The sequence below is a fragment of the Amphiprion ocellaris genome, chromosome 10 (assembly GCF_022539595.1).
Source record: "Amphiprion ocellaris isolate individual 3 ecotype Okinawa chromosome 10, ASM2253959v1, whole genome shotgun sequence".
Lineage (NCBI taxonomy): Eukaryota > Metazoa > Chordata > Actinopteri > Pomacentridae > Amphiprion > Amphiprion ocellaris.
Window position 1 is genome coordinate 35,002,063 of NC_072775.1, and position 64,387 is coordinate 35,066,449.

A 64,387-nucleotide genomic window follows, 5' to 3' on the forward strand; every position below is an offset into this window, starting at 1 on the left:
TCATGTTTGCATGGACAGGGAGACCAACAATAAGAAATAAATCTATACGGTCACATAAAAACTAAAACTAAGAAAAAAGTTGGATTTTTTTAAGAAAGAAAGAAAGAAGAAACATAGATAAAAGACAAGAGAATTTTCTGGTATTTATATTTATTAGGAAAAGACAAGTAAAGGAAAAACAGCTTAACTTCATGTTAAAAATGAAAAAGTAAAAATGACCTCTAAGGACATCAGTGGTAAGTTAGCAATAATATTCTAAGCAGCCTAAACAGGGTCAGTTTTATTCTGGTTTTTGAACCCAAAGTAGCATCAGATTTGACAGTTTTAAGCTGTATTTTTTATAAAACAAGTGGTGTGGTGTTGTAATTTTAGGTGCATTTTTACAGTAATATTGAAGAAATATTTGCATCCATTGACTTTTCCACATCATTCTCCGTCTGAATGACTTCATTATGCAGCAACATCATTGTTTTGTAACCTAAAGAAGCATCAGATTTGACAGTTTTTAGCTGTATTTTGAGAAAATATACCAGTAGTGTTGTGAATTTGGCTGCATTTTTACAGTAATCTTAAAGAAATACTTTCATCCATTTACTTTTTCTGCATAACTCGCATAATTCTCCATCTGAATGACTTTATTCTGCAGCAACATTCTTGTTTTTAATGCAAAGAAGCATCAGACTTGACAGTTTTTAGTTGTATTTTCAGAAAAATGTTCAATATTATCATAAATAGGACTGCATTTTTACAGTAATCCTGAAGAACTACTTGTATCCATGGACTTTTCCACATCATTCTCCGTCTGAATGACTTCATTCTGCAGCATCCTTCTGGACCACGCTCATGTATTTCCATGTTTTCAGGCCAGCGTGTCTCCGGCTCTGCTGTTAATAATCAGTGATGTGAGTTTTATTCTCAGCAGCTGTAACGTAAATAAATATCCTGGCTGGTGAATGTAATCTGAGGCTCGCAGGCCCCCCAACATGCTAATCACAGACGGTGAACTTCTAATTAATCCTGACAGGAAAACTCCCCAGAGATGTTTTTTTACAATCATCCTGGGTGGATCTCTGACCAGGGGGACGCCGGTTAACGCCAGATTAACTCAGATCAAATCAAAACGCCCAAAACGTAGGGAGAATATCAGAAACGTGAGCCTCCATCATCTTGTCCCAGTTTCCTTCATCCGAGCAAAGCAGCGCCGAGGCCTGCCAGAGCTCTCCGGACTCGGATTAGATCGGTTAAAATGATTCCCTCCTAAACCTTGAGGAGCTGCAAGAGGTCCTTATGAGGAGAAGCAACCCCCACTTTGACTCACGCACTGCTCCAGGCGAGAGGAAAGTTGCCTCATTGCTATTCAGTCTATTTTTACCCTCCTTTCGTCTGCCGTGTCTCTACAGTCGCCTTCTTCTTCTTTTTTTTTTTCTTTCTGCTGATTCCCAGGAAAGGAGAATTACTGAAATCCTTCTCCAAACCCGAATCTCAAGCCCCAGTAAGAGCCGGCTATTATTCAGCGTGCCCTCTATTTGTCCTCATAAGTGGGACGTCATGAGGAAAAAAAATATGCTGGAAAGATGTGAAGCTGCAGTTCTCACATCTTCACCAAGACGAGGTGCAGCCTGCAAATGAAGCTGCACGTCAGAGGAAATGCTAAATACTGCATCCCTCTGCTGCATCTGGCGTCTTCTGTCCAGGAAATAGACTTTATCTGGGAAATATACGGAGAGCTCAGCTGTCAAAATGAAGATTTGACAGTTTTTAGCTGTATTTTGAGAAAACAGTTCAATATTATTGTACATTTGGCTGCATGTTTTGGAATTATACTTAAAATGCACCAAATACTGCAGTAACCTTGTGTGCAACCTACAACCAGGCAGGTTTTATGAGTCTTTTTGGGTCCAGAAACATTCTGTGAAAGTCTAGTCATGTTTTTAGGTAAGATAATATGATTAATAGCTGAATATGATTCGCAGCGTTGGTAAACGAGTGGTTTCCAGTTAGAGTTTGGGGGGAAAAAGAATGTAATTGATGTTATGAATTTAAATATTGGGGTTAAGACCCTACGCTGTTATTTACAGTGAGTTATTTCTTTATAAAGTATTAAAATATCTGCGCTTAACTGAGTTAGTTGGACATGATTAGGAAGAAGGAACACACCTGTCTATAGGAATGAAGTCATCATTATTTCTACAGCTTATTTAAAACATTTAACTAGTTTTCAGTTTAGTTCAAAATTCAAAATATACATATAATTGGTGCTATGAATTAAGCTAGCAAGTTTAAATGTTGGTTCAAAGACTCTACAGTGTTATTTATGGTGAGTTATTTCTATATTAAGCACTAAAATCCTATAGAAATTATAAAATACTTTACTGGACTCTATTACATTAAAAGGCTGAGATCCTACAGAGATTTGCCTTATTAATTTAATATTATAACCCTTCAGTGTTGTTTTTTGAACATAATCAAAATGGTATAAGGCTAAGATTAAGAATATTTATGAAGATGAACCTTACTAACTTGATTTTCTCACTTTTCTGTGAGCTCTCAGCAGCTTTAGCTTGTTTCTAATGCGAGTCACAAGACATAGCTTATTGATAAAAAAGATTTACAAAAGTGTCACAAACATGGATATAAATGCACCAAACGTGTCTAAATGAGCAAATACATGGAAAGTGAGTCACTTAAAGCAGCCACATCCTTAGTTCTGCAGAATTATAGAACTTCATCCAATTTAAATCGTTGGATTTTATCAAAATTCACCTACTGCACAGTTGTTATGAACAAAGAAATGAGGTAAAGAGATCAAAATCCTTTTTAATTCCAGCCTGTGAACTGGTTTATTTCTGCCGTAAAGTTGGATGTTTTAACATGGACCTCTATGGGGATTGATTTGCTTTTGGAGCCTCGAGTGGACGTTCGAGGAACTGCAGATTTTAGAGTTTTTCCCTGTAGGTTGCAAGAGTACAAACGTTTTTCTGTTGAGAAATGTCTTCAATCATTTCCAATCTGGAATGTTGTTGTTTTTCCTTCATATCAACTTTTTTTCGGACACATTTGATTTTGTCCGGAGATGAAAAGAGTTAAATATTTGGTGTGTTTCTCATGAACCTCTTCAAGTCTTTATTGACAAAACCAACTGAGAATAAATTGAACTTTGCTGTTTCCATTAGCTTTCCCTTTCCCTTTGAGGAACTGCAGGTTTTAGAGTTCACTCTGTAGGTTGCAAGAGCAGAAATCAATGAACAAGACTTTTTTTCTGTTGAGAAAAGTCTTCAACCATCGTTTCCAGTCGGGAAAGTTGTAGTTTTTCCTCTACATCAACTCGTTTTGGACGTTTGACGGTGTGTCAATGAACATGTCAGTGCCATCAGAATGACGAGTCATTGTGTCACTGTGTGTGGATCAGACAGTCAAACTGCTGAGTCATGTTGTCATTATAACAGTGTTCTTTGGAGGAGGTTCTGATGGAAACTATGGCTAAAGTTTTGATGACAGTTATTGTGAACTGTAAGTTCCACCTTAGTTTATGTGGGAGATTGATCGCAGGAGACTGGACAAGATTCACATTTACACTTTCACTGTTTGTACTCTAATTTGGTGACAGACCACATTATTGTGATACAGAAAGGAAAAGATGGCACTACATAGCACAAAGAAAAAAAAAACTAAAGTAGAAATGTGAACATAGAACAATCTCCTCAGGGAAAACTGTACATGCAGTGCTGTAGGAATTCCAGTGCAGTCCTCCTACACCTCCTGATGTTCCTGTCTGCTGGGCCACAAATTCTCATTCACATTGCAGTGAATATCTTCTGGTCTGTGAGTGGCTGGAGATCATGTACTTCCCATCTCCATGTTGAGAAAAAATCCTCAATGGGGTTAAGGAATGGGGAGTAGGGTGAGAGGAACTCCATCAGCATCCTGTTGCCTGATGATGTTGGAGAGATGGAAACTGACGTTGTCCAAAACTATCACGAACTTTGGCAAGTCATCTCCAATCTGACTCCTCTTCTTGTTCAGGGATGAGATCCCTGTAGAGAGTGTCTAGAAAGGTGACGAGTTATGTTCCCGCCCCGTTGGCCTGGTACATCAACTGTAGCTCTGTGGCCGATGATATTTCCGCCACACCTTCTGCGTTTCGTTAGGGTGAAGCCAGCCTCATCCATGTAGATGAAGGTGTGTGGTGGTTCGCCTGCTTCCAGTTCCATTATGCACTATATCCAGCAGACACAACATGAGTTTTATGAATTACAAGCATTTTCATTTTGCACAAGATACAGTTACATCAAATGTGTACAGCACACATTGCATCTTCTTTCCTACAGCCAGAGCAAATGTGTAAAGGTCACACTTACTGTACTGTATACCACTATACGATGTTGTAGGGTTTATGTGACGTACAGTTACTGCATGCATACAGGGGGTCCTCGGTTTACGACGTCCTCGACCTATGGCATTTCGTCGTTATGTCGGAACCGATTACATGGAAGTAGTTGGCGAGCTTAGTGGACGAATATGTCGTCACACAGTGCTACAAGACTGCTTTGTTTGAATTTGTCGGTTGTACAGTCATAGACGAAAGTATTGGCACCCTTCGAATTTTTCCAGAAAATGCACAACTACTCCCTGAAATTGTTGCAATTACAAATGTTTTTGGTATATGCGTGTTTATTTCCTTGATGTGCATTGGAAAAACACAAAAAAGCAGAAGAAAAAAGACAAAATTGAAATAATTTTACATAAATTTCAAAAAATGGATCAGACTAAATTGTTGACACCCTCAACTTAATATTTGGTTGCACACCTTTTGGAAGAAGTAACTGAAACCAATCGCTTCTTATAACCATTAACAAGCTTCTTACACCTCTCAAATGGAATTTTTCTTTTACAAACTGCTCCAAGTCTCTCAGATTTGAAGGGTTCCTTCTTGCAACAGCAGTTTTGAGATCTCTCCATAGGTGTTCAATGGGATTTAGATCCGGACTCATTGCTGGCCACTTCAGAACTCTCCAGCGCTTTGTCTCCAACCATTTCTTGGTGCTATGTGAGGTATGTTTTGGGTCATTGTCCTGCTGGAACACCCATGTTCCTGACGCAGACCCCCAGAATAACATGCTCGGAACAGGGCAAAACCCTGATGAACATCAGCATTATTACATCAAGTTGTAAAAACGGGGCAACAAAATCTTTTATCTTCCTGTAAAATGACTTGTACATGCATGAAAGTCATTGGTTTTCATGACTATGAAAAACTGATCAATATTGTGACACACATAATGGCTTGGTTTTGTTGTGAAGCACGGAGATATGGGATCCCAGAATCAGTCATTTATAAGGGCTGACTGTGATCTCATAGTAGGGAGTGTTGAGAAACATGGAGGTATGAGATCCCAGAATCAGCCACAAGGGGGAGACTCTGGCAGAATAACAGCTAAATAAGGGAACATTGTGATATTATAACCTGTGATTTATAACTGATTCATGCGATAACCTAATAAATGTGTTAAAGCTAACACAAATACCTATTTTTATAATCTTTGTTTAAGAAGTAACTAAGTCAGAACAGCAACTCACTGTGAAAAGTGATGTTTTGGTTACCAGGGAAACTGATGTTTTTGATATGACAAATATGAGGAACTAATGCTTTATTGAATGGAAATGCTTTTAAGAGTTTTGATTACTATGAAACTGAGATGTTTTAGAAAGAGTCTTGATTACTGTTAAACTAAGGTTTTTAACTTAGTAATGAAGTGAGAAGTCAAGAGCTAAGGTGAACTGGGGTCAAGTGTTCACAGTAAAGGTTATTAACCTCGAAATAGACTTCAGGGATTTTTGTGAGTCTGACATCTGTTTCCTGACCGGAGGCCTGCTCTGAGCTGCAGATGGAACAAATACATTAATAGAGAAGTGAGACTGAGTGGAAGGGTCCAAACAGTCCAAACAGTTAGTTTCAGTTCCTCAAACATGGAGGGGTCTTAGGATGAGTTGGGGGGGAGCTGGTGGAACAGTCCAGAATAGATGGTTTTAGTTCCTCCAGAGCACTCAGAGGCCATGAGGTCAGTGGATGGAAGCAGTGCACGAATGAGGAGGGGGATGGATGCTGTCATCACGTATGTTAATTAAGGGTGCAGTTCTTGCATATGCAACAGGTTCAGTTGTTGTATAAATTGCACTGGATCGAGACACGAGTTGGGAGTCGTTGCGAGGTGGTCACTCGTTGCAAGCCAGGGTAGAAATGCTCTGAGCAAAGGGGATTTTACCACGTAACTCGGACGGGGGATTCAACATGATCTGCAAAGGAATATCTGTTCTATTGGAATTATGGACTGAAGGAGTGCTCTTTCTGCACTGTTTGAGGATTACGAAAGACTGTGATCTAAAAATAACGCTGACTGAAGGAATATAACTGAACTCTACTATTTCCAAAGGATTAACACCAGAATGGATTAACAAAGTTTTTATTGGGCCAAACAACGTAAAGGATACAAGCAGATCTAAATCTGGACTGAACTCTCTCTCCACCTCCTCCCTGGAGCAGAGCCCAGCGGGGCATCGGTCTTCAGGTGAGCAGCAGGTTCTGATCACACCGTCTGCTCTCCCCCTCCAAATTACATAATTTGGGTGATTATTGCTCTTCTTAGATAAAAGCATAGTTCCAGTTAGGGGTCATATTAGAGGATTGTTATAGAAATTAATGTTTAATTGAGTGTTGTGATTTAGGAGCTTATGCTACGCCCTTGCTGAAATTATAATAAAACATTTATCCTGCAATTAAAGTTAACAGATTGGAAATCCTATTTATTTTTATCATGATAATGAATTAATCACATATATCTTCTCAGTTTGTAAAAAGTCAGGTTACTGTGTGCATTACATCTAAAACTGGTTCTGTCAGATTACCTAGTCGTTGGGGCCGAGGGTGGCCTTTTTTAAACTTATCCTTGGGGTTATCCATTCCTTAACCTCTAAACTTAAACCTAGCAACTTACCAAGTGCAGAATCCGATGAGAGAAAAGCTGCCGTTAACAGACGTGACTGGTAATTAATTTGACCATTGGAAAGTGGCTACTCAGTTGAGTTAGTTATCAGAGGAAGCAGGATAGGCGTCTGGATGGAGGCAGTTAGAAGCTAGGCCAATTTTCTCGCTTACCAGCTTAAAAACGTTCCTCAGATCTCATCTGGGTTGACCCATATGGGCTACGGGAACCGGACCCGTTAGATGGAGAGCTGGTCCAGTAATCCTCTGATAGTTAATTAATTTAGTTGATTGATTTAGGAGGTTACTGGCCTTAGGATTCCACAGGTGGTGCCCGAACAGGGACGTTAACATTTTCACAGGAGTTCCGACTTGGGGTGAAAATCGACTTACATTAACCTGTAGGAATGGAACTCTGACGTAGGAAGAGGATCTCTGTACATGTTTTACCTGTAAATACTGACAGTGCAGCTCCTTCAGTCTTTCACCATTTCTTTCAAATGGAGCAGTGTACAACTGCTTCATATTCATTTGGTGTCTTTTCAGCACCCTGTCAATGGTTGAGATGCTGACTAGATGTCAGACACTGGAATACAATGTTACAATGTATGACAATGGAAGGACAAGGAATTGAACGGGGTCAACACTATACCACCCCCAATTAAACAATTTGGACTTTGTCCATTTTCCAAAAATTATTAAATACTGTCATTTCAGATAATGTAAGTGATTCTGACCAGTTTTCAGGTCATTCTGAGTCACTTTGAACAGGCTTTTAACTAATTTTGGATGTTATGGGCTAACTTGGACATGTTTCAAGTCATTTTGGTCAAATTAAGACTATTTTTCTGCAATTTCCACAAATTTTGGATGGGTCCACAGTTATTTTGGACAGTTTTGATCCATATCAAACAAGTTTCAAGTCAAGATATCTGGTCATATTTATCACACATCAGATTCTACTGATGTTAGAGCCTCAAAAGTTGGTGAAATGTCGACAAAAGAGTATGTGTGTATATGTGTGTATATGTGTGTGTATATATATATATATATATATATATATATATATATATATATATATATATATATATATATATATATATATATATATATATATATATATATATACACACAGAGAGAGACACACACACACACTGACAAGAACTTCATGGACACACTATACCATCATCAGTAAAACAATTTGGAATTTCTTTAATTTTGTAAGACCAAAAATTATTTAGTATTGTCATTTGTTGTTGTTTTCGGTCTGTTGAATTTTGGCTATTCATCTTGTTTAGATTGGCCTTTAAACTAGTCACATCATACAATCAACTGCTGAGACTGATTGCTAGATTTCTTCTATTCAGAGTCACTGAATAACTTGTTTGTTTGTATGTAGAGGTCAGAGTCCAGTGGAATCAGTGGTTGGGATGCTGAGAGTCATATAAAGGAGTGGTTATTACCTCCTAGCAGCACAGCATCAGTCCTCTGTTCCACAGGAGACATCAGGAAGTCAGTCTTCAGTTGGACAGGACGTGTTTGAAGGATGGATTCAGTCTTTTCTCTCATCGGATCCTGTATCGGCTGGGATTTCAAAAGCCTGCTGCTCTTCACAGTAGTCTTCATCATTGCTGCAGACTTTGTGAAGTTCCGTCGGCCAGCCGGCTTCCCTCCAGGACCGTGGACTCTTCCAATCGTAGGCAGCATGATCTCTCTGGACCACACCAGGATCCATATGGTTTTCACTAAGGTATTGTTGAAGCACACTTTGGTTCCGTTAAAGAACGCGTGGCTTCTGGCTGCTGACATGCTCTTGTACTCCATTGTGGTAAAAAGTAATACCAATAGAGTCTATATTTACAAAAAGTAATTGTCCACATTGATAATTATGAAGGGATATAGCAAATCAATTCATTTACCATCTGGAGTTCATCAGTATCAACAAAGACCCATGTCTTCCCAATGGTCCAGGCCACGCTCAAAAACCATAGACCTCCCGTATGCGTCACACCTGTGTCAATTAGTGTGGCCTTTAAATAAACAGGTATCTAGGTCACAGCACCACTCAGTGGCTGCTGATTGAAGTGGCTCCAACAGCTATCAAACAATCACACAAATATGAACAGGACAGCTGCAAAGACCAAGTGATTAGATTTTGGCAATGAAGCAGCTTATCGTGTGGAAAAAATGGTTCAAAATTACTTAAAATTTGCCCAAAATGATTCAGATTTGTCCACAATAACAAAGAATTTTCAAATGACTGAATATTTGTCCAAAATGACAAAAAAAATTGGTCCAAAGAATTGGTAATGGTTCAAAATTACACAAAATTTGTTCAGAATGACAAAACCTGTCCAAATTGAAATTATTTGAAACTGGTCCAAAATTAATTTAAAAATTTAAAAATGACTCAAAATTGCTGTGAAATGACTTTGTGGTAAAGAAATGATTCAATCAACCTCTGGCAGGATTTCTCTTTCTGGTGTTTGATTTTATGCGTCTCCTTTCTTTCCTAAATCCTCCCCCAACTAGCTGGAAAGTACGGGAATGTGTTCAGCGTACGGATGGGCAACAAGTGGCTGGTTGTGTTGAACAGGTTTGAGGCTCTGAAAGAAGCTCTGATAACGAAGGGGGACAGCGTGGCACACCGACCAGATCTTCCTATGGTGCAGGACATATCAGCTGGACGAGGTAAGAGGACTGAACAGACACACGGATCAACAAATCCTGGGTATTTCCAGCTGGAAGCCTCTTCTAACTTGTCAGTCTTGTAGATGCATTGTGGAAGGATACACCTTTATTTTGTTCCTAATATGTACTATGTTTTGTTTGTTTGTTTTTTCAAATTTGCAATTTTCCTTTTAGCCTGAACATGAATCTGTAAAGGGTCGTTGCAGAACTAAATACACAGGAAACTGAAATCCAAAATGGCTCAGAATATGACGTATGTTTATACTAACTTTAACAGCTGCATTCATATAAAAACAAGGGTTTCACAAAGTTCTTTGACAGACCTTTAACACCACATTTACCTTCTAATACTACATTTACCCTCTAATACTATATTTACCCTCTAACACTACATTTACCCTCTAACACTACATTTATCCTCTAATACTACATTTACCCTCTAACACTACATTTACCCTCTAATACTACATTTACCTTCTAATACTATATTTACCCTCTAATACTACATTTACCCTCTAACACTACATTTATCCTCTAATACTACATTTACCCTCTAATACTATATTTACCCTCTAACACTACATTTACCCTCTAATACTACATTTACCCTCTAACACTACATTTATCCTCTAATACTACATTTACTCTCTAATACTACATTTACCCTCTAATACAACATTTACCCTCTAACACTACATTTACCCTCTAACACTACATTTATCCTGTAATACTACATTTACCCTCTAACACTACATTTATCCTCTAATACTACATTTACCCTCTAACACTACATTTACCCTCTAATACTACATTTACCTTCTAATACTATATTTACCCTCTAACACTACATTTACCCTCTAATACTACATTTACCCTCTAACACTACATTTACCCTGTAATACTACATTTACCCTCTAACACTACATTTACCCTCTAACACTACATTTATCCTCTAATACTACATTTACTCTCTAATACTACATTTACCCTCTAATACAACATTTACCCTCTAACACTACATTTACCCTCTAGTACTACATTTACCCTCTAACACTACATTTACCCTCTAACACTACATTTAACCTCTAATACTACATTTACGCTATACTACTAGGGTGTACGTGCACATCGACCACTGAGACAGGCAAACTAACAGTACCATGAGGGTCATTCCATTTTACATCCCATCCAACAAATTTCCAATAATCCACATACAAAATACTAAAACACACAGTAGTTGTGTAAATGTTCTTGTCCTGAGAGCATCCATCCATCCATCCATCCATCCATCCATCTTCTACCGCTGGTCCGGGTCGGGTCGCGGGGGCAGCAGCTTTAGGAGGGAAGCTCAGACCTCCCTCTCCCCGGCCACATCATCTAGCTCCTCCCGGGGGACCCCAAAGTGTTCCCAGGCCAGCTGGGAGACATAGTCTCTCCAGTGTGTCCTGGGTCTTCCCCGGGGCCTCCTCCCGGTGGGACGTGCCCTAAACACCTCACCAGGGAGGCGTCCGGGGGGCATCCTAATTAGATGCCCGAGCCACCTCATCTGGCTCCTCTCTACGCGGAGGAGCAGCGGCTCTACTCTGAGATCCTCCCGGATGGCCGAGCTTCTCACCCTATCTCTAAGGGAGAGCCCAGCCACCCTGCGGAGGAAACTCATTTCAGCCGCTTGTACCCGCGATCTTGTTCTTTTGGTCACTACCCAAAGCTCGTGACCATAGGTGAGGGTAGGAACGTAGATCGACTGGTAAATTGAGAGCTTCGCCTTTCGGCTCAGCTCCCTCTTTACCACGACGGACCTGTACAGTGCCCGCATTCTTTTCCTGAGACCAAATCAAAAAAAAAAAAAAAAAAAAAAAAAAAATTGGAGAAAAGAATGTCTGAAATTTTTTTTAAAAATACTAAATAAGTCTGGAGTTCCCCCTAAAATGCCATTTTTCTCTTGTCCCACTCAGCTGATAACCAAATTGGATCTCAAATAAAACCGTTAAAATGAAATTTAATTCTCTTTTTTTGGTAATATTTTTTTCATTCATGTCTCTTGTACGTTTGGGAAAACATTTTTTAAAATCATGATATTTTAAATAATAATTATTCGTGTGTCCCACAACATGTTGGCATAACCTGTTGTCGTTTTGTGTCTCATGTCTCTTGTTTTGTTTTTGTTGTCTCCATCATCCAACAGTGTTCCTATAGAATGTGTAGAGCAAAGCTATGTCCTCTCTTCTATTTTCCATCTTTTCATCCCATTGTCAGCCTTGATTGAATGTCTCCCTCCAGCTCATATTATCAGGATCAGACTAATTCTTTGGACTGTTTTCCATCAGTCAGTTTGTCCTCTTGGTCAGCAGTAACAGCAGCTAAATATCTAGCTTCTACTGCTGAGAAAAAGATCACATTAGCATGGATTAGAGTAGGGTTAGCAAACAACACAGAGAACATGGAATAAAAATGCTACCATTGATGTGGAAGCTGAGTCAATTTATTACCTATTATTGATGAATATGGAGCAGAAAACAGAAAGAGAGAAGGTTTTTGAATGATCCTTATATCTTCCAGGTACTGACACAATATGTGTGTCACATTTTTTGGACTTCGTCCTCCTTTCTTTGTAATTGTTGTAGATTTCTAAAATAAAGGAAACAGATTGAGGATTTGTCAAGTCATTCTGTTTGGTTCTTTGCTGTTACAAAGTCCATAATAGATTGTTCTTTTGTAAATATCTGAGAAGTCTGCTTCAAACTGTGTATTTTCCGATCAGGTGTTCTTTTTAATAACGGACCCAAATGGAGGGAGCAAAGGCGATTTGCACTTTCAACCCTCAGATATTTTGGATTTGGAAAGAAGTCCCTGGAGCCCGTCATCCTGGATGAATTTAGACACTGTGCAGAAGAGTTCAGAAGTTTTAAAGGTATGTAATTAAGACACAGTGACATATTTATGGTGAGCAGATGCTCGACTAACGTTTAGTTTTCTTTTCACTTGTGAAGGTAAGCCGTTCAATCCACAACTCGCCACCAACAACGCCGTCTCCAACGTCATCAGCTTCCTGGTTTTTGGTCGTCGCTTTGAGTACAGTGATGAGAAGTTCCAGGAGCTGTTGGGGATGTTTAACGATGCATTCCAGATTCAAGCCTCCTTTTGGGCTCTGGTACTGCAATTTTTCAATATTTTGTGTTAGATTGTTAATGCTTCTCTCATCACTTCATTACAACTCCGCCAAGGAACGTGGCAGAGTTATGGGATGATGGGTGTACATTTGTCTGTCCAACTGTTAGCAGCATTACTCAAAAACGAATTAATGGATTTGGATGAAATTTTCAGGAAAGGTCAGAAATGACATGAGGACCAAATCATTAGATTTTGGCAGTGATGCAGCTTATAGCTTGGATTCATGGATTTGACTAAAAGTGGTTCAAAATTACTTAAAATTCGTCGAAAATGGTTTCAAATTTGCCCCAAATTATGTAAGTCAGGTCAGTCAGGTCTTGGTGCTCTGTTTGGTTTAATCCTTCTCACATCATAAAGTATGGGGATGACACAACAGTAGTGGGTCTCATTCGGGACAATAACGATCTGACCTACAGAGAGGAGGTGAAGCGACTGGTGGACTGGTGCAGCGTGAACAATCTGCTCCTGAACGTCGAGAAGACCAAGGAGTTGATCATCGACTTCAGGAGGAAGCAGCCCAGCCATTCACCTCTCATCATTGACAATAAAGCTGCGGAGGTGGTCAGCAGCACCAGATTTCTGGGGGTGCACATCATGGACAGTCTGGTCTGGTCATTACACACATCATCTCTGGTCAAACAGGCTCAGCAACGTCTGCACTTCCTGCAACAGATGAAGAGAGCACAGCTGTCTCCTCCCGTCCTGACCACCTTCTACAGAGGCACCATAGAGAGCTGCTGACCAGCTGCATCTCCATCTGGTTTGGCAGCTCCAGGGCCTCAGATAGGAAGTTGCTGCAGAGGGTGGTGAGGATGGCAGAGAACATCATCAGAACCTCTCTTCCATCCATCCAGGATGTTGGACACAAGTGCTGTCTCAGCAGAGCCTGCAACCTTATCAAAGACTCCACTCACCCCCACCATGGACTGTTCTCCTGCTCCTCTCTGGGAGGAGGTTCTGCAGCATCAGAATGAGAACAGCCAGGTTCTGGAACAGTTTTATCCCCCAAGCCATCAGACTCTTGAACTCAAAATAACCCTTCTGGGCACCCGTGGACACTGTGAATACATAACTGCTGCTACTTTTTTTTCACTGCACGTGCAATACTGATGCCACATCTTCACTGTAAAATAAATATGTGAGGATGTGTACGTTTACAGGTGTGTGTGTGGGTATATATTTATATATACATATTTATATATATATTTATATATATTTGTGTGTGTATATATTTATATATACATATTTATATATGTATATTTATATGGTTGTTTACATGTATATATTGGAATTGCTTTTTAGAAAAGTTTTTGTTTGTTTTTGGTATATATCCCTTCTTGCATACATGAGACACCTAAGACTCTGTGGGATGGTCCAGTGAGTGAGGGCATCCTCTGGGTTGTCAAGTGAGTGCGCTCCTTCATCAGTGTATTGCTGATAGGCCAACGACACCTCCAGAGGGTTCAGCAGTGAATCCCAGCATCCCAGGTTCACCCCCTGGATGCCGTCTACTCGAATGCCCAGATGGAGTCCTTTCTCTTCATCCACAGTCACTGACTTCCCTTCTCAGCGGCTCTGGAGACGTCCTTGATCGCCTGCCAGTGAGCCTTCCCACGTACTCCCATCTCCCAGAGAAGCCTGGATGTCGAGGTGGCTACGGATCCTCTGCAGTCTACTTTGACTGGTCAGACACCCACCTTCCAGCCTCGCTGTTTTGTATCAGCTTCAAGCTCCGTATACCTCAGCTTCTTGCACTCATAGGTCTCCTCTACTGAGCTCCCAGGGCACTGTGGGCTCGATGATGTAGACATGCCTAAGGGAAGCTGACCATAGCACTAGATCTGGTTGCAGGTTGGTGGATGCAATCTCAGGTGGGAAGTAGAGCTTTTGGTCCAGGTCTACCAGCATCCTCCAATTGTAAGCCAAAGAGGACCCTCACCCTCCTGGACAAATGTTGTTTCTTGCCATCGGGTCAACGTGGGTGGAAGGGCATTAACACTCATGATAAGATAAGATAAGATAAGATAAAGTTCTTTATTTCTCCCCACTCCAGGGGAAATTTACATTGTTACAGCAGTTTTATTTACAATATATACAAGGGTGGCAAAATTTTTAACAGAAAAAATAAAAATAAAGTTTAAAAGTGCAAAGATGTGCAGTGTAAGAATGTCTGTGCAAATTTTATGGTTTGGGGTGGTAATGATATAGTCCAGTTTATGTTAACATCAGCCAGTGATGCTGATGTTGTAAAGTCTTATAGCAGATGGGATGAAGGACCTGCGATAGCGTTCCTTCTTGCAGGGTGGATGTCTCAGTCTGCTGCTGAAGGAGCTGCTTAAAGACCCCACAGTGTCATGCAGTGGGTGAGAGGGATTGTCCATGATGGATGTGAGCTTTGACAACATCCTCCTCTCACCCACCTCCTCTATGGAGTCCAGGGAACAGTCCAGGACAGAACCAGCCCTCCTGACCAGTCTGTTTAGTCTCTTTCTGTCCCTTTCAGTGCTCCCTGCTCCCCAGCAGACCACTGCATAGAAGATAGCAGACGCTACCACAGAGTCGTAGAATGTCCTAAGCAGAGTCCTGCACACTCCAAAGGACCTCAGTCTCCTCAGCAGGTGGAGACGACTTTGGCCCTTCTTGTACAGGACCTCTGTATTGTGTGTCCAGTCCAGTTTATTGTTGAGGTGAACACCCAGGTATTTGTATGTGTCCACCATGTCAATGTCCAAACCCTGGATGTTCACCGGTGCAGTCCGGGGTGTCCTCCTCCTGCGGAAGTCCACGATCATCTCTTTCGTCTTACTGGCGTTGAGCTGCAGATGGTTTCGCTCACACCAGTCCACAAAGTCAGAGATGACCATCCTGTACTCCCGCTCGTCCCCTTCAGATACGCACCCAACAATGGCTGTATCATCGGAGAACTTCTGGAGGTGACAGCTCCCAGAGTTGTAGTGGAAGTCCGATGTGTACAGGGTGAAGAGAAAGGGGGAGAGCACTGTCCCCTGTGGGGCCCCCATGCTGCTGACTACCACATCAGACACACAGTCCTGAAGCCTCACGTACTGTGGTCTGTTGGTGAGGTAGTCGATGGTCCAAGCAGCCAGGTGACAGTCTAAATGCGCTGCGTCTCCAGCACTAGTGCCAGACACTTCAGCACCTGGTTGTGCCGCCAGGTGTAACAGCCTTGAGCAAGGCTGGTCTTGCAGCCCACTAAGATGTGTTTGAGTATAGCTGGAGTCGGGCAGAGTGAGCATGTACAAAATACAAAATTATTTAAAATTTGCTCAAAATTGATTAAATGGCCACATTCTATGTTGCCGTGATTTCTGCCACAACTTTTTTTCAGTACTTCATCCATCAGAATTGATACAATGACTGAGCAGCCTTGGCGGAGTACTGCGCTCTGAATGCCTTTCTTGTTCCATATGTATTGTTTATTTGTTTGTATGTCTTTTGTGTTGATCTCCAGTGTATAAAGTAAAACATCATTTAGTCCTTCTTCAGTAGGTGTGTCCACATGTCTGCTGCTGTTGAAGTGAGGTTTGACCGTTGTTCTTCAGTTGTTTTCTGATAACTTTATTGTCCCATCCTCCTCCTCTGTGCAGCTCTACAACTCGTTCACTGTGCTCATGAGACATTTGCCAGGCCCACATCAGACGGGCAGACAGATCTGGAGGAAGGTGCATGACTTTGTCCGTGAAGAGGTGAATGAGCACAAACAGACCTGGGATCCGTCGGAGCAGAGAGACTTCATCGACTGCTACCTGAAGGAGATCCAGAAGGTGACTGACATTACATACAGAGCTCTATTACAGATGCTGTGCTCTTTAGGAAGCTCTTGTAAACATTATATCTGCTTTTTGTGCATCTACATCAGAATTATCTATTGTTTGTTTTACTGGAATAATATTTTACTGTGGCAGAACTACTGACTTATGATTGGTAAATAGTGTCACCTTTTTCTGTTTCCTCTACCTTACAGCCTTCTAAATGTTAACAGCTCTCCAGTACCAATTAAAAGGTTTTTAGATCTCACTGAAAGTTAAACTCAAACTTGAGACGTTAAAATATTGATTTATGAGAGGGCTGAACAGTGGCTCAGTGATTAGCACTGTGGCCTCACTCCCCAATGAGGATTAAACAGTGTACAGATGATGGACGTGACTGTAGTAACACTGATTTTCTTGATTTGTTTTGCAAGTTTTAACTTTTCAATTTTATTTTCAAGGCGAAAGCTGACAGCACTTTAGATGAGGAAAACCTGATTATCTGTGTCTGGGACTTGTTTCTGGCTGGATCAGAGACCACAACCACCACCATGCGCTGGGCGTTCCTCTACATGACCAAATATCCAGAGATCCAGGGTGAGAGCACAGACAGGTCTTTAAAACAAATGTGTGGATTAAATTTTAACAGTGTAAATATCCGTGTTTCCAAGTTATACTCATCAATGTACGTTACCATTGAAAAGTCTGGGGTCACCCAGACAATTCCATGTTTTCCAGTAAAACTTCCACTTTTCTCCATGTGCCAACATAACTGCACAAGGGTTTTCTAATCATCAATGAGCCTTTCAACACCATTAGCTAACACAATGTAGCATTAGAACACAGGAGTGATGGTTGCTGGAAATGTTCCTCTGTACCTCTATGGAGATATTCCATTAAAAATCAGCCGTTTCCAGCTAGAATTGTCATTTACAACATTAACAATATATACAGTGCATTTATCATTCATTTAATGTTATCTTCACTGGAAAAAATGCTTTTCTTTCAAAAATAAGGACATCTCTAAGTGACCCCAAACCTTTGAACGGTAGTGTATGCATCATATGTTTTCCAATGACTGATTGACATCTAGCAGTAAAACATACCTTACAGGGCTTATAGGAAGTATTTAAACCCCTTGAAAGTTTTCATAACATGCTGAACATTGGAATCATTGGAGATCGCTAACAGGCCAGTTGACACTGATGGTGACACTGAAACAAACTTGCGGCTAAATATTTTGTGCAATGATTGATCCACAGAGAAGGTCCAGGCTGAGATTGACAGGGTGATCGGACAGACCAGACAGCCGTCCATGGAGGACCGTGTAAACCTGCCCTACACTGATGCTGTTATCCACGAGATCCAGAGAATAGGCAATATAATTCCTCTTAGTATTCCACGTTCCACCAACAGAGACGTCCAGCTGGGAGGCTACACCATCCCACAGGTCATCTCTCAAACCACTTCAGCAAAACACCAATGCAGTGCTCACATGCCAGTGTACATATTTATGAATGTTCATTATGATTCCTGTCAACAGGGAGTTACAATAATTCCCAATCTGACCTCTGTGCTGTTCAGTGAGGATGAGTGGGAGACGCCCTTCACCTTCAACCCAGGACACTTTCTGAACAAGGAGGGCAAATTTGTGAAACCAGAAGCTTTCATCCCTTTCTCTGTTGGTAAGGAGCAACACAGTCAGACGTTCTGTTGGTATCATTACCAGTTTATTCAGGGACCCATCCCAACATGCATTGTTACTTAGGGGTCTTGTTGAGAGGATGATTCCAGAATGAACCAGAGGAAACCAAAGGAAAAAGGCCTGGATTCGGAAGTTCTTATTGTCAATTACAAGGAATAATTCTTCAAGAATGGTCAACTGACAGGCAGTAAAGAAAAAGCACCAAATTAAAATTTTGGAATTTATGGTTATGGATACTATGTTTGACAGATACCAAACACTGCACATAACACCATGAAGCATGGTGGTGGCAGCATCATGATGTGAAGCACGGTGGTGGAAGTTATTTTGTTTTTAATTAACTGACATTCCTTTAAAAACTGTTGTATTAACGTGCACTACACTCTCATCCAGTAAAGTCAGTAAAACATTCATTCTTTTTCCTGTCTCAGGGAAGCGTCAGTGTCTCGGGGAGAATCTGGCCAGGATCGAGCTTTTCCTGTTGTTCACCTCCTTCATGCAGAACTTCACCTTCTCCATGCCTGCTGGGGTGAAGCCTTCAGTGGACTACCTGTTTGGAGTCAGTCTGGGACCAAAGGCATATGAAATATGTGTCACCACGCGTCAAGAGTAGTACTTTTTTTTTTTTTTTTTTTAAAGAAAAAAACTGTAATCATGACTTTGTCCACATAGGGCATCTGATATATTGTTTAAAAAATATTAGCTGTGGTTTTTCACGTTCCTTGCTTCATTCATAGTATTTAATCTGTTCATCTCGGAAAGTAATAAAGCTTTATTCACCATCTATTTTGTTTTAAATCTCCATTTGGGAATATCACTAGTCAGTTTGGGATCATAATAGACTAAAGAGTTTGCAGCGTGGACTGACAGGAGAATGGCATCATGGGGAACATTCTTTAATTTACACCTGAGTGGAGCTGAAACCAGAAATCTATGCTGGAATATAATGGTACCTATTGAAGTAACATGAATATTTTTCCCCATTGGTATTATCTGCCCACCAAACATTAGATTATGAAATATATCTCTGCTTCTCGGATGTGCTTGGTCCATTCCTGTTCTTTTGTCATTCCGTGGATCTAAAGTCCAGTTGCTTGCCATAATGTCTGCCTATTGCTCTCAGCTCTCGTAGGAGGCGGTCGCACTTTTCCTCGCTCCGTATCTATCTCTGTTCCTCCCTACCCTCATGTCTTCTGCTTGCTGCACTTTTTGTCTCATCTCGTCTGTCTGACTTGGAGCGATCGCTTGGCACTGAACCTTCGAAATGCCGATAATGGAATTGATTAACTGGTCTCTCAACACGATTGACAAGATTGTCGCCACAAAGAGCACAGGCCTCGGGGAGCCTACCTGCCCGGATGGGAGTTTCACCTCCGGTTACGTGATGGACGCCTGGGGGAAGTGGATCATGTGCCTGGCACCCCTATCCGTGGAAGATGTTCATATATTTGGATTTATGATGACAGACCTGCTGATAATTGGCTTGTTCACTGGCCTGAGCTTCTGGAAAATCAGGAAGACCGCAGACAGAAACGACGGCTAAACACTGCTGGTCTATGCAAACGATCGGCTCACGGCTACCGATGCTCGGTATGACGAACTCAATCGTAAGATGAACAATTTGCTTGGTGTGACTGTTGATTTGAGTCGCAGATTGGAAGCCATCAGGGTGAATCGCCGCCCCCCCCCCCCCCACCCCCCCACCCCCCACCCCCCCCTTTCCCAAGGACACCTGTTGACTTTTGACCGAAACAAACTCTAGCTTCCTTTCAGCAGCCTGGAGGAGGAATTCAGGGTTTTCCACACAAGAGAGGCGTTAGCCTATCGGGACTCGTGATACCAGAGTTGCATTAGCGGGCATCGTGGTGAGGTCTGGCAGGAAGATCCAAGTTCAAGAGGGGCTGGAGCTGGCCAAGTCCCAGCTAAGGCACAAGGCACTTTGGGCACAGTGGGCGAGCAGGGCTGGGAGCCATTCCAAAACCACGGTGCGACTTGGCCCAAAGCAAGGACAGAAACCCTCTTGTACTGGAGGAGGTGTGGGCAGGCGTTGAGGACTAGCAGGATGGTGAGCAGCGGGCATCTGGATTGCGGCAGCAGGGGCCCTAAATGTGGTGGGAAGGAGCGCTAGAGAGGAAGCTGACCTGGAATGACATCTGCAAGGCAGAGCCACGGCGTATAAAGTTCATCGTCCAAGCTGAATATGATGTGCTACCTAGTCCAGCTAACCTGCACGTCTGGGGAAAGCCTGATCTTCCAATGTGTTCTCTCTGTTCAGGAAGGGGTACGCTGGAACACATCCTGAGTAGCTGCCCAGCAGCCTGTGGCAAAGGCTGCTACTGCTAGGGTCACAACCAGGTGTTAAAGTGTTGACAGTGGCCGAGATCATCTCCACTGCAGTGGCCAAAAACAAACACATCCGCAGCCCACGGATAATACCTTTCGTGAAAGTTGGACAGAAGCCACGATTACAGCCAACACCTACAGGTTGCCTTCTCTCATCGGCCACAGACTGGGAACTGTGAGTTGACTTGGACAGGCAGCTCAAGTTCCCAGATCATAAAACACCAACCTCCTTGAGACCAGACCTGGTGCTGACATCTGCCTTCTCCAAGCAAGTCCTCTTACTGGAACTAACAGTTCCCTGGGAGGACCGCATGGAAGAGGCCAATGAGTGTAAGCGGCTCAAATACCACAAGCTCACCGAGGAATGCTGGAGGAGAAGCTGGAAAGCCCCCTGTGAGCCAGTAGATGTGGGATGTCGAGACTTTGCAGCCCGCTCCCTCTGCAAGACCTACACCCTGCTTGGCATCACAGGAGCTGTGAAAAAGAGAGCCATCAAATTCACCATAGAGGCTGCAGAGAGAGCCTCCAGGTGGATCTGAATCAAGAGGTCCGAGAAGTGGGCCAATGCTGCTGGGACCCAATTCGGGGTTTGATCAGCCCCAGCTGGGTCGCCTGAAGGAAGGTGTCTGATGTTGAGAGACCCGAAACACCCAATGATTTCAGGAAACATCACTGATGATGTGTCCCAGTGCATCCATGGATGTATCTACACACCTACTGTTTTAATCCTTTTCATAACTTGTCTGGCTTTTTTGTTTTTGTAGCCCTCTGCAGTTCCAGGATCTAACCTTAAACTTTAGATCAACACACATTTGAATAAATGATTTGGAAGTTCCCCAAACAAAAACAAAAAACAACAGAAAGCTAAATTAAACATCTACAGTATGTGGACACAAAACCCTCACAGAGAGACAGATAAGACCAAAAAACAGACACAAAACAATCCAAAATTTAAAAAAATCAAGACAAAGAACCGAAAAATTAAACAAGACAAATTGCTAGAAATGAGACAGAAAGTGACCAACTTTGACACAAAATGACTAAAACAAGACACAGAACGCTATAAAACATGACAAAACAACACAAATGGGACACAAAACTATAAGAGGCAACATGGAAATAGTTAAATATCTGTAGTATGTGGAGACGAAACCACCACAAATAGACACAAAACAACAACCGTCTGCAGCCAATCATATCTAAGTTTAGTGTCAGCATAGAAACATGTCCAGCTCACACAGGTGCCCATGGAAAGCTGGCCCATATTGCACAAAGGTACTTGTCTACACCTGCTTCACCAGTGCCACGTGAGACTGTTTTCTTTGGCAGCACACACTGTGCAGAAGACGAGGTCAGCACTGATATCTGAAAAGGTCAATAAGCTTGTCTGCTTGAGCAACTGGTTAAAAGAAAAGTAAACTTCATGAACCATTTGACTGAAGTCACGTCCCACAAGTTAACACTGATTTGAGTGACATTATTCAACAAAGAGTGTAAAAATGGACTGTTCAGTTAGTCTCTTCCAAGCATTATGGCATTCAGTTTCATAGGCTTATTCACTGGAGTGTTCCTTTAGCTCAGATGTTACATTACAAACATTTAACAGCCAAGCTGTGTAGATTCCCTTTGTAGCAGACATTAACTGTTCTGTTACTTAATTCTGAAGTTCATCATGCTGCGGCTATACTAAACACTACTTGAGATGTTTTGTACTCTGCAAATTGAAAGTCAAAATTAGGGACGAAGCTGAGATGTTTTCATAAAGTTTAGAAATCTGATCCCTCCAAGTAGTATGTCAAGCATTTTGCCCAAAAATACAATAATAGTATTTTAAATTTATGATTAATCACAGCCTATTACTCCAATTAATCCAGTTATTTTTTTTAAAGATAGCTAGATGTGTTTTTTCTTTTTTCCCACTATACCAACCCCAATTAAACAATTTGGACATTGTTTCATTTTCCAAGACCAATAATTATTCAATATTGTCATTTTAGACAACTTAAGTGATTCTGACCAGTTTTCAGGTCGTTCTGAATCATTTTGAACAGGGTTTTAACTAATTTTGAATATTTTGGGGCTAATTTTGACGTTTCAATTCATTTATGTCAAATTTCAACTATTTTTATGCAATTTCTACAAATCTTGGACAGATCCATAGTTATTTTGGACAATTATGATCTATGTCGAACAAGTTTCAAGTCAAGATATCTGGTGTTATTTATTAAATGTCGACCAAAGACTGTGTTTTAGTAGAAATATGGATCCATATATATATATATATATATATATATATATATATATATATATATATATATATATATATATATATATATATATATACATATATACAGTGGGTACGGAAAGTATTCAGACCCCTTTAAATTTTTCACTCTTTGTTTCATTGCAGCCATTTGCTAAAATCAAAAAAGTTCATTTTATTTCTCATTAATGTACACTCAGCACCCTATCTTGACAGAAAAAAAACAGAAATGTAGAAATTTTTGCAAATTTATTAAAAAAGAAAAACTGAATTATCACACGGTCATAAGTATTCAGACCCTTTACTGTGACACTCATATTTAACTCACCTGCAGTCCATTTCTTCTGATCCTCCTTGAGATGGTTCTACTTCTTCATTGGAGTCCAGCTGTGTTTAATTAAACTGATTGGACTTGATTAGGAAAGGCACACACCTGTCTATATAAGACCTTACAGCTCACAGTGCATGTCAGAGCAAATGAGAATCATGAGGTCGAAGGAACTGCCCAAGGAGCTCAGAGACAGAATTGTGGCAAGGCACAGATCTGGTCAAGGTTACAAAAGAATTTCTGCAGCATTCAAGGTTCCTAAGAGCACAGTGGCCTCCATAATCCTTAAATGGAAGAAGTTTGGGACGACCAGAACTCTTCCTAGACCTGGCCGTCCAGCCAAACTGAGCAATCGTGGGAGAAGAGCCTTGGTGAGAGAGGTAAAGAAGAACCCAAAGATCACCGTGGCTGAGCTCCAGAGATGCAGCAGGGAGATGGGAGAAAGTTCCACAAAGTCAACTATCACTGCAGCCCTCCACCAGTCAGGCCTTTATGGCAGAGTGGCCCGACGGAAGCCTCTCCTCAGTGCAAGACATATGAAAGCCCACATAGAGTTTGCCAAAAAACAGATGAAGGACTCCCAGACTATGAGAAATAAGATTCTCTGGTCTGATGAGACCAAGATTGAACTTTCTGGCGTTAATTCTAAGCGGTATGTGTGGAGAAAACCAGGCACTGCTCATCACCTGCCCAATACCATCCCAACAGTGAAACATGGTGGTGGCAGCATCATGCTATGGGGGTGTTTTTCAGCTGCAGGGACAGGATGACTGGTTGCAATTGAAGGAAAGATGAATGCGGTCAAGTACAGAGATATCCTGGAAGAAAACCTCTTCCAGAGTGCTCTGGACCTCAGACTGGGCCGAAGGTTCACCTTCCAACAAGACAATGACCCTAAGCACACAGCTAAAATAACAAAGGAGTGGCTTCGGAACAACTCTGTGACCATTCTTGACTGGCCCAGCCAGAGCCCTGACCTAAACCCAATTGAGCATCTCTGGAGAGATCTGAAAATGGCTGTCCACCAACGTTCACCATCCAACCTGACAGAACTGGAGAGGATCTGCAAGGAAGAATGGCAGAGGATCCCCAAATCCAGGTGTGAAAAGCTTGTTGCATCATTCCCAAGAAGACTCATGGCTGTACTAGCTCAAAAGGGTGCTTCTACTCAATACTGAGCAAAGGGTCTGAATACTTATGACTGTGTGATATTTCAGTTTTTCTTTTTTAATAAATTTGCAAAAATTTCTACATTTCTGTTATTTTCTGTCAAGATAGGGTGCTGAGTGTACATTAATGAGAAATAAAATGAACTTTTTTGATTTTAGCAAATGGCTGCAATGTAACAAAGAGTGAAAAATTTAAAGGGGTCTGAATAATTATGAAGGGATATAGCAAATCAATTCATTTACCGTCTGGAGTTCATCAGTATCAACAAAGACCCATGTCTTCCCAATGGTCCAGGCCACGCTCAAAAACCATAGACCTCCCGTATGCGTCACACCTGTGTCAATTAGTGTGGCCTTTAAATAAACAGGTATCTAGGTCACAGCACCACTCAGTGGCTGCTGATTGAAGTGGCTCCAACAGCTATCAAACAATCACACAAATATGAACAGGACAGCTGCAAAGACCAAGTGATTAGATTTTGGCAATGAAGCGGCTTATCGTGTGGAAAAAATGGTTCAAAATTACTTAAAATTTGCCCAAAATGATTCAAATTTGTCCACAATGACAAAGAATTTTCAAGTGACTGAATATTTGTCCAAAATGACAAAAAAATTGGTCCAAAGAATTGGTAATGGTTCAAAATTACTCAAAATTTGTTCAGAATGACAAAACCTGTCCAAATTGAAATTACTTGAAACTGGTCCAAAATTAGTCCAAAAACTTAAAAATGACTCAAAATTGCTGTGAAATGACTTTGTGGTAAAGAAATGATTCAATCAGCCTCTGGCAGGATTTCTCTTTCTGGTGTTTGATTTTATGCATCTCCCTTCTTTCCCTTTTGTTTCCAAAATATATTCATCAATGTACACTCCCTGTCCCCAAAACAGTTGCACTGTAATATTTCATTGGACTGTCTTCAGCTCTGAGAACAACACGTTCGCTGTGGCATCATTTCCATAAGCTTCTGAAATGTCACAGCATTTATTTCTGTCCAGAGATGCATTCATTTTCTACCAAGATCTTGTATTGATGATGGGAGAGTCGGACAAAGTCTTCTCCAGAACATCCCAAAGATTCTCAGTGGGGCTGAGGTCTGGACTCTGTGGAGGACAATCCATCTCCTGCTCCCTGATCCACTCATTCTCAATGTGACCCCATGGATCCTGGCATCATCATCTTGGAACATGTCCGTGTCATCAGGGGAAAAAAGAACTCCACTGATGGAAAGACCTGGTCATTCAGTATCTTCAGGTACCAGCTGACCTCATTCTGTGGGAACATAACGTTGCTGAACCTGACCAACCCCAGATCATAACCCTAACCCCCACAGGCTGGTAGAAACTGGCCATGATGAGGGCATCACTTCATCGGCCTCTCTTCTTACCCTGATGCCCCCATCACTTTGGAACAGGGTAAATCTGGACTCATCAGACCACATGACCTTCTTTCATTGGTCCAGAGTCCAATCTTTATGCTACTGAGCAAACTGAAGCCTTTTATTCTGATTAGCCTCACTGATGAGTGGTTTTCGTAGAGCTACAAAGTTGTTTTTTATATTAAAACGTGAATATGCAGGGTTGTGTTATTTTATCTGATTCCATTTTGTTGTTTTTCACGATTTTTCTTGATCTCAAGGGGGGCACACCAGTAAAATCACAGCATAATAACCTATAAATAACCACAACTCCAACTTTTCCCCTTTGTTTTAGTTCAAATAAACACATTCTGAAAATGTTCACATTTAAGGAATGATTATCCTGAAATTTCTTCAGAAAATCAAGTTCAATTTCAACAGTATCCTGCCTATCTGCATTGCAACTGCCAGATCACAGTTTATCTACAAAGGAACAAAATATTCAGTCACAGCTGTCTGGAGCTGAACCATCTAGTATTTTACTTTATGATCAAAACAACTTGTCATGGTCTAGAAATTATTTGAAATTTGCAGTGAATGTCTTCTCTGTAATTTTTACCCCTTACAAAGTCATCCCATGGGTGGAAATGGACCATTCAGCGGGCTGGTTTTGGCCCATGGGTCGTATGTTTCACACCCCTGGTAAAAATAATCGGAGTAGATGAGCCAAGGTAGGGACGTGATCAAGTACGCCAGTGTTCCAATTGCACATTAATGATGCGTTCTCCATTATCGGGAGTCCTTATGACCTTTGCGTACTTGGCAAGTAAGGACTTGTACAACGGCCAGTGCAGTTTGTGTGCTGTGAAAAACAGGCTGACGTTAAAACAATCATTGAGCTAATTAGTACCACGTAGACGGACCTTTTCCTCCCAGTCGCCTGTGCCCCTCTTGTCATGCCTCTGTGTGCCCCCAGGTGGAAGCGCCCACTATTTGAGAAACACTGATCTAGGGGATCTGGCAGTAAGCCTTTAGCATGAAGTGTGCAGCGTACTGTGTCTACAGAAACATCAGGTCCTCTTTCATCCAAATCTTCCTGCAGGTCTTTGGCAGTAAGCCAAGGGTTCTTGCCCATCTGTCTCTGTAGGAATCTTGATGTGCTTCCCAAAAGCTTTTTTTTTTTGACCACGACCATCTAGTATAGCCACAGTACCAGTGGCTTCGAACTTGAATGATGCTTCCAACGGTGGGAACATTCAAGAGCTTGGATATCTTCATGAATCCATTTCCTTTCTTGTGCAAAGCAACTACCTCCTCTCTAAACTTCAGGGACATCTCTCTCTGGTCTTAACCATGTTGCTTGCAAGAGGCATATGGGGAGTACTGACAGAAAGTGTACCCACTTTGTAGACATGAGTAGTACTCAATGTTTCGCATGTGTCACCGTTGAATTTCCCTCAAAATACATACATATATACATACAGCTGTATGGCATGAGTTGTACTGCAATTATCTGTATTTACCGAGCATTGTTTGTAGGGGGTTGAATCATTTTGCAACTGTACGAATGAATACATATGGAATTCTGTTGTAAACAAAAACTGTGAAATTAGTCAAAACATGTTTTATATTTTAGATTCTTTAAAATAGCCACCCTTTGCTTTGATTGCTTTGTAAAACCCCAGAACTTGTGACTGAAAGAGCACCTGAGTGAAAAGACAATGAATAATTGTTAAAATAAGTGATTGGTTTGAGGAGCAGCTTTGAGTGGAAATCCTCCCTTATCCTCATGTTTACAAGCCATCAGTTCAAGAGTTGTTAATTCACCAAATTTTGGAGGACAATGAGAGGGAGATTTGGTTTTAGGTCTGTTGAAGTTTGGCTATTCATCTTCTCTGTGATTAGATTAGTCTTTAAACTTTTCACATCATACAATCGACTGTGTTCCCAACTGCAGACTCAGATAAACAGATTTTTTTTGTCAGGGTTACTGAATAACTGCTTGACATCACTCTTTGTTTGTATGTAGAGGTCAGAGTCCAGTGGAATCAGTGGTTGGGAAGCTGAGAGTCATATAAAGGAGTGGTTATTACCTCCTAGCAGCACAGCATCAGTCCTCTGTTCCACAGGAGACATAAGTCAGTCTTCAGTTGGACAGGACGTGTTTGAAGGATGGATTCAGTCTTTTCTCTCATCGGATCCTGTATCGGCTGGGATTTCAAAAGCCTGCTGCTCTTCACAGTAGTCTTCATCATTGCTGCAGACTTTGTGAAGTTCCGTCGGCCAGCCGGCTTCCCTCCAGGACCGTGGGCTCTTCCAATCGTAGGCAGCATGTTCTCTCTGGACCACACCAGGACCCATGAGGTTTTCACACAGGTATCAGACAATTATACAGATGTTTACAGGTCAGCTGGCAGGATTTCTCTCTCTGGTGTTTGATTTTATGCGTCTCCTTTCTTTCCTAAATCCTCCCCCAGCTAGCAGGAAAGTACGGGAATGTGTTCAGCGTACGGATGGGCAACAAGTGGCTGGTTGTGTTGAACAGGTTTGAGGCTCTGAAAGAAGCTCTGATAACGAAGGGGGACAGCATGGCACACCGACCAGATCTTCCTATGGTGCAGGACATATCAGCTGGACGAGGTAAGAGGACTGAACAGACACACGGATCAACAAATCCTGGGCATTTCCAGCTGGAAGCCTCTTCTAACTTGTCAGTCTTGTAGATGCATTGTGGAAGGATACACCTTTATTTTGTTCCTAATCTGTACTATGTTTTGCTTGTTTGTTTTTTCAAATTTGCAATTTTCCTTTTAGCCTGAACATGAATCTGTAAAGGGTCGTTGCAGAACTAAATACACAGGAAACTGAAATCCAAAATGGCTCAGAATATGACGTATGTTTATACTAACTTTAACAGCTGCATTCATATAAAAACAAGGGTTTCACAAAGTTCTTTGACAGACCTTTAACACCACATTTACCTTCTAATACTACATTAACCCTCTAATACTACATTTACCCTCTAACACTACATTTAACCTTTAACACTACATTTACCTTCTAATACTACATTTACCCTGTAATACTACATTTGCCCTCTAACACTACATTTACCCTCTAACACTACATTTACCCTCTAATACTACATTTAACCTTTAATACTACATTTACCCTCTAATACTACATTTACCCTGTAATACTACATTTACCCTCTAACACTACATTTACCCTCTAATACTACATTTACCCTTTAATACTACATTTACCCTCTAATACTACATTTACCCTGTAATACTACATTTAACCTCTAATACTACATTTACCCTCTAACACCACATTTACCCTCTAACACTACATTTACCCTCTAATACTACATTTACCCTCTAACACTACATTTAACCTCTAATACTACATTTACCCTCTAATACTACATTTAACCTCTAACACTACATTTAACCTCTAATACTACATTTACCCTATACTACTAGGATGTACGTCCACGTTGACCACTGAGACAGGCAAACTAACAATACCATGAGGGTCATTCCATTTTACATCCCACTCAATAAATTTCCAGAAATCCATGTACAAAATACTAAAACATGCAGTAGTTGTGTAAATGTTCTTGTCTTGAGATCAAATCTAAAAAATCTTGAAGAAATGAATGTTTGAAAATATTTTTAAAATATCAAATAAGTCTGGAGTTCCCCCTAAAATGCCATTTTTCTCTTGTCCCACCTCCCTGATGACAATACAACAGTTAAAATTAAATTTACATCTCCGTTTTTGGTAATACTTTTTTCATTGATGTCTCTTGTAATTGTGGGAACATTTTTTTAAAGCAACATAATATTTTAAATAATTACTTTGCATGCAACGTGTGTCCCACAGTGTGTAAGCATAACCTGATGATGTTTTTGACTTTTCTGTCTCGTTTGTTGTTTTCTGCCTTGTTCAATTTAATGTATTGTTTTTGTCGTTTTATGTCTTGTTGACCCTTATATCCTTCAGGTACTGACACAATATGTGTCTCACATTTTTTGCACTTCGTCCTCCTTTGTAAAAGGAAACAGATACTGTTTGGTTCTTTGCCGTTACAAAGTCCATAATAGATTGTTTTTAAGTAAATATCTGACAAGTTTGCTTCAAACTGTGTATTTTCCGATCAGGTGTTATTTTCAATAACGGACCCAAATGGAGGGAGCAAAGGCGATTTGCACTTTCAACCCTCAGATATTTTGGATTTGGAAAGAAGTCCCTGGAGCCCGTCATCCTGGATGAATTTAGACACTGTGCAGAAGAGTTCAGAAGTTTTAAAGGTATGTAATTAAGACACAGTGACATATTTATGATGAGCAGATGCTCGACTAACGTTTAGTTTTCTCTTCACTTGTGAAGGTAAGCCGTTCAATCCACAACTCGCCATCAACAACGCCGTCTCCAACGTCATCAGCTTCCTGGTTTTTGGTCGTCGCTTTGAGTACAGTGATGAGAAGTTCCAGGAGCTGTTGGGGATGTTTAACGATGCATTCCAGATTCAAGCCTCCGTTTGGGCTCAGGTACTGCAATTTACATCTACTGATTAAACCTTAATGCCGTGTACCTCTCTGGGAAATGGTTTACCATTCATGTCAGTGAATGATCTGTTAAGGAACACGAGTGCAACAGATTTCAGTATTCTGTGTTGGATTGTTCATACTTCTCTAATCATTTCATAATCCCATATGTGTTGTTTAATTGTTTGTATATCTTTTGTCTTGATCTCCAATGTAGAAAGAACGGTAAGTACATAAAGTATTCAGACCCCCTGAAATTTTTCACTCTTTGTTACATTGCAGCCATTTGCTTTTCATTTTTTCCTCACTAATGTTCACACAGCACCCCAAAGTGACAGAAAAACACACAACTGCAGACATTTTTGCAGATTTATTAAATAAGAAAAACTGAAATATCGCATTATCAGCAAAGATCTTTATACTTATGGCCGTGTGATATTTCAGTTTTTCTTTTACTTTTATTTAAGTAACTTTACTTAACTAAAAGATTTTAGCAAACGGTCACAATATAACTAAGAGTGAAAAATTTAAAGTGGGTCTGAACGCTTTCCCTAACCCCTGTAAAACATCATTTAGTCCTTCTTCAGTAGGTGTGTCCACGTCTGCTGTTGCTGTTGAAGTGAGGTTTGACCGTTGTTCTTCAGTTGTTTTCTGATAACTTTATTGTCCCATCCTCCTCCTCTGTGCAGCTCTACAACTCGTTCACTGTGCTCATGAGACATTTGCCAGGCCCACATCAGACGGGCAGACAGATCTGGAGGAAGGTGCATGACTTTGTCCATGAAGAGGTGAATGAGCACAAACAGACCTGGGATCCGTCGGAGCAGAGAGACTTCATCGACTGCTACCTGAAGGAGATCCAGAAGGTGATTGACATTACATACAGAGCTCTATTACAGATGCTGTGCTCTTTAGGAAGCTCTTGTAAACATTATATCTGCTTTTTGTGCATCTACATCAGAATTATCTATTGTTTGTTTTACTGGAATAATATTTTACTGTGGCAGAACTACTGACTTATGAATGGTAAATAGTGTCACCTTTTTCTGTTTCCTCTACCTTACAGCCTTCTAAATGTTAACAGCTCTCCAGTACCAATTAAAAGGTTTTTAGATCTCACTGAAAGTTAAACTCAAACTTGAGATGTTAAAATATTGATTTATGAGAGGGCTGAACAGTGGCTCAGTGATTAGCACTGTGGCCTCACTCCCCACTGAGGATTAAACAGTGTACACATGATGGACGTGACTGTAGTAACACTGATTTTCTTGATTTGTTTTGCAAGTTTTAACTTTTCAATTTTATTTTCAAGGCGAAAGCTGACAGCACTTTAGATGAGGAAAACCTGATTATCTGTGTCTGGGACTTGTTTCTGGCTGGATCAGAGACCACAACCACCACCATGCGCTGGGCGTTCCTCTACATGACCAAATATCCAGAGATCCAGGGTGAGAGCACAGACAGGTCTTTAAAACAAATGTGTGGATTAAATTTTAACAGTGTAAATATCCGTGTTTCCAAGTTATACTCATCAATGTACGTTACCATTGAAAAGTCTGGGGTCACCCAGACAATTCCATGTTTTCCAGTAAAGCTCCCACTTTTATCCATGTGCTAACATAACTGCACAAGGGTTTTCTAATCATCAATGAGCCTTTCAACACCATTAGCTAACACAATGTAGCATTAGAACACAGGAGTGATGGTTGCTGGAAATGTTCCTCTGTACCTCTATGGAGATATTCCATTAAAAATCAGCCGTTTCCAGCTAGAATTGTCATTTACCACATTAACAATGTCTACACTGGATTTATCATTCATTTAATGTTATCTTCACTGAAAAAAATGCTTTTCTTTCAAAAATAAGGACATCTCTAAGTGACCCCAAACCTTTGAACGGTAGTGTATGCATCATATGTTTTCCAATGACTGATTGACATCTAGCAGTAAAACATACCTTACAGTGCTTATAGGAAGTATTTAAACCCCTTGAAAGTTTTCACAACATGCTGAACATTGGAATCATTGGAGATCGCTAACAGGCCAGTTGACACTGATGGTGACACTGAAACAAACTTGCGGCTAAATATTTTGTGCAATGATTGATCCACAGAGAAGGTCCAGGCTGAGATTGACAGGGTGATCGGACAGACCAGACAGCCGTCCATGGAGGACCGTGTAAACCTGCCCTACACTGATGCTGTTATCCACGAGATCCAGAGAATAGGCAATATAATTCCTCTTAGTATTCCACGTTCCACCAACAGAGACGTCCAGCTGGGAGGCTACACCATCCCACAGGTCATCTCTCAAACCACTTCAGCAAAACACCAATGCAGTGCTCACATGCCAGTGTACATATTTATGAATGTTCATTATGATTCCTGTCAACAGGGAGTTACAATAATTCCCAATCTGACCTCTGTGATGTTTGACGAGGATGAGTGGGAGACGCCCTTCACCTTCAATCCGGGACACTTTCTGAACAAGGAGGGCAAATTTGTGAAACCAGAAGCTTTCATCCCTTTCTCTGTTGGTAAGGAGCAACACAGCTGGAAGATCCCCGGTTCACATTCCAGCCTTCCCAGGATCTTTATGCATGGAGTTTCTACAGTGGGTACGGAAAGTATTCAGACCCCTTTAAATGTTTCACTCTTTGTTTCATTGCAGCCATTTGCTAGAATCAAAAAAGTTCATTTTATTTCTCATTAATGTACACTCAGCACCCTATCTTGACAGAAAGAAACAGAAATGTTGAAATTTTTGCAAATTTATTAAAAAAGAAAAACTGAAATATCACACAGTCATAAGTATTCAGACCCTTTACTGTGACACTCATATTTAACTCACCTGTGGTCCATTTCTTCTGATCCTCCTTGAGATGGTTCTACTTCTTCATTGGAGTCCAGCTGTGTTTAATTAAACTGATTGGACTTGATTACGAAAGGCACACACCTGTCTATATAAGACCTTACAGCTCACAGTGCATGTCAGAGCAAATGAGAATCATGAGGTGGAAGGAACTGCCCAAGGAGCTCAGAGACAGAATTGTGGCAAGGCACAGATCTGGTCAAGGTCACAAAAGAATTTCTGCAGCACTCAAGGTTCCTAAGAGCACAGTGGCCTCCATAATCCTTAAATGGAAGAAGTTTGGGACGACCAGAACTCTTCCTAGACCTGGCCGTCCAGCCAAACTGAGCAATCGTGGGAGAAGAGCCTTGGTGAGAGAGGTAAAGAAGAACCCAAAGATCACCGTGGCTGAGCTCCAGAGATGCAGCAGGGAGATGGGAGAAAGTTCCACAAAGTCAACTATCACTGCAGCCCTCCACCAGTCGGGCCTTTATGGCAGAGTGGCCCGACGGAAGCCTCTCCTCAGTGCAAGACATATGAAAGCCCACATAGAGTTTGCCAAAAAACACATGAAGGACTCCCAGACTATGAGAAATAAGATTCTCTGGTCTGATGAGACCAAGACTGAACTTTCTGGCGTTAATTCTAAGCGGTATGTGTGGAGAAAACCAGGCACTGCTCATCACCTGCCCAATACCATCCCAACAGTGAAACATGGTGGTGGCAGCATCATGCTATGGGGGTGTTTTTCAGCTGCAGGGACAGGACGACTGGTTGCAATTGAAGGAAAGATGAATGCGGTCAAGTACAGAGATATCCTGGAAGAAAACCTCTTCCAGAGTGCTCTGGACCTCAGACTGGGCCGAAGGTTCACCTTCCAACAAGACAATGACCCTAAGCACACAGCTAAAATAACAAAGGAGTGGCTTCGGAACAACTCTGTGACCATTCTTGACTGGCCCAGCCAGAGCCCTGACCTAAACCCAATTGAGCGTCTCTGGAGAGATCTGAAAATGGCTGTCCACCAACGTTCACCATCCAACCTGACAGAACGGGAGAGGATCTGCAAGGAAGAATGGCAGAGGATCCCCAAATCCAGGTGTGAAAAACTTGTTGCATCATTCCCAAGAAGACTCATGACTGTACTAGCTCAAAAGGGTGCTTCTACTCAATACTGAGCAAAGGATCTGAATACTGTGTGATATTTCAGTTTTTCTTTTTTAATAAATTTGCAAAAATTTCTACATTTCTGGTTTTTTCTGTCAAGATAGGGTGCTGAGTGTACATTAATGAGAAATAAAATGAACTTTTTTGATTTTAGCAAATGGCTGCAATGTAACAACGAGTGAAAAATTTAAAGGGGTCTGAATACTTTCCGTACCCACTGTATGTTCTCCCTGTACGTGTGGGTTTTCTCTGGGTACTAGGGCTTCCTCCCATGGTCCAAAAGCATGCTGAGGTTAATTGGTAACTCTAAAACTTTCCAGAGGTGTGATTCCGAGTGTGATTGTCTGTATATGTAGCCCTGTGATAGACTGGCATCCTGTCCAGGGTGTCCCCTGCCTTCACACCAAGTCAGCAGGGATAAACTCCAGCCCCTGCAACCTTAATGAGGATGAAACGGTGTATAGATAATGGATGGATGGATACTATGTTTGACAAATACCAAACACTGCACATAACATCACGAAGCACGGTGGTGGCAGCATCATGATGTGAAGCATGGTGGTGGCAGCATCATGATCTGAAGCATGGTGGTGGCAGCATCATGATGTGAAGCACGGTGGTGGCAGCATCATGATGTGAAGCACGGTGGTGGCAGCATCATGATGTGAAGCACGGTGGTGGCAGCATCATGATGTGAAGCACGGTGGTGGCAGCATCATGATGTGAAGCACGGTGGTGGCAGCATCATGATGTGAAGCACGGTGGTGGCAGCATCATGATGTGAAGCACGGTGGTGGCAGCATCATGATGTGAAGCACGGTGGTGGCAGCATCATGATGTGAAGCACGGTGGTGGCAGCATCATGATGTGAAGCACGGTGGTGGCAGCATCATGATGTGAAGCACGGTGGTGGCAGCATCATGATGTGCACTACACTCCCGTCCAATAAAGTCAGTAAAACATTCGTTCTTTTTCCTGTCTCAGGGACGCGTCAGTGTCTCGGGGAGAATCTGGCCAGGATGGAGCTTTTCCTGTTTTTCACCTCCTTCATGCAGAACTTCACCTTCTCCATGCCTGCTGGGGTGAAGCCTTCAGTGGACTACCTGTTTGGAGTCAGTCTGGGACCAAAGGCATATGAAATATGTGTGACAGAACGCAGCAGCTAGGCGTTCCTATACAAATAAAGACTGCACAGTTTAAAACCTTTCAAGATCAGGAGTAATTTAAAATGAATCAAACCAAGACATTAACTTGAGCAGAAAACACACATAATAAACAAAGTGTTACCTAGACTAATTCAGTTTGCTAGGTGACCAGTTTCTTTACACTGCTCTCAACTACCCAGCTGCAGAACGTGCTGTCTGTATGACCTTATTACTGTGCTAGCGCGGCTAGCGCTGTATTAGCGCGGCTAGCGCGGCTAACGCTGTGCTAGCGCTGTATTAGCGCGGCTAACGCTGTGCTAGCGCTGTATTAGCGCGGCTAACGCTGTGCTAGCGCTGTGTTAGCGCGGCTAACGCTGTGCTAGCGCAGCTAACGGCATGCATTACAGCTTACTGACTCTCACAAAAACAAACCACATACAGGACAAAAAGGATTAATACACTCACTGAAGCGCCGTCGTTCATGCTGGTAGCTGTGGTTGACCCCTGTCTTGTGAGGTGAACCATCTGCGTCACATGACCGGAGGAGCGCCACGTGATTGGCTGGGCATTTGTTCGAGTTTGGCCAGGATCGATTGTTTACGCCTGAGTCCCCCGGATGTGAACAGCGAATTTTTTGACAGCGAATTTTTTAACATTGAATTTTTTGATGGCGAATTTTGAACATTGAATTTTTTGATGGCGAATTTTGAACATTGAATTTTTTGATGGTGAATTTTGAACACATTGAATTTTTTTGATGGTGAATTTTGAAAACATTGAATTTTTAACAGGTTTTTAGAATTTTGATGAGCTAAATTCAGGCATAAAAAATTCACATACACAATTTTGATGCAAAAAAATTCAAAGTAAGAAATTCAGCAGCTTTTAAAATTCAGAATCTGATGAGTCTGATTTGCTTCCATAAAAGTTGTTTTTATTGTTATAACTTCGTGTCAAAAGTAGTACTTTTTTAAATATAAAAAGAGAAAAAAAATGTAATTATGACTTTGTCCAATAGGTCGTCTGATATACTGTGAGAAAAAAAAGATTAGCTGTCATTTTACACATTTCCTGCTTGATTCATGATATTTAATCTGGTCATCTATGAAAGAAATTAAGCTTTATCTGTGATGCATTTTGTTTTAAATCTCCATTTGGGAATATTACGACTTATAATAGACTGAAGAGTTTGGAGCGTGATCTGACAGGAGAATGGCATCATGGGAAACATTCTTTATTTTACACTTTAGTGGAGCTGAATCTTGAAATCTATGCTAGAATATGACTGGGACCTACTAGAGTAGTACGAATATTTTTTCCCAATGGTATTATTCAATTCAGTTTTATTTATATAGTGACAATTACAGCTCCAATTGTCTCAAGACCCTTTACAGAACCCAGATGCCTGAATCCTCCAGAGCAGCCCTAAGGTGACGGTGGCAAAAAACCCTCCCTTTCAACAGGAAGAAACCTTGAGCAGAACCTGACTCATATGGGAGGACCCATCTGCCACTGGCCAGCGGGTTGAGAGGGGTAGAAGAGGGTTCAGGAGAGGGAAGGGGGGGAGGGAACAAGGTACATATAACATACAATCAGCAACCACAGATATGAAGCATCCAGCTTCACAGGAAGTCAATCAAGAAAAGCCAGTATAGGAGAAATATGATCTCTCTTGCTAACTCCCGTCAGTACTCTGGCTGCAGCGTTTTGGATCAGCTGTAGATATTTCAGAGAGCTATTGGGACAACCTGATAATAAGGAATTACAGTAGTCAAGCCTAGAAGTAACAAATGCATTGTTACGAGAAAAGCGTTTAAACGGTCAAATCATTTTTCTGAGCAGTGATCAACATTTCACGGTTCACATTCAGTGTTAACTCTGCGTCACTAGGGAACAGAGAGATGTCATTTTTACATTTAGACTTATTTTCTGTCTTTACTATATTTTCAGTAACACCAAATTTCTTACTTTCATCTAGGTTAGTCACGAATGACTCAGGTAAATCCACAATATGACCAAGTTTACGAGCCTGTGCAGAGGTAACGGTGCACACAGGGAACAGATTTAGTTCAGAGAGGTCAGCAGGAGCAGCCGAGGATGAGACGGGGACCAGAACATTACAACCAGGTGAGAAAAAATGTTTCCTTCAGCTAAATCATTCCCTAAAATGAACGAGACACCACTGATTGGGCTCTCAGTACGGTCATCCCAATACCCCACACTAACAAATCAGAACCAGACGAAGTCTCATTGGACAGTGGCAGGACATCACCTAACATCATCGAATGATAGGCTGCCGTATCACGGAGGATTGTTATCTGCACCTTTTCTTTTCCCTCTGGTCACAGAAACAAAGCCCTCTGTAACGAAAGGCTGAAAACGAGCATCATTGTCAGAGATTTTACACTCAGAATGCACAGAATGCACTTCAGGAGAAGTCACAGTTTTTATTAGACACACGCCAGCAGGCGGTTTGTTAGGTTTAGACTGACCTTTCTTTTTTAGAGCAGGACAGACTGCGATTAAATGACCCAGCTCATGGCAGTAATAACACTCGCTGCTGTCACCAGCAACCGTGGGAATATTTCTCCATGCAAGCTTCGGTGGTCGGTTTCTCCGTTCAGACACAACAGTTGGTCCACGCGATGACTGTGGAGAAAATACACTTTTATGAGTCAAAATAAACTCATCAGCTAAGACGGCTGTGTAACCCAGATGAAAACAGTAGTATAGCTGTCGTTCTCCTGCATTATTTTGGCCTTATTGGGGTTCGGCCAATCCCAGTAGTCGCGGTGACGTCATTACGTTGTTCCCCTCAGCGCGCTGTTTTGTAATTAGCGGCTGCAGCATTCAGGCGTGCAGGAGCGGTGGGGAAGCCACACACGAGAGAGCTGCAGGTCTGTTTTCAGCTATTTTCGCTATTTTAATTGTAATACTTGTTTTAAACTCTTAGGAGCCCCTTATCGTAGCCAAATCAGAGACGGACGACGGAGTGAGAGAGTAGATGCAAATCGTGGAACTGGTGAGTTTTACTATGGCTTTGTTGATAGCTTAGCGTTAGCTTGTCCTAGCCTCAGCCTGTTAGCCTAGCCTCCGCCATTGTTTGCCACTTTTCAATGCAGTTACGCCCTGTTTCTACCAAATGTATTGTATGTATATGGAAGCCCTGTTGTGCCAAGAAATATTAAGTGGTTGTTTTCCATCTTTTGTGTTTATTTACTGTTTGCATATTTGCACAGCAGTATTAGTACCTTTTGACTGAAGCACTTTATGCAAATTATGCACTATAAACTATGCACTTTATTTAATATTGTTCAACAATGTTCCATTTGAATTTAATTGAACTATTTTAGTGACTACTGACTATGAATTTTGACCAATGTGATTAAATATATTAATACATGTATATTTATATTTGACATTGATTAGAATATTTACATTTTAGACTATGGACTCTAGTACATTTAGTCCTATTTATTGATTGTGTGCACACTGAAACTAATCAACTTTTAGCTACAAGCTATTGGTTTATTTGATTTAGAGATTTATTGGGAAGTTTGGGTCTGTTCTCTAGGCCAGGTCCTTGATTGATGGCGAGCTTAATGGAGCCCTGAACCTAAAGCAAAGCAACTGCTGAAGAACTGAGTCGCACCTCTCCTGCCAGGCTGGTAGGGGGCTCTTTGTGGCCCACAAACTCTCCCCACTCAAAACCTTGAATTGTCCGCCTTGTCCACATACAATCTTTTTTTCCACAAACCCCTCCTATGCGCACTTTTCCTCCTGGACAATCACATTCAACCCAGACGTGGGTTACATGAACTGTGGGTTGGGTTGGTACATTGGAGTCAATTTCCCAAGTGTTGGGAATTTTGTGGACTCATTGGCGCTTTGCATTGACATTCGAATTGTATATCAATGTTTCTGAGTCATGTCCTGAAGTTGCATAGTTAATGAATTATTTTGAATATTCATTATTGAATGGCCATTTATGAGTTACTGTTTGTTATTCACTGTAAATATTTGCACTGTTGGCTGTCTTGTATGTTTAAAGAAATATTCAATATATGGTACCTGCAAATACAAAATCAGCTTCCTGTCTACTCTCTCCTTGAGCCGAATTTAGTCTTCTGAGTACTAGCCTAACGAACCTAACTACTTCTGGTGTTAGTAAACCAATTCTTTACTACTTACCTACTACACAGGTGTTACAGCTGCATTTGTGACTTTCTTTTCATTCAGATTTACAAATTATAGAAATTTGATGTAAATTCCTCTAGCAGTATTAACTCACACATCTCTTCCAGAGATTTCACATTACAGTCTTGACACCACTTGTCAAACTAAAAGCTTTTCTCGCACACAAGTTCTACGTAGTTCTTGCTGGCATTTTTTTCACGGCTTCTAAATTTTTGTCTATATGCCTCACTAACTAGAGAGGTAAGGCTTTGTTGTTCTTTTTAAAACTTTGTTTTGGCAGGTCAGTTTTGGTTAATAGATTAGTGGCGTTTTGTTTGTTGTTTTTGCCCACTGTCGATTTTAGTTACCCATCACCATTGTTACGGTTCACAGATTTATTGTAAATAAACACATACATTACATGAGAGAATGTGTGTTGTAGCGGATTGGGACCAGGGGAAGGATGCCTCTTCATGTTTCACCCAGTGACCCCAGGGCTGGGTGTAACATGAACTGGGGGCTCGTCCGTTGCTTTTCCTGCTTAGTGTTGCGCTCAGTTAGGTGAGTATTTTCCTGGTTGGAATTTTCTGTGTGTGGGAGGAATTAGGGGGGGAAATGGCTGATTTCTCCATTGATGAGTTCGCTGATAGTCCCTCATGGGAAAAATGCGACAATTGTAAAAAGACAGACTTGTTAATTACTGCTGGTCAATTTAACCTTGGTGTGTCTGCTAATGCCTGCAAAGCAGAGATGCAGACTGTCTTGGCTGAACAGCTGGTGGACACCGGTGTGCTTCCTGCTAGAGCTGGCAGAGTAAGATGGTCGTTGCTGCACTGCAGGTGGATACAGCCGGGTCTGAGGTTCCTGGTGAATCCCCTGCTGGTCTGGATCACATGTCGGCCACTGGTTATATATACAATATTTCTCAGGTGGAAAAAGGAAGTCCTACAGATTTGTTTTATGTGTGAGTTAAAGGACATGTCCTGGTCAAAGATAACACTGAGGTTCCTCACAGTAGTACTGGAGGCCAATGTAATGCCATCCAGAGTAACTATATGCTTTGAAAGCAATTCTCTAAGATGTTTGGGGCCAAATACAATGACTTCAGTCTTGTCTGAATTTAGTAGTAAGAAATTATAGGTCATCCAGGTCTTTATGTCCTTAAGACAATCTTGCAGTCTAGCTAGCTGATTAGTTTCATTTGGCTTCATAGATAAATACAATTGAGTGTCTTCAGCATAACAATGGAAATTAATACAGTGCTTCCTAATAATATTGCCTAAGGGAAGCATGTATAATGTGAACAGTATTGGTCCTAAGACAGAACCCTGAGGAACTCCATGATTAACCCTAGTATGCTCGGAAGAGTCATTGTTGACATGCACAAACTGGAACCTGTCTGATAAGTAGGATTTAAACCAGTCCAGTGCTGTCCCTTTAATGCCAATAGAATGTTCTAGTCACTGTAATAAAAGATTGTGGTCGATTGTATCGAATGCTGCACTAAGGTCCAATAAAATAAGTATAGAGACCAGTCCATTATCTGACGCTATGAGAAGGTCATTAGTAACTTTCACCAGAGCTGTTTCTGTGCTATGATGCACTCTGAAGCCTGACTGAAACTCTTCAAACAAGCTATTCCTTTGTAAATGTTCACATAATTGATTTGCAACTGTTCTTTCCAGAATTTTGGAGAGAAATGGGAGGTTGGAAATTGGTCTATAGTTGGCTAAAACATCTGGATCTAGAGTGGGCTTTTTAAGTAAAGGTTTGATTACAGCAACCTTAAAAGCCTGTGGTACATAACCTGTTACTAGAGAGAGATTAATCAGATCTAACATTGAGGAATTAATTAAAGGTAAAGCCTCTTTGAACAGTCTAGTTGGGATAGGATCTAAAAGACATGTTGATGGTTTGGATGTAGAAACTATTGAAATGAGTTCAGAGAGATGTATGGGAGTGAAAAATTCTAAATATCCATCTGGTCTTACAGCCAATTCTAAAGCATCTGTACTCGATGATACATCTGTGACATTTGCAGGAAGGGCCAGATTAATTTTTTCTCTAATCGTAATAATTTTATTTGTAAAGAAGCTCATGAAGTTGTTACTGCTCAAAGCTAAAGGAATACAAGTTTCAACAGAGCTCTGACTCTTTGTCAGCCTGGCTACAGTGCTGAAAAGAAACCTGGGGTTGTTCTTGTTTTCCTCTATTAAAGATGAATAATATGTTGTCCTGGCATTACCAAGAGCTTTTTTATAAATTACTAGACTATTTTTCCAAGCTACATAAACTTCTTCTAAATTAGTGGAATACCACTTCCTTTCCAGCTTTCGGGACGCCTGCTTTAAAGTCTGCAGCTGGGAATTCTACCAAGGAGCAGGTCCTCTCTGAGATAGAACTTTCTTTTTTACAGGTGCAACACTATCAAGTGTTGTACGCAGTGAGGCTGCAGCATTATTAACAATATAATCCACTTCTGTGGGGGTAAAATTATAATATTTCCCTTCCATTATATCAGTAAGTGGTGCTGGACTAAATAGAGAGGGTATTATTTCCTTAAATTTAGTCACCGAATTGTCAGACAGACATCTACTGTAATGATGTTTATTCTTAACTCCTATACAATCTATTGTTGTAAATTGAAATGTTACCATAAAATGATCAGAAAGAAGAGGGTTCTGGGGAAATACTGTTAACTGTTTGATTTCTATGCCATAAGTCAGAACGAGGTCAAGGGTGTGATTAAAACTATGAGTTGGTTTATTTACATGTTGAGAAAACCCAATTGAGTCTAATATTGAATTAAAAGCAGTCGTAAGGCTGTCACTGTCCACGTCAACATGAATGTTAAAGTCACCCACAATAATGACTTTAACTGAGCTGAGCACTAAATCAGATAAAAAGTCTGAGAATTGAGATAAAAACTCAGAGTAAGGAGCAGGAGGACGATATACAACAACAAATAAAACTGGTTTCTGAGCTTTTAAATCTGGTTGAGAGAGACTGAGAGGAAGATTTTCAAATGAACTGTAACTAGGTTTAGGTCTCTGGTTCGTTTTTAAGCTAGAGAGGTAAATTGCTTTGGAGTCATTTTGGACACTTTTTGAATAATTTTTGTCTTTTTTGAGTTATTTTTGCACAATTTTTGAGTTGTTTTGGACAGTTTTTGAGTTATGTTGGAACATTCTTGAGTTATTTTGCACAATTTTGAGTCGTTTTGCACAATTTTGAGTTGTTTTGCACAATTTTGAGTCATTTTGGACAATTTTGAGTTGTTTTGACAGTTTTTGAGTCATTTTGAACAATTTTTGAGTTATTTTTGGAGAATTTTGCGTAATTTTAGACAATTTTTGAGTTATTTTAGACAATTTTCAAGTAATTTTGGACAATTTTTGAATTACTTTTGGAGAATTTTGCATAATTTTAGACAATTTTTGAATTATTTTTGAGTAATTTTGTACGATCTGTGTAATTTTGGATGATTTTTGAGTTATTTTAGATTTTTTTTGCTATTTTTGAGTGATCTTAGATAATTTTAAGTCATCTTTAACAATTTTGGAGTCATTTTGGACAATTTTTGATTTATTTTGGATAATTTTGCATAATTTTTGAGTTATTTTGGACATTTCTGAGTTATTATAGATACTTTGGGGTAAATTTTGAGTCATTTTTGACAATATTGAACAATGTTGCATAATTTTGAACCATTTTGGACAATTTTTGAGTTCCATTAGTTAAGCGAGGCTGCCTAAATCCATTTTGAAGAGGGCGGAGTAGATCGTCAATGACTGGTCTAACTCTGCTGAAGATCATCTGATCATAGGTCAACCTGTACTTTCACATACAGTAGGGTTTCCTTTCTCTGGAACTGGAACAATCCCTGATATTCCCCCCTTATATCATCCTAAAGTCTGAATTATTCCTGGCTTCTTTCTGTGCAGAGTCCTGGGCGTCCTCAGAGGGATTTGAACCTCTAACCTCGCCGCTGATCTGAATATTTCGCCGTCTGTCATGTGCAGACACGTTTTCTTCAGAGCGCCGCCGGCCGCCGTGAAGGTCGTTTGGCAGCTCATTTGTCAAACCGTACAGCTTCCTCCCTGCGTTACTTATTTGTGTTTGTTTGAACGGCGTTGTTGTTTGAGCAGCATAAGTAATAACATTATTAATTCGTCTGGCGGCTGCTTTCTGGTCCATTTCTGCCTCTGAGGACTCAATGTGAGTGTTGGTATGTTTTCAGTTAATTACTGACATGAGATCTGTTCATCTCAGTCAGCAGGCGTCCTTCACTGTAAAACAATTATTCCAGAACTAGAGGACATCTGGGCTTCTAAATGTCTGAAAAATCAACCTTGTCTTCTCCATATTGATCAATAATAGGTATTGATGGGCTCAGCTTCTTCTTCCATGTTTTCTGTGCTGTTTGCTAACTCTACTCTAATCCATGCTAATGTGATCTTTTTCTCAGCAGTAGAAGCTAGATATTTAGCTGCTGTTACTGCTGACCAAGAGGACAAACTGACTGATGGAAAACAGTCCAAAGAATTAGTCTGATCCTGATAATATGAGCTGGAGGGAGACATTCAATCAAGGCTGACAATGGGATGAAAATATGAAAAATAGAAGAGAGGACATAGCTTTGCTCTACACATTCTGTAGGAACACTTACGATAAAAACAAGACACAAAACAACAGAAATGAGACACAAAATGACAAAAGAAAGACATACAATGGCAAAAACTACACCACAAACCCAGAAGCAAGACACAAAATGATACAAACGAGACACAAAACGACAAAAACTAGACTTAAAATGACACAAACGAGACACAAAACGACAAAAACTAGACTTAAAATGACACAGACACACAAAACGACAAAAACTAGACTTAAAATGACACAAACGAGACACAAAACGACAAAAACTAGACTTAAAATGACAAAAATGAGAATAAAATGACAAGAACAAAATAAAACTACAGATGACAGAAAATGTCAGAAACAAGACACAAAATGACAAAAGCTACACATAAAATGACAAAAACAAGACAGAAAATGTCAGAAACAAGACACAAAATGACAAAAACAAGACACCAGTGTGCTTCACACCATGATACTACCACCACCATGCTTCTGTTGAAGCACAGCAGTGATCATAAACTAAAATACTACATTGTTCAGTTCCAGATGACTGAATGTTGTGTTCCTTTGTAGATACACTGTGATCTGTTATTTGTAATGTGTAAATGATCAGCTGAGGCTGAATACTGTTGAAAGTGAACTTGTTTTTCTGAAGAAATTTCAGGATGATCATTCATTAAAAGTGAACATTTTCAGAATGTACTTTTTTGAACTAAAACAAAGGGGAAAAAATTGGAGGTGTGTTTATTTATAGGTTATTATGCTGTGATTTTATTGGTTACTGGAGATCAAACCGGACTGAATGTGGAACCTGAACTAAAATGAGTTGAACACCCCTGATCTTCACTGTGCAAAACAACAAAACAGAATCAGAGAATACAACTTAGCTTTGCATATTTATGTTTTAATATAAAAACTATCAGGCCGAACTTCGGAGGACAAAAAACTTCTGCGCTCCCCCTAATAAACTTTGGATATATACAAAGTGTGTGTGTATATATATATATATATATATATATATATATATATATATATATATATATATATATATATATATATATATATATATATATATACTGAGAACCACTGGTTTACAGGAACTTTATGGAGACACAAAACCAGCCTCATTTCAAAATTTTGCACTCTGCTCCATTTTCAGCATCCAGTAATGAAACATTTGACCTCTGCTGGGTCCATTTAATGGTTTGGATCTACTGGAAACTATCCAGTCTGAGTTCTCACCACATTTCATGGGTGTGAGAGTTTTATTTCTGGAGATATTCAGCCTCTTGTCAGACGGGTTTTTGGTTTTCAGCTCAAATGTGAACACATTTGTAAAGACTGAACAACATATTTCCTGACAATATGAACACAGTTCTTGTCTTTTCCAGCTCACATCCAGCCTGTTTTTGCTCAAGCTTTAGCCGTTTTAATGTCATTTTCTTAGTCTTCCATGTGGCTTTTCTGGGACTGAACAAGTTCAGTTCAGGTTTATTGACCCTCTGCAGTTCTTTCCCTCTAACTGGGCTCTGCTGGACATCCGCCAGCAGATAATGCAGGACTGGAGGTGGAAAAAGAGTCCAGCTCAGCCGCCCTCCTGGTTAAATAAAGGTTAATAATTAGCCTCTTTCTGCACCGCGTCCCTGCTCTGAACACATCAGGGTTAAAAACTGAGGCCCAGGCAGGGATTTAGTGAAGCAAACAGTAATCAAGTGTGTGGAAACTCTTGGTTCTCTGCAGGATTACTGCTCATCAGTGGATGGAACACAGAGAAGAAAGGATTTCTTGTTGTGTTTTCCATCTGAGTGGGTCTGAATCTGGGTCAGATACCATCCTGAAGTGAGACTCCTTGTTGTCCTGATGGGGAACTCTTTGGTGACAGAGGAAGGAACGTCCAGAGCTGATTGGATCAACACAAATGATGCAGTGGAAGGAACCCGAATTCAATTCCTGTTTGTAATGACGTTAGCTGGTTCCAGACCTCTGAGACAACATCAGATCAGAGGGCTGGACGGTGGCGCTACCGAGACGTTTCACATGTAAAACAGCTGCTATTTAAAGGTTCCACCTGGTGAAAATATGTTTTATCAAGTTTTCTGGTTGTTGGTGAAAACTTCAGCCTGTTATAAAGATGTTTACTTCTGCTATTCATCAAACCCCAACACAAAATGACAAAAACAAGACACAAAATGACAAAAACAAGACACAAAACGACAAAAACAAGACACAAAACGACAAAAACAAGACACAAAACGACAAAAACAAGACACAAAATGACAAAAACAAGACACAAAATGACAAAAACAAGACACAAAATGACAAAAACAAGACAGAATGACAAAAACAAGACACAAAATGACAAAAACAAGACACAAAACCACAAAAACAAGACAAAATGACAAAAACAAGACACAAAACGACAAAAACGACACAAAACCACAAAAACAAGACACAAAACCACAAAAACAAGACACAAAACCACAAAAACAAGACACAAAACGACAAAAACAAGACACAAAACCACAAAAACAAGACAAAACGACAAAAACAAGACACAAAACGACAAAAACAAGACACAGAATGACAAAAACAAGACACAGAATGACAAAAACAAGACACAGAATGACAAAAACAAGACACAGAATGACAAAAACAAGACACAGAATGACAAAAACAAGACACAACGACAAAAACAAGACACAACGACAAAAACAAGACACAGAACGACAAAAACAAGACACAGAACGACAAAAACAAGACACAAAATGACAAAAACAAGACAAAACGACAAAAACAAGACACAAAACGACAAAAACAAGACACAGATTGACAAAAACAAGACACAAAACGACAAAAACAAGACACAGAATGACAAAAACAAGACAAAATGACAAAAACAAGACACAAAATGACAAAAACGACACAAAACGACAAAAACAAGACAGAAAACGACAAAAACGAGACACAAAATAAAAAACAAGACACAAAACGACAAAAACAAGACACAAAATGACAAAAACGACACAAAATGACAAAAACAAGACACAATCACAAAAACAAGACAAAACGACAAAAACAAGACACAAAACGACAAAAACAAGACACAAAATGACAAAAAAAAGATGTAAAACAACAAAAATGAGATTTAAAATGACAAAACAAGAGCCTCAACACAACCAGACAACTTCCCGGATTTACAATAAAATTCAAACTTTTACTCACTTTTATGCAACGTTCCAGCTGAGGAACCACACCGCTAGAAGTTTATTGTTCCAGAAACGTTTCGAGAAAGTTCTGCTAATATTTTTTTTCTTTTAACTCCTCCATTTTCACTTTTAGCTGCCAGAACATTCTTCTTGAAGGTGGTGTAACTGAACATGTTCTAAAAATGCCTGATAACATTCTCAAAACTACGTTTCACTGAGAAGGTTCTTCTTTTGTTATCATGGAACATTGTGGGAACATTTCATGGATTCTATAACCCATTCCCTCAACAGCATCAAATAAATCCCATTGCAGGAACGTCGATAAAGAACGTTCTGTCATCCATCTAGACTTTATTTTATGGTTTCCAGAAAACATTCTGAGAAAATTCTGCAGGGTTTTTAGCAGGAAGTTTACTCTTAGTACCCAGAATGTTCTACTAAAAGTTGGGGTAACGGAAGACGTTCTAAAAATGTTCAGGAATAACATTGTGAGAACATTTTATAGGTTCTATAACGTGTTCCTTCAAGAACTTCCACAAAACACCCTCAGCTATATATCGCATTGTAGATCACATTACAGAAAACGTTTTTTAAAGAACGTTCTGTCATCAATGTAGATTTTTGTTGTTTTTGTTCCAAAAACATTCTGAGAAAATTCTGCAAAGTTCTTAGCAGGACGTTTACTCTTAGTACCCAGAACGTCCTTCTTCAAAGTAGGATAATGTAAGATGGTCTCAAAATGTTCGGTGATAACGTTTGTGGGAACATTTTATAGGTTCTATAATATGTTCCTTCAAGAACATCCTCAGAACATTGCAGTCAAAATGTTCCACCTTTGTTAATCTATGACTAATTTTGTTCTCTGAGGTTGGCTCACTGCTTACCAAGTCTGTTTGTCTTATTTTTAGTCAGAATGTCTCATCCCACTTGATTTAAGATAAATTCACTTCACAAGACACATTTCAGCAGATGGAGGGACCTGTTTTAAGACAGTGCATTTTAAATATCTTGTTAAGTCAAACAATCTGGAAATTATCTTTTATTGAGTTGAATTTTACAAGAAAACTCAAAATAAGTTTAACCTTCATGTCATCCTGCAGGTCAAAATTGACCCGTTTTAAAGTTTGAAAATGTGGGGGAAAAAAACATATTTTCACAGTGAAACTTCTGATGTCCACATTTTCAACATTTTTGGGAAATCTTTGAATACTTTTTCGTGGAAAAAAAGAAATGTTAAAAATGTTTCTTAAGAACATTCACAAAAAAATCTACCAAAATCCAGCAAAATTCACTGCATTTTGGTTGATTTTTATGTGAATGTTCTTAAGAAAATATTTGAAGTTTTACTGATCACTTTAGATATTTTTAGGATTTTTTTTAGACGGTTTTTACTCATTTTTTGAAAACATTTACAAGAAATTCCTTACCAAATTTGGGGGATTTTTTTTTTTTTTTAAATAAAACTTTTAAGGAATTATTGGAATTTTCATCCTGAAGATTTTGCAAATTTTCAGAAATTTGGGGAATTTTGTTGTTGATTTTTTGGATTTTTTTCAGACAAGGAAACAATATTTTTTGGTGCCCATAAATGAGGACAACAGGAGGGTTAATACATCTGAAATTAGGAGGTTAAAATCTATTTTTGAGTGAAAAACTACTTTTTTTAGCATGTCTGCCTTATTTTAAGACACCTAAGCTTGACAATCCTGGTAAAATAGAGCTTAAAATAAGTTTCCCCAGCTAATTTTAAGATCTCAGTATTCTAAATATCATATCTTATTTCAAGAAATCTTACCAAGACATTTTTCACTTGTTCTGTTGACAGATTTTTTCACTTATTTCAAGATAAAAGTTCCTTGAAATAACTTTTTTGTTCTTGTTTTGAGAGGAGTATTTTTTCCAGTGCCGGTGGATGGATCCGGTTCTTCACAGTTTTATTTTAAGGATCTTTAAACCAAATGAACAGAACCCTCTCAGAGCTGCGTCCTGATTGGTCGACAGCAGCCGCTCCTTTAATTCAAACCTGCTGAGTCGAGGTTTTCCAGAATCATTTCATTTAATTTAATTAAAGAAGATAAATCCAGTTTCCATGAGAGTCTTTATTCAACATCCTGGATCCTGAAGGCAGTTCGATGAATTAAAGGTCCGCTGTACAGAGAAACTCTTTAACAGTAGAACCCTTTAACTACATAAAAACCACTAACAGATCCTCAACAGATGATCAGATTCTGTTCTGTCGGTGGTTTGTTGTCTGCTGTTTACAGCGTTCTAAAACAATCACAATAAAATGGAAAATAAAAGCATCAAACTGACTAAAGTGAAGAGGAGGCACATCAGATTAAAACAAAACTTCAGCTGAATTAAATCATCCCCCCCAAGAAATATTTACTGAATTTCACCAAAGAGCAAGTAGAAATGAAAGCATGCACTAAAGGTGGAACGTTTTGCCTTTTTGTTGAGGGAACACATATAGAACGTTCTTCTAGAAGAACGTTTCCACGATGATAACAGAAAAAAAACGCTCTAAATGCAACATTCAACAAAACATTTTCAACATAGTATTGAGACCTCAGATGACAAAACGTTCTTCATAAAACGTTTCTGTAATGTGGGGATGTTCTTGAGGGAACGCATTATAGAACCTCTAAATGGTTCCCACAATGTTCTGTGATAACAAAGGAGGAACGTTCTTAAATGCTCATTCAAATACTGCTTTTGGGATGTTATTGAGGCCTCAGGTGATTTTTATAAAATGTTCCTATAATGTGAAATATTAACAAAAACAGAACATTTTGCCTACAAAGTTTTGGGGACGTTCTTAAGGAACATATTCCAGGACGTTCTTCCACAATGATCACAAAGGAGGGATAATCTCAATGTGACATCTACAAAGCATTTTCAAAATATTATTGAGGCTTCAGATGACAGAACATTCTTTATAAAACATTCCTGTAACATGACATATTTACAAAGGTGGAACATTCTGGTTGCAATGTTCTAAGGATGTTATGAGGATGTTATTTAGGGAACACATTATAGAACATTATTAAACGTTCTCACAGTGTTCTATGACAACAAAGAAGGAACGTTCTCAAAGGACATATAAACAGTGAGTTAGAATGAAACTTCAGACTGAATAAATGATCCAACCCAACATATTTCTACCAAAGTTAAGCAAAGAGGAAATAAAAATGAAAGCAGACAGTGAGTTAAAAGGAAAATTCAGGTGGATTAAATCACCCAAACTAAGATTTTTAAAATAAATTTAAATGTAAACATTGAGTTAAAATGAACCTTCAGGTGGAAGTTCTGAGTTCTACCTTTTATCACGTGTCTAATCTGCTAAATGAAACCAGAAAACCTTGTTTCTAGAATCTCTGAGACGCCAGAGGCTTCAACCAAACAGCGTTTCTCTGGAAACGCGGCTAAAACTACAGTTAGGAAATCATTTTTCACGGAAACATGACCTCATTTTTACATCACGGAAACTCTCTGAGCTGCAGGAAATATGTTTCTGAGTAAATCCTAAGACTCGTCCTGGTGAGAGGAGTTACATAACCTGCAGCAGAAGTCGTGTTTTCCAAGTGATGGAAGTTTTTAATCTTCCGTACGAAACTAAAGACCCGTCTGATTTCTCCAGATGGACGTCGGAGTCGCCGAGGCCTCCGGGAGGGACGGTGTTGGAGGGTTTGCTGCTGTGCTGGCATCGTATCTGAGCTGCAGGGATGACTCATCAGAGGACTTTCTTTCTTTTTTCCTCCGGTAATCTGCTGCCTCAGCTCCTCGGCTGGTTTCTGGCTGAAGCTCTAATCGTCTCTGATCACGTCTGGAGAACGCAGGAAGCAGTGACCAGGCCTTTTCCTGCAGGAAGATAATATTTAAACTGATGCCGCCTTTTCATTTGGTTCTTCTTGTGTTTGCTGCCGGACTAGATCTCAGTCCGACGTCGTCATTGGATCAGTCAACGACACAGACGAAGAACCAATCTCAGTAGAACCTCTTAGAACCTTATCTATGGAATCAGACTCGCTGGGTGTTTGCTGCTCATTTCATGTGGCTTTATGCTCGTTTGTTGAGTGAGGGTTCAAGAACGTTCCTCCTTTGATATCACAGAACATTGAGGGAACCTTTTATAGGCTCTACAATACATTCCCTCAAGAACATCCCCACATTACAGCAAAGTTTAATGAAGAACGTTTTGTCATTTGAGGTCATTTTTTGAATGTCGCACTTTCTAATCATCGTTGAAACGTTCTTCTAGAAGAACGTTCTTTATGTGTTCCTTCAACTAAAAGACAAAATGTTCCACCTTATTGCATCACATTACAGGAACGTTATAAAACGTTCGGAAGAAAATATTCTATTCAATTCAATTTTATTTATATAGCGCCAATTACAGTCAAATTGTCTCGAGACGCTTTACAGAACCCATATGCCTGAACCCCCAGAGCAGCTCTAAGGTGACAGTGGCAGGAAAACACCCTTTAACAGGAAAAAAACCTCGAGCAGAACCTGGCTCTAATGTGGGGGAACCATCTGTTGCTGGCCGGGTGGGTTGAGAGGGACAGAAGAGGTAGAAAGGTAGAGATAGAGGGATAGAGGTAGAGGTAGAGAGGTGGGGGGTGAGACCTCCATGGCATCTGGAAAATATTTTTTGAATGTTGGTTTGACAACGTTCTTCATTTGTTATCATAGAACATTGTGGGAACCTTTTTATAGGTTCTATAATGCGTTCTCTCAAGAACATCCCCACATTGCAGGAATGTTTTATGAAGAACGTTCTGTCATCTGAGGTCTCAATAACATCTTGAAAATGTTTTCTTCAAATGTTGCATTTAGAACATTTTTTTAATTACAGAACATTGTTGGAACCTTTTATAGGTTCTATAAAGTGTTCCCTCAAAAACATCCCCACATTGCAGGAATGTTTGAAAAAGAACATTTTGTCATCTGAGGTAATTTTTCGAACATCACACTGAGAACATCCTGACTTTCTAATCATTGTTGAAATATCTTCTAGAAGAACGTTCTATAATCTGTTCCCGCAACCAAAAAGCAAAATGTTCTACCAGTAATGCATCACATGGAAGAACGTTCTTTAATATGTTCCTCAAGAACATCCCCACTTTACAGGAACGTTTTATAACATTTCTTCATTAGTTGTCATAGAACGTCAACTGTGTTCCTAACAACATCCTCTGAATGTTGATATTAAAACATTTTAACTTTATTGATAGAATTGAACATTTTCTTGAACATTTGATGAAACATTTCCTTTAAACATCACTAGAACTTACAGGTTACCGTATTTAATGTTGAAGGAACGTTCCCCGTCAGCTCTTTAATGTGAAATATTTAGTTCTTATCTAGTCCAATTTGTCAGAAATCATTCATTCTTTATTTGAACTCAGATTTTAGAGAAAAGTCAAACAAGCTAAAAGACAGAAGCTGAAATCTTTTTCCAGAGCAGCAGCCTGATGGGAGAACTCCGGGTCAGACGTCCACGAGTTCGTCCTTCGTTCAAACGTCCTCCAGGTCGACTTTCAGCTCTCCAGAGAACCGCAGAGAACATGAGTGGAATTCAGTTTTTATTCTTCTCTGACAGGAAGCTGCTCCGGGTATTCAGCTGCATTCACAAGAACCAGATTTAAAAAACAAAAACACAAACATCTTTGATTTGATGTTTGAACTCACAGATTCATCAAAAGCAGAACCTGATCCGATAGTTCTCCTGCTGTTTCATCAGAGTTCTGCCGAAGAACACAGAGTTCTCAGTCAGAGGATCGATGAAGGATAATGGAAGATAATAGTCGTCTGGCTGCTCACCGTGTTACAGCTGCTGTTAGAGAGAAACAAAGAAAAAGACCAAGAGTTCCACCTGAACAATCGTTCAGTGTTTTATGAGTGGGAAGGATTTTGTAAAAACAGGAAAAGTTTCTCATTCTGACAAGAAATTGTTGTTGTTATCACAACGGCAGCAGCACAACACTACAAAACCCCAACAATAGCGTGCTTATTTACTGAAGCTGAGTGTGTAGAATTGAGAGAACAGCAGCAGTCGTGGACTTCACTCGCTCATATGTGTCACCTGAAGTTAATTCATCCAAACACTGTGAACAAATACAACAGAAAAACTGACTGAAATGCTTTAAAAATGACAAATGAGGCTCCAGGTTAAATTTTTCTCTCTTGTGGTTTGGTTTGTGGTCTTTCTCACATTAAGTTAACACATTATGATGTAGAATAGAATTTTTTTAATCTCGCAGTGAACCTGGAAGGTGTTTTCAGTGTGTTATTTGTGTGTTTTTAATGTTCCGCTGTCTGGCAGTGTGTTTAGTGTTGGTGTGAACTCGTATTCGGTCCCAGGCTGGATGCTGTCAGGTTGATAAATGGACTCTCTGTGTTCACGCTGAACCGTGTCACATGTCGAGTGTCCGAAGCGTCGCCAAACACCGAAGCTTCTTCCCCTTCGGACCTCCTCTTCCTGACAGAAGACGTGTCGACAGCAGCCGCCGGTCTGCAGCTTCACGCTGACGAATCAGTGAAGAGAAGCTCAGCTGCTCTGAGTAAACATCTGTGGCTGAAAATGACCCTCAGAGGCGCTTCGTTAGGAGATGTTCATCATCGTTCCTGCTGATTCATCATCCACAGCATCCCAAAGCTCTTCTGCTGGAGTCAGATCTGTTCAGGAAGCCAGTTTCACTTTCGCTTTGTGGCTTCATCCTGCAGCGAGCTGCCAGTAGAAGATGGGAAAATCTGCAATTTGCTTTCCCAAGGTATTTATTTTGAACGCTACAGTGTACAAAGTGCTTCTTTCTAATGTGTAGGCAGTTTTTACTTGACCTGTCATTACCGTGGATACGGTGTTGACAACAACTTTCATCACTGACAAGTCATTTGTTCTATAAAACAGTCAGAAAGATCCCAATCTGAGCATCATGACCACTGTTCCCTCTAAGCTGCTGACGGCCTCCGTGCACAGAAAATCTGCGAAAATTGAAAATAAAATAAACACATAACAATTAATTCTGTGCTATTTTTCAGTGTGAGTCAGTGAGTGACTGGTGACTGGTTCCTCCAGCCAATGATGATTCACATCCATATTTGCGCAGCTAATCTACGTCATTGACAGGCGTCCTTCTGTGCAGCCAACGTTGTTCTAGCTAGCAGAGCGGTGTGACATGCTAATGATGCTAAGTGCTGCTTATATTCACCCTTTTTAATAATAGCAGTAGCACATCCCCTCACCAAGCCAAAGTAAAAAAGAAATGTGATTCGTTTAAGATGGAATGGCTGTGGGAGTTAGGGCTGCCACCCGTCCCTTAAAATACAGAATCATCCTTTATTTGACAATTAATTGTTGCGTCCCATATTGAATCAATACGGGACGCAAAATGATCCGTATTTTCATAAATGTCCCGTACACATCTGTCACACACTCATCCAAACTGTATAATAAACAAAATAAAACACAGGAAATATTAAGGGCAGCCAGTTTCATCATCGTAGGACCTTTGTAGGGAGGACCTGATGCCAGGTCCAGTGGACAGACTTCTCTGTGTGTCCACAGACACAAATAACATTGGTGTCTATGGAGTGAACAGGGTCCGTCTGCAATTTGCAAAACCTCTGCAACAGTAAAGAGAGACAAATATTCAATAACTTCACTCTTATACATTGTAGTGTCACTAAAATCACTGCAGCCTTCAACTGGCTCCTGTTGACAAAGTGTTTTAACAGAAATGTAAATGCTGTAATTTGATTCTTTTAATGAACCATGTAACTTGAATGGATGTGATGCTGGTGTGACCACAGTGCACACGTCTGATGTTGCTCACAGTGGTCCAAGGAACGCTCAGGGAGTTTGTGTGTTTGCTCACACTCAGACTGAAAAATTACAGGGAACATTGATCGTGACATCAAGGAACATGTTCTGTCTGACCAAGAACTCAAAATACTACAGATGTTCTAATGGAAGAAACCCAGAAAAGCTGCAAATTCTTTCATTTTTTTCTTGAAAATGACTTCAACAGTGATCAAGTTCTGTCATCAAAATGGTTCCTCAAGTAGTTTGGAGTGTTATGGTGGATGCTGTGGATACAGTAATGTCTAAAAATAAAACCTGTACTTCAGGATGTGGGGCGTCTCTGGGAATAATTGGTTTGGATCTAAAACGAACTGCTTTTAAAATATGGGTTTCCAAAAAAAAATGTTTTCTTGTCTCAACTTGGGGTGAATTGTGCCATCAGTGAAACTGAAGGTTTTACACCTTATATAGTGCTATATCACAGACAAATTCAACACCAAATGACTTATTACCAGCTGTATTTAAAGATGAAATGTACAACTTTAAAGGTCGGTTTCCTTCCATAAGCCCCACAGAGGACAAATTTTGGACCAAAGCCACGTTTAAAATGAACAAATAGTGCTGTCATTTCGACAAAAACTGGGCTATTATTCAACATGTAGCTGTAGATTTACAGTAATGTAATTATTTACCAATAATCATAGGTGCCACCATTGGAACAAAAATGCATCATCCAGGCAGTTCAGCGCTAACCTAATGCTAACAGTTTAGCCTCACATTGTAGCTCAATAATGCACTTGATTCACTTGATGGGTTGAAGTCTAAAACCTTCATTCTAGCCTGACTGAAGCATTTCTTTACCATTAACTGAATCGTTTCCAACCAATTTTGAGTCATTTTTAACCATTTTTGAAGTCATTTTGGACAAATTTCAAGTCAGTGTGGACAAATTTTGAGTAACCTTGAACTTATTCTTTGTCATTTTGGATTTTTTTTTTGTCATTTTGGACAAGTTTGAGCCATTTTGAACCAATTTTAAGTAATTTTGAAGCTTTTTTTTGTCATTTTGGACAAATTTTTAGTTATTTTGAAAAACTTTTAAACCATTTTGAACCAATTTTTAGTCATTTTGGATATTTTTTCTCGTTTTGGATCATTTTTGATTTGTTGATTCAAACATTTTAAATGTGAAGTCTGATCCTGTTGCTGTACGTGCATGGATATATAAGGTTTTTCAGAATTAGGCAATGAAATTACTTGAACAAAATGTGGTCCAAAATTGGCAATATTTTGAATGAAGTCTGGTTATATAGATGTATGAGAAGGTGTGTGAATTAATGTTTTCTAAATTAGATCTTTACAGAAAAAAATGGAGGATTTCACCTGAATTAAATCAAGTCTAAAATGGGCAAAATATTTACTGAAGCCTGACATGATAGATGCATGTGAATGGACATACAATAAAATCTAGTGTAAAAATGACATGGAATGAGGATCTATTCAGTCGTTGAGAAGCTATTCTGTGTGTGTTCTCGTCAAACGTAATGACTGTGAGAGTTCAGTTTAAAACGCGTTTAAACTTGACGGTGAAACCTGTTAGCATCCTGAATGCAGCAGGAGCACTGGGAGCAGAGCATCACTGCACAAGATCACCGCTACCAATGAGACGGTGCCTCAATTGAAGCAATGTTTTGCATTTTTTCCTGTTAAATTGTTGATCTGTTAATGGTTTAGGTAGTTCAAAGAAGGATTGTATAAACACAACAAAAACCTCTTCAGTCTCCTCAGGTGTGGAAACTTTCTATACTGTATCTGAATTTTTCTTTACTTTCAGTTTATTAAAGTCGAGGTTTGCTGTTGACAAATGATGAGTCACGTCAAGAATTCACGTGTGTGTGTGTGAGAGCATGTGTCTGCAGTAAAACCCTAAAATAACCGTCCGATAGCTCGTGTACACCCAGCCGCCTAATGAGCAGCTATTTCCAGCCTCTCCAGAACAGGATGTCGGATTTGCAGCGACACATCAAACCAGCGCCGACAGAAAGCCACCTTTAATGGGGCTTCAGAATTCAGACGGCGTTCGTCGGCGTAAAACCCTCCAGGAGCAGAGAGTCATCTTCCAACCACCAAAAGCAATTTACAGGCGAAGAGCCGCCGTTTTGATTTCACACGAGCTCGTTTTGTTGTGTTCAAGTGCCAGCTGCAGGAAACACTTGAGAGAGGAAGTAGAGTTAGTGCTGGGAGATAAACACCGGTTTGTTAGAACTGGGTCTGGTTCTGTCCGTTATTCTTCACAACAACAGGAACATCCTGCAGATTCATCTGAACAATCAGGAAAACTAATTCAGATTTTAGTGATGTTAGAGCTTCAACAGTAGGTGAAACGTCAACCAAAGACTGTATTCTAGTAGAAATATGGATCCATCCATAGATAAACACTTACAGGAACTTTATGGAGACACTAGACCAGCCTGGATTGAAGGTTTTTGCATTTTTGTCCATTTTCAACGACTAATAGTTAAAAATGTGTCCTCTGCTGGATCCATTAAATTATTATCAAGAACCTATTCTAATCTACTGGAAACTATTCTGTCTGCTCTCACCACATTTCATGTCTGTTGGAGTTTTATTTCTTGAGATACTGAACCCATAAAATGGCTTCACAGGTGAAAATACAGAAATTCTCAGTTCTGAAAACATAATTTTTTCAGACTTCTCTGAACGGAGAGTTGGTCCCAAATGGTAAAGAAGTAAAATCTGAGCAGAATGATCCAGTCTGACCCACAAACCTTTTAGAAAACCACAGCGAGATAAATGCACCTCAGACTCCAGAGGAAGAGTTTCTGGAGATATTGAACCTTTAAAATGGCTTCTCAGGCTAAAAAGGGTGAAAATCGAGAAATCTCCAGGTCTGAAAGCATCTGAAACTCTCAGAATTCTGTCTTCTTCAGTGATCCTGAGAAACTTCCTGCTGCTTTTCCTGCGAGTCACGTTAAGACCCTCCCTCCAGGCCTGATTCTGGCTTAAATTTCCCGTTCAGACGTGACTCTGCTGCTGCTGCAGCGACTCGTCACTCGGCTGGGCGACGAGCCGAGAGCAGCGGTCGCCGCCGTCGACCCGCTCTGTGATTAAACTGACAGTTGGGATGTCGCCCAGCGCCAAAGCACTGCTATCCAAACTGTGAACCGGCTGCCATAATTATCGGCTTCGGCTTGGAGGAGCAATGTGCCAGAGCAGCTGAGAAACAAGCTGAGAGGCTGATTCTGGCCCCGCATCAGGAAAATATGGATGCAAACAGTCTGCAGACGCCGAGGAATCAGAGAAAATGTGTGGTGGATTCATAATGCATCATTATCTGATGCTTTAACAGCGGAATGTCATGGTATTTGGGCTCAATTAGAGGCAGAAATGACACGAGTCAGAAGAAGTTGACCTAAACTCAGCATTTTCTTTCAATGTTGTGAATTAAATCAGGAAAATCAATCAAAGTTTGAGGCTTTCAGGTAAAATCTTCTTCCTGCTTCAGTATTAAAGGACTGACGATGAACTGAACATGCAGGAGACTACTTTGTCTCAACTAAAATTCTATGTGGGGTTCCTCAGGGTTCCATTCTTGGGCCTCTTCTATTCAGTATCTACATGTTGGCTCAGATAATAGAATATATGGATCATTCCAGAACTAGAGGACATTTTACATCCCACCCATCAAATTTCAAATAATTAAAAGTCCTAAAACATGCAGTTGTGTAAATTTACTTTTTTTATGTCTGGTTTTTGTCATTTTGTGTCTTGTTTTTGTCGTTTTGTGTCTTGTTGTTGTCATTTTCTGTCTTGTTTTTGTCATTTTGTGTCTTGTTTTTGTCATTTTATCTCACTTTTGTCATTTTCTGTCTTGTTTTTGTCATTTTCTCTCTTGTTTTTATTGTTTTGTCTCATTTTTATCATTTTGTGTCTTGTCATTTTGTGCCTCGTTTTTGTCATTTTGTTTTGTTTTTGTTGTTTTATCTCATTTTTGTCATTTTCTGTCTTGTTTTTGTCATTTTATGTCTTGTTTTTGTCATTTTATGTCTCATGTTGTTGTTTTGTGACTTGTTTTTGTCATTTTCTGTCTTGTTTTTGTCATATCATGTCTTGGTTTTGTCGTTTTGTCTTGTTTTTATCAATTTGTGTCTCGTTTTTGTCGCTTACATCATTAAACAGTTTTGAATTGAATTCAGTTCAATTTTATTTATATAGCAGCAATTACAGGTCAAACTGTCTTTACAGAACCCATATGCCTGAACCCCCTTTTTCCTAAAGAATGGGTGGAGCAAAGCTCTGTCCTCTCTTCTGTTTTTCAGCCAATCAAGCCTTTGATAGTTTATTGCCTATTATTGTTCAATATGGAGCAGAAGACTGTAAAAGAGAAGGTTTATTTTTCAGACAGTTTGAAGCCCAAATGTCCTCCAGTTCTGGAATGACGGTACCATAACATCTCTTATCTCATTACGCGGATGACACTCAACTTTATGTTTCAGTGTCATCTCATGACTACATTAAGTTTATCCATCAAATCCATGAGTGTCTTCTCCGGCTCAGTGCAGACAAGACTGAAGAATTAGAATCAGAAGTTATGACATAAAAAGTTTTTAAAAATTAAATTTAAAAAACAACCAGAGTTCTTCTCTTCGTCTTCAAGCTGCACTTTTCTCATTTGTCCAAACTTTGTCTCCTTAGTGAAAAATTCTGACATTAAATTATGTCAAAATTTGCTGAAATTTTGAGGCAAAAACAAAAATTATTGACTCACAAACATGAGAATTCCAAACTTTGAAATAAATTAATCTGCATGAGGACTTTAAAATCAGAATCATAAGTTTAAAAAGTCAATTAAAGAGAAGCGACAGTTTAAAAATATGGAAGATTTGACTAAATTATGATGGAACATCAATGTTTTTAAATTGTGAAGTCAAATTTTTGAGGTAAAAACTCAGTTATTACATTGAATGTCAATATTTTTAGCTAAAATCCTGGAAGTCTTTAAGTTCCAAACTGTCCAGGGAAGGTAAATGAGCATTTCTGTTTAAAAATTGTCAATAAGTCCTTCAGTTCACTCATTCATCATTTTATAGTGAAATTTCCTTCACGGTTGATAAATTCTGACTGAATGTTAAACATTAAATGTTAAAATCTGATTAATTTGGGGACATAAAGCAGCAGACGCTAAAAAATGATCCACCAGGTGAGTTTTATAGCTGCTCTGGTTCATATTAAACCCCAGAATGATTTTAAACTCCTGTGAACTCGGCCGACCGTGTCCTAATGCAGCTTTAACCATCAGTCTAATGAATTAAAATTCATTTCCTGTATGGAGAAAAAGCGTCACATTAGTGTCTGATTCACATTCACTGATTAATATTCCTCTAAATCTAACGCTGTCGCCTCTTTACTCAAACCAGGTTCATGTTTTCTACAAACTGAACCTCAAAGTGAAACTAAAACGACTCGACAAAAGTTTTACCACCAAAACTTCAAAATAAAAGCCTCTAGCCTATGTGGTCGACTGTTGATTTGATCTAAAAATTACTTCAAAAGGGACTAAAATTATCTGAACATTTGGATTAAAAAAAACTGAGCAATGAGTCTTTGAAATAAAACATTATTTTAGACAGAAAACATTATTCAGCATCAAACTGTTTTAAAAAATATCAGATGTCAGATGAATATATTCATGTAAGTCAAGATGAGTCCAGATTTTGGCTTCTTCATTCAAAGTTATGGGACAAAAATGAGAAGAAAAAATTCAAAACTACCAGATAAAATATAAATTATGATAAAAATAAATAAATAAATAAATAAAATCTGTAAATGAATTGATTTAAATTCTAATAATTAAATCTAAACTCTAAATTGAAATAAAATACAAATTTTGAGGCAAAAAAAATCTGCTTCAGCATAAAAGTCAAAAGTTTCAAATTAAAATAATGTAAATTTGATTTGATTTCCTAAAATCATCTTTAAAAAAGAACCCATTGGTGATTGAACTATAAAAACATCTATAAATATATATTTGTTGACTTATAAAAAAGAACAAATTACTGTTTGGAAAAATACAAATTTTTTTAAAAATTACTTTTTTTTTCGATCAACATGTAAATTAATAATAATGTATGTTTCCTGAAGCTTTAATATTGCAGTTTAACAAAACATGGAAAAATCTGTAAAAAGGAAAAAAAATTTGAAAAAGCCAAAAAATGTTTGCAGGTTTTCAGTCTTTATTATTCTTAGGTTTTGTTTAAAATTACAAGTATTTGTGAGATAATAATATATCTGTTCATTTATGTGCAGCGAAAGATTTAGCTTTGAAAGCTGTTGAGGAATTTATCATCCTTTAAATGAAAAGATGTTTGATTTGGACATTATTTATAAATTTTTCCTGTTTATTTGATTGCTTGTTTATTTGTTTGTTTTACAGTGAATGCATAAATAAATACATTTTCTACTGTGAATTGAAATCAAAGATTTAATTTCTTCCACTTTGAGTCAAAAGTTAAATCCCAGTTTGATCAGAATGAAGGTGAAATGTGTGAATAAATAAAGTTAAAAACACGTTATTTACTGTCACATTATTTTTCCTCCACTAACAACGACAATAAATCAACTTACTGAGGTTAAAACTCCTGAATTAAAAGCTGAAAATGCTTTGCTGAGGTCACTTAGTGTGATTAAACCTGTAATTCTATTTCATGGCCCAGTTCCTGTCCAGGATAAAAAGACCCAGAATAAACTCATAAACACCTTCATCGTCCTGATTGCTTTGTTAGAATAAAGTGAAATATCAACTTAAACACATCATCAGAGGTAAAATATGTGCAGCTGAAAATTAATCACACATTTAAAGCTTATTAAACTCAAACATTCTGCATTTTAAAAACATACATAGGAACAAAGATTTTCCCTTTTTTGTTAAAATAGAAATATTAATAAGCTGTAAAGTCAGTATAAAGTTTTGATTTCCATTTTTCAAGAATGCCTAAAACTGTAAATTATGTCCACAACTGGTTTACTCAGGTTTTTACACAGAACTAAGAAACTTTATCAAGTTAAAATTCAGGATTTTTCATATAAATCCTCATATATTAATTGTATTTTCTGTTTTCTGCTCAACTTTTGCCAGTTGTAAGTGATGATTTTACACTAAAAAAGAGTATTGCAATGTTTTTAATAACCCATTTTAAAGGTTCAATATCTCCAAAAATAAAACTCTGACTGAATAGTTTCCATCAGATCAGAATGACTGATTGGATCCAGTAAAGGACACATTTTTAATTAATGGTCCTTGAAAATGGAAAAACATGCAGACTCTTCCAATCGTTGTGGTCTAGTGTCTCCATAAAGTTCCTATCAGTGTTTATATATGGATGGATCCATGTTTCTACTAAAATCCAGTCTTTGGTCCACATTTCTCCAACCTTTGAGGTTCTAGCATCAGTAGAATCTGATGTGTTAAAGTTTGACTAGACAAGGTTCCAGTTTTTGGATAAACATGCCTAAGTGATGAGTCATTTGTAATGCTTTGTTTTCCATTTTCAAGGGCAAATAAGTTAAAAAGAAAAAGTCCTCTGCAGGAGCCATTAGATCTACTGGGAACTGTTCTGTCTCTGTCCTCAATAAAATTCATGTCTTTAGGAGTTTTATTTCTGGAGATATTGAACCCTTAAAATGGCTTCACAGGCTTTTTGAGGGTAAAAATACAAAACCACCTCGTATGAAGTCCTCAAAATTCAGCCAGAATATTTTACAGATTTTATTTTTGTGTCCCGAACAACAAAAAATAACTCAACTCTGACCCGTCTGTGACACGAAGCCAGACGTCCTTGGTTTGCAGAAAACAACAGAAACAAGGAACTAGATGGTTAACTCTCCTGTTGTCCTCATTTACAGGCACCAAAAAATATTGTTTCCTTGTCTGAAAAAAATCCAGAAATTTCTGAAAATTTGCAAAACCTTCAGGAAGAAAATTCCAATGATTTCTTAAAAGTTTCTTTTAAAAGTTTTATTAAAAAAAAAAAAAATTTTTGGCAAGAAAATTCTTGTAAATATTTTCAAAAAACGAGTAAAAAACTTCCAAAAAAAAACCCCTAAAAATATCTAAATTGATTACATATATATCAGTAAAACCTCTAATATTTTCTTTAAGGACATTCACATAATTTTTTTTTTTTTTTTCCCCACATTTTCAAACTTTAATATGGGTCAATTTTGGCCCGCAGGACGACACGAAGGTTAAATGAAGGAAATGAATTAACACAAGTCAGGTTTGAATGGTGCAAACACCTGAATATAAATGCTGTAAATGTACCAGAGTTTAGAGAAGAGTCTGCAGAAGCTCCTCCAATCTTTCCAGGATGTTTCTTCCTGTTGCTTTCGGGTAGAATGATATTTTCTACCAGATATTTGGCCTCAGCATTACCTCGTCTGCCTTTTCCTTCACAGTAAACCCAGAAGCTCCGTGACTAACAGGTGTGAAGAGATGAGAGGCAGAGGAAGGAAACAGATAAAACCAACAAGAAGCCAAAGCGCTGAGTCCTTCATGTTTTCTGATCAGAGCTGAGACAAGCTCGTCTCCATCAGTCAGAGCAAACGTCTCCTTGTTCTGGATCTCCAGAGCCAAACGTAGAAATGATGCTAATACAAAGGAAGTGGAGGTGATTATAGCTGAAGTTCAGCAGCAGAATCAAACATCCAGCTCTTTTCTCAGTAAACATCTTTATGTCCACAGGGTCCATCAATTCAGTGCTTCACTGTTGAGGCTGACACTCAAAAGAGGAGGGAAAACACACAAGGGGAGGAAATAAAACAAGTAGAGACAGAGAAGATTGTAGAAAGTTGAGTTACAATCTGGTGACATTTATGATTTTTAGTATTCCTGATGTTTACATTTAGTGAAAAATGTGTGCTGCAAAAACAACACTGAGGCTAACCGCTAACAGCGTCACGTAGCTTCCCATCAGTGGACGCCTGATAGATAAACAATATGACAGTGTACCATTATATGACTAGCAGGAATCAACATAGGCTCTCCC

The 64,387-nt window shown here is 39.5% G+C and overlaps 2 protein-coding genes, 1 long non-coding RNA gene and 1 pseudogene across 3 annotated transcripts; all 4 read left to right on the forward strand.

Annotated features, from left to right (window-relative positions):
* Nucleotides 1-8,441: 8,441 nt before the first annotated feature.
* Nucleotides 8,442-19,008, forward strand: LOC111571231 (cytochrome P450 2J2-like). The gene is made up of 9 exons (XM_055014598.1): nucleotides 8,442-8,729; nucleotides 9,512-9,670; nucleotides 12,432-12,581; nucleotides 12,661-12,821; nucleotides 16,450-16,626; nucleotides 17,073-17,208; nucleotides 17,874-18,061; nucleotides 18,155-18,296; nucleotides 18,748-19,008. Exons 2-9 carry the CDS (start codon nucleotides 9,544-9,546, stop codon nucleotides 18,927-18,929), a joined length of 1,263 nt encoding a protein of 420 aa, XP_054870573.1. The 5' UTR covers nucleotides 8,442-8,729; nucleotides 9,512-9,543; the 3' UTR covers nucleotides 18,930-19,008.
* A 900-nt stretch (nucleotides 19,009-19,908) lies between these two features.
* Nucleotides 19,909-21,289, forward strand: LOC111571230 (uncharacterized; annotated as a pseudogene).
* Nucleotides 21,290-27,875: 6,586 nt separating this feature from the next.
* On the forward strand, nucleotides 27,876-35,557 carry LOC111570591 (cytochrome P450 2J2-like). The gene is made up of 9 exons (XM_023273440.3): nucleotides 27,876-28,150; nucleotides 28,252-28,414; nucleotides 29,944-30,093; nucleotides 30,173-30,333; nucleotides 31,020-31,196; nucleotides 31,643-31,778; nucleotides 32,444-32,631; nucleotides 32,725-32,866; nucleotides 35,332-35,557. Exons 1-9 carry the CDS (start codon nucleotides 27,947-27,949, stop codon nucleotides 35,511-35,513), a joined length of 1,503 nt encoding a protein of 500 aa, XP_023129208.2. The 5' UTR covers nucleotides 27,876-27,946; the 3' UTR covers nucleotides 35,514-35,557.
* Nucleotides 35,558-37,628: 2,071 nt separating this feature from the next.
* Nucleotides 37,629-40,157, forward strand: LOC129349869 (uncharacterized). Its single transcript, XR_008603049.1, has 3 exons — nucleotides 37,629-38,389; nucleotides 38,446-38,514; nucleotides 39,067-40,157. It is a non-coding gene; the product is annotated as an uncharacterized LOC129349869 (long non-coding RNA).
* The last annotated feature ends 24,230 nt before the right edge of the window (nucleotides 40,158-64,387 follow it).

Bases quoted from the DNA above. Each gene is read 5' to 3' on its own strand.
- LOC111571231 (XM_055014598.1), top strand. From the start codon at position 9,544: ATGGGCAACAAGTGGCTGGTTGTGTTGAACAGGTTTGAGGCTCTGAAA. The intron at 9,671-12,431 runs GTAAGAGGACTG...TTTTCCGATCAG, and splicing joins GGACATATCAGCTGGACGAG to GTGTTCTTTTTAATAACGGA. The intron at 12,582-12,660 runs GTATGTAATTAA...TCACTTGTGAAG, and splicing joins AGAGTTCAGAAGTTTTAAAG to GTAAGCCGTTCAATCCACAA.
- LOC111570591 (XM_023273440.3), top strand. From the start codon at position 27,947: ATGGATTCAGTCTTTTCTCTCATCGGATCCTGTATCGGCTGGGATTTC. The intron at 30,094-30,172 runs GTATGTAATTAA...TCACTTGTGAAG, and splicing joins AGAGTTCAGAAGTTTTAAAG to GTAAGCCGTTCAATCCACAA. The intron at 32,632-32,724 runs GTCATCTCTCAA...TCCTGTCAACAG, and splicing joins GAGGCTACACCATCCCACAG to GGAGTTACAATAATTCCCAA.